At 38.8% G+C, this 71,724-nt stretch overlaps 1 protein-coding gene across 1 annotated transcript; it reads right to left on the bottom strand.

Moving 5' to 3' along the window:
• Positions 1–22,036: 22,036 nt before the first annotated feature.
• Positions 22,037–59,761, bottom strand: IRAK3 (interleukin-1 receptor-associated kinase 3). The gene is made up of 12 exons (XM_008567833.1): positions 59,737–59,761; positions 58,763–58,945; positions 54,095–54,159; positions 53,399–53,453; positions 51,752–51,903; positions 47,561–47,625; positions 39,904–40,018; positions 38,981–39,099; positions 26,991–27,189; positions 26,659–26,721; positions 26,408–26,572; positions 22,037–24,653 (listed from the first exon to the last, which is right to left on the bottom strand). The coding sequence occupies exons 1-12, from the start codon at positions 59,759–59,761 to the stop codon at positions 24,177–24,179; spliced, it is 1,683 nt and encodes a 560-aa protein (XP_008566055.1). The 3' UTR covers positions 22,037–24,176.
• Positions 59,762–71,724: the final 11,963 nt, after the last annotated feature.

The following is a 71,724-nucleotide window of genomic DNA, read 5'->3' as shown; positions in this document are numbered from 1 at the left end:
GGACTTAAGTATAAAAGACTAACAGCTCTGATCCGCAGTGCTTCTCAGAACTCTCAGAGAAACCACTAGGACAGTTGCTCCTAGATCTGAATAAAACCCATTCATTTTTCTGTTCCCACAGCTCCCAGAACCATTTTTTCCATTACCTACCTCACAGACCTGCGTGTGGAAGGTTTGTGACCCAACTGTACAACAGACTCGAGGGGTCCATAAGCCCTAGCTTTACACTTGGGCTGCAAAGAAAAACAGCTAACATTTCTGTTTCTTTATCATGTAGAGCACTTTAGCTCCCTTTTTCTCAATCCCACCCACCCTTCTTTTTCAGTTCCAAAAAATTTCCTAAATAAAGAACACTAGAGTCAGAATCTCTGGTCCGAAAGAGAGAACAGAAACTTGGAAGACGGAGTTTGTTTCCTGGCAGGGCTCAAAGTCAGAGGATCTCTGCTCATCTCCCATCACAAGTTCTACCGAGGAGAAAAGCTAGCATACATTTATTCTCCCCTTTTCTAGAACAACCCATTGGTGCTGCAGATGAAAACAAATCATTTATTCATCCTTTGGAACATTCATACGTGCATTTATTTATTCATTCAACAATATTTATTGAATGTTTATTTCACACCACACACTGTGCTAGGTAATGGTGAGCAAAGACACACCTGGAGCTCTCCTGGAGCTTTCAGCTGAGTCTGAGGCAGTTATTAGGCAAATAATTACCAGAAAAGCAGTGCAAAGTGCAATAGTGATAAGTGCAACAAAGGAGAAGTGTTTTGAGCTAAATTAGCAGTTAAAACATAGGGTTAACCTCATCTGAGAGGTCAGAGAAGGTTTTCTCTGAGCAAAGGATGGAGCCGAAACCTGTAGTCAGCTTTCTGTTCATGTTCAGAGGAAGAGGAAGAATTTGCTCTACTGCGGGCAGGTGGAGCATTCCAGGCAGAGGACATGGAAATTGCTTCCCACTATGTGAGAAAATACATGCTTTAGGAATTCAGAGGAGAGCTCATGCAGGCCAAGGTTGCGCCAAGAATTCTTCCCAGAATTGGCACAGGTATGGGCAAAAATCTAAAGTGAAGAAGCAAGGTCCTCTTCCAGTTCAGTGAAAGTTGATGGTTTTCCAAAGTGGTGAGGCCATCCCTAAAACCAAAATCCCTATGCAATTTGCTCACACGTATGTACTAAATTTACTTAGTGTAGACATAGTTTCCGTGAGATACTATGGAGAAATAACCTTCATCCCAATATAGTCATTATAGGGGGAGGCTTCTGTTATGAGATGAAGACATTTCCTGGGCTTTCCCAAAGCTTACAGGAAATATTCCATGTAGCCCATTCTGTAAGCAGCCGTCCTTTAAGTAATCCCTCCCTTGGGCTCGCACAGCACTGCTGCATGTTCTGTTGATGCACTTACTTACCTCATGGTATTTAATCGTGTTGATGTCTGTGTGTTTCCAAAAAGGTTGACGGTGAGTATAAGCTCAGTGTTCAACCATTTGCAGTGCCATTACGTGTTTAATGTTGCTAAGAACAATATTTTTTCTAAAAAGCAGAATCTTGGTATCATGGCTGCTTTGGGGGCCAATCAAGAATATTGCATTTGAGGAAGTAACCAAAATATTAAATTGAAGCATTATATTTGTGCTAAGTGTATTTGTACTGCATTGAAGTAGCTATTAGTTGCTGGTAAAATCAGCTTCTCACTCATCAGCTCCCTTTCTTAAAATCTCTGTGGTGTTAGGCAGATCAAGATGATCAGTAGAAATACACCATTAATTTTGCAACTGCGGTAAAAAGAGAATAAGTGTGGAAAGAAATAAAGGTCTAGAGGAACAGGTCTTTGGGATGACCTGTAAACATATTTGAAATTAAGTAATTAAATATTAACTTTATCTAAGGATATTAACCTAAAAATAGGGAAGAACTTCTCATATGAATTTGGTGATCTGAATTCTTAATATGAAAAATTAAATGTCATGTTCAATAGTATTTTTTACACAAACATGAATATTGACATTATCCATAAAACCAGAAAGAGCTGGAAATCATACTGTGCTTTAAGGCTTGTACAACATGACAGAATTTTAGTTTCCATTAAATAAACAACAAATGGCTTTAAAAATTAAACACAAAGCTGAATTTTTCATAGAGTTGATTTACTAAGGGCCTACACTATTTCCTCCTAAAATGTAGAGAAAGTGACCTCTAGTGGAATTCCAATGAAGCACTTCTCCAGCGTTTTTCATATATGTAATTAATCGATATATAGATGCTAAATGTCTGCTACGTGCCAGGCATAGCGCTGGGGTCTGGATACAAAGATATGATTGAAAAGTGAAGTTCAGTATGGTTGAGAAGCAAACATACACAGAAAAGATTGACCAGAGCTGTGGGAGAGGTAGAGTAGAAGTAGCTAAGTTGGCAATGGGTTGGGGGAGAAGTCGTCGGGGCAACTGGATAGAGGGTAGAAATGGAGAATGGCCATTCACAAGAGGCTTAAGCAGCATGAAACCTTCTGGTAATCGCCAGTGGTTTCATTTGTGAGGTATGAGCACATATGGGAGAGTGGATAAGGTTAAAAAAGTAGGCAAGGTCCAGGTCATGATGTGCTGCAGGATTTAGCCTTTATCCTATTGGAGAATCACCATTGACAGCAGCAGCATTACTATCTTTTCTTGAATAATTTGTATGTGCCAGGAACTGTGTTTTCTCTGTACACCCAACAGGTGTATATTATTAGTCCCTTTGTGCAGGTGAGGAAACTGAGACTCATAGAGGTTAACTGGGTTTCCCAAGCTCAGCTGGTAAGCAGTACGGCTGATCAATGCTGAGTCCACCATGAGACTCTGATTCTGTGGGCCAGGAGCCCAGCATTTTGGGAGTCATCAAAAAACAGAGGGTGGCTAAAGTCACAAGAGTGAATAAAGTCATCTAGGAGGCCATTAGAATGAGAAGAGAAGACGGGCAGAGGTAGAAACCCAGAGAATGGCAACCTATGAGGGAACACAGAGAGGAAGAGGTGAGAAGGTGGGGGAGGGTCAAGTGGTAGAAATATAACCCAGGGAGAGCCATATCCTGGAAGAGGAGGGACGGGGGGTAGGGGTCAGTTCCAGAAGAAAGTATTCAACAGCGTCAGATGCCACAGAGAAATCAAGTGAGGTGAAGGCTGAGTGTTGATCATGAGGTTGGGCACTGGGTTTCCCAAGCTCAGCTGGTAAGCAGTACGGCTGATCAATGCTGAGTCCACCATGAGACTCTGATTCTGTGGGCCAGGAGCCCAGCATTTTGGGAGTCATCAAAAAACAGAGGGTGGCTAAAGTCACAAGAGTGAATAAAGTCATCTAGGAGGCCATTAGAATGAGAAGAGAAGACGGGCAGAGGTAGAAACCCAGAGAATGGCAACCTATGAGGGAACACAGAGAGGAAGAGGTGAGAAGGTGGGGGAGGGTCAAGTGGTAGAAATATAACCCAGGGAGAGCCATATCCTGGAAGGGGAGGGACGGGGGGGTAGGGGTCAGTTCCAGAAGAAAGTATTCAACGGCGTCAGATGCCACAGAGAAATCAAGTGAGGTGAAGGCTGAGTGTTGATCATGAGGTTGGGCGGTTAGGAGGCCATCGATTGTCTGAGAGAAAGTGAAGTGGCGTGGAGGGCAACCCCTTTATTAAAGGAGCTGAGGAACAGTTCCGCCCACCACCCCAGGGGCAGAGGGCCACAGTAGAACACGGGTGGGCTTGTTGCACTGACATGACCCATCACTGCCCCAGTGAGTGGACAGGAAGGGGCAGGCTGGCCAGAACCTAGGGTGCAGGGAACAGGGGGCCAAGACCCTGACCTGGGAAGGTGAGGTGGCAAATGGAGGTAGGACCCCACATGAGCCAAGACTCCAAGCCCTGGGGCATGCTCCATCAGACTTCACTTACAAAACACAAATTAAAAGGTAAAATTGTTGTTCTGTATTAGTTTGCTAGGGCTTCTGTAACAAAGTACCACAGGCTAAGTGGCTTAAACGGCAGAAATTTATTGTTTCACAGTCCTGGAGGCTGGAAGTCCAAGATTAAGCTGTTGGCAGGGTTGGTTTCTCCTGAGTCCTCTCTCCTTGGCATGTAGGTGGCTGTCTTCTCCCTCTGTCTTCACATGGTCTTTCCTCTGTGTCTGTCTGTGTCTTAATCTCTTCTTATGAGGACACCAGCCACATTGGATTAGGACCCACCCCAATGACCTCATTTAACCTTAATTACCTCTTAAAGAGCCCACGTTCAATGGGCTGGTTGGTCAGCTCAATTGGTTAGAGTGTGGTGTTGATAACATCAAGGTCAAGGGTTCAGATCCCCATACCAGCCAGCTGCCAAAAACTAAAAACTTTAAATAAAATAAAGATCCTATCTTCAAATACAGTCACGATATTCTAAGGTACTAAGGATTAGGTCTTCAACATATGAATTTTGGAGGAACACAATTTAGCCTATAACATTCATTAAGAGTTTCAAGAAGGCATCTGCAGAACATCAAACCCTAAGCCTGGGGCATCTGTGCACTGGACCCTGCGTCACCACTCTGGACACGTACCCATAAAGCCAGCCTGGGGCTGGGAGACCAATGGTGCCAGAGCAGCTGTGCAGAGCTAGGACGATCTGACCCCTCCTCCCAGACCTGAGGAGTCAGCTCACAGCAGAACGCGCACCCTGCGCTGGGCAGAGCTGTAAAGGAGTCAAGCAGTGTCACTGGAGGTGAGCCAGGGTGTGTTAAGACAATAGAAAGGGTAAAAATGTCTGCCAGCAGGTTGAGAATAAAGAGGAATTTCTTTGGAAGCACTAGAACATTCCACTGGACAGAGTAAATGTCTGGGAGGGAGCAAGCAAACCCTGGGGGAAGGAGAAGTGTGTGAGGATGAGAACAGGAGAGTGAATGTGTAACCAGAGGACGTCACGTTTCATCACTCTTAATTATACTGGCTTTAAGTTCCTGGGATTTAGAGATTAAATTTAAATTTCATTGAATTTTGATTAAATATTAACATTTCTTGATCCAACTGCTGCTGCACTTACAGACAAACGTGGTGTTACTCATTGGCCGGTGGAAGGATAGTTCATGCTGATCTGCCCTGTTCTCTGTGGTCAGCGTTCCAATCAATGCAACATTTGGTGAGGACGGACTGTGAAAGGTACATTCCGTAGCTTTAGCATACCGCCTACTCTCCCACACTGGAACCAAAGTCACAATTGTTATCATATCACTGTAGTGCTCTAACAAATTTAGCTTAGTGCCTTGAATATTATTTGCTTGGGTGTCATTATCCTTAGTATCATATAATAGTCTCTCCTAAAGAACAAGAAGAAAGACTTGTCTGCCTTTACATGTATAGCAATACAGGTGACTAATACATTTAAAGAGCTGCAGCAGTGGAATATCACTACAGGAAATTAATAGCATGTGAAGTAGAGAGATAAAAGCAGCCTTCTTACATAGAAAGCTACATAATGAAAATACTGATATATTGTTGTGTATGGTTTTTATTTCCTACTTAAATCCCATAAAATAAGATTATAAAAATTAACTTTTACTATTTTAATAATGACAATCCTTTCAAAAATTAAAGCAATACGTGTTCATTGTAGAACATTTAGACAACGTAGATAAGCAAAAAAAGAAGGGGAACATCATTATAATCCCATTTTCTTCTCATCTTTTTTCTACTATTATGTATCCATATACTTCCTTTTTGTAAAAAGTAGGATCCTGTTTTACACTGTTTTTGGTAATCTACCTTTTACCACTTGACAATGTAGGGTGAACAATCTTGTATAATATCATATTAATTACTATATTTATAATTTATGTAATAAATTTCCTGTTGGACATTTAAGTTCTTTTCAGCTATTTGCTATTGCAAACTATGCAGCAATGAACGTTCTTCTAGCTGTAGAATTTTGTGCCTCTATGACTATTTCCACAGGACAGATTCATAGAAATGTCAGTAGTGTGCCAAAGTGTATGCATGTTTTCGAGCCTTTTGAAAAGGATACTTTTAAACAGTAGAAAAGACTAGGAACTCATCTGCTTGAATAATTATTAGGTATTTCCATGTAGAAAAGTATAATGGAAATAAGATGTGGGTTGAATTCCTGCCTCTTCCACTGACGAATTGTAACTTGTTGATTAGTTACTCAGCCCCTTAGGTCTCATTAAACAGAGCTGACAATGAGGTGGAAATACAATCGTTCTTAGAGTTAATTTAGTTAAATCCACACATAGTAAATGTGAATAGGGGCAAACCAGAAGAATGTCCATGAATACGTGAATGGGAACTTAAATATGAATATAACTTAGTCACTAGATATTTAGTGAAATTTCTTTGGATCCTGTTTGGGCAGAGGGATATTTCTTGACTACAACTGCATGGAAAGGGAGTTAGTGGCCAAGTTGAAGGTGATCCTTCTAGGCCCCATCCAGGGAGTGGCAGTCTTGGCTAAGCAACCTCAGACATCATGGTTTCGTCATAGAGGTTATTTCTCTAGAGTGTGAAGCAGTCTCAAGTTGCCTTCCCTGAGAAATACTTAAGACCAACCAATTCTCCTGTGCCATATCACATCATTTCATACAAAGCTTACCTACAAGGAGATAATGCACTAGCAGAAAGTTGCCTTCCCTGAGAAATACTTAAGACCAACCAATTCTCCTGTGCCATATCACATCATTCCATACACAGCTTACCTACAAGGAGATAATGCACTAGCAGATTGATTGAGAATTTCAGTTCTCTGGACAGTTATATTTTTCATGGGAAAGTAAATGTCTTTGTTTGTGCTGCTATAACAAAATACCGCAGACCCAGTAATTGTAAACAATAGAACTTTATTTCTTACAGTTCTGGAGGCTGGGAAGTCCGAGATCAAGGCACCAGCAGATTCAGGTCTGTTGAGGGCTGCTCTCAGCTTCTATGATGGGACCTTATTACCTTACTGCTATGTCTTCACATGATTTAAGGCAGAAGAACAAAAAGGCTAGCTAGTTCTCTTGAGTCCCTTTATAAGGGCACCTAATCCCACTCATGAAGATGGAGTCATCATGACTTAATCACTCCCTAAAGGCCCCACCTCTTAATACTATTGCATTAGGGATTAAGTTTCAACATGAATATTGGAGATGACACAAACATTCAAATCATAGCGGCCAGACCCAGTAATTGTAAACAATAGAACTTTATTTCTTACAGTTCTGGAGGCTGGGAAGTCCAAGATCAAGGTACCAGCAGATTCAGGTCTGTTGAGGGCTGCTCTCAGCTTCTATGATGGGACCTTATTACCTTACTGCTGTGTCTTCACATGGTAGGACCCCGTGAAACCCATTAAGGTCAATTTCACCTTGATGGAAGCCAGTCTGGGATGTCAATCAGTCCTATTGTGTTTGACCTGCTTTCTTCAAACTCCGACAAACAATAAACACAATAATTCATTACGTTTTTCATTTATTAAATAAATATCAATGAATATCTAACTCCATACCCTGGAGATAAGGGCACCTAATCCCACTCATGAAGATGGAGTCATCATGACTTAATCACTCCCTAAAGGTCCCACCTCTTAATACTATTGCATTAGGGATTAAGTTTCAACATGAATATTGGAGATGACACAAACATTCAAATCATAGTGGTAGAAAATTGGTATACTGATTTTTATCAGCTTACATGAACTTGGTCAATGCAGATCTGCCAATGAGAGGTAAGACAATTCCCAAGAGACTGAGGAATTCCAGTTTCTAAGATGGACCCCGTGAAACCCATTAAGGTCAATTTCACCTTGATGGAAGCCAGTCTGGGATGTCAATAAGTTCTATTGTGTTTGACCTGCTTTCTTCAAACTCCCACAAACAATAAACACAATAATTCATTACGTTTTTCATTTATTAAATAAATATCAATGAATATATAACTCCATACCCTGGACTAGGTCATAGTCTTAACACTGGAAAGAGACCCACAAATAATATGGTAATGATTATAAGACAATAGGCAAAATGTTAAAGTGGAGAAACATCTAAATTACTGAGGGAGAACAGAGAAGGGTGTTACTAATCACTGGGGGAAGTTTGGGAAGGATTCATGTAGTAACACTCACGCTAGATCATGAATGGATCCACCTGGCTGGAGGTGGGAGCGGGGAGAGGAGGGCACTCTAAGTAGCTGGAACGGCATGTGCTAAGGCATGGGAACAAGATGGAATATGGCATGCTTTAAGAATCACAACAAATTTAGTGAGACTAGAACAAAAGGCACAAAGTCTATTGAAAGGAGCAGGAAGGAAGTAATGATGGGAGATAAATGTCAGAAAGATAGTTTGGGGCCAGGTCTTGAAGATTCTTTGTTATTTAAAGGAGTTTGGATCATATCCTGTATTCAAGATAGAGAAACATCTGTCAGGAAATGAGATGAAATCAGAGTTGGTTGAATTTTTTTCCAAAGATTTTTTAATTATTGGAAAGATATAAACCTGAAAGAGGATATTTAATGGAGGACCACATACTTAATGGTTCTGAAATTGGCTTTATCCTGTTGAACACTTTTTATAAACAATTTTGTGGATGGAGAAAGCAGTCTTAGCACAGTGGCCAATGATATAAATCTGGAAAGAAGAGCTAAAATGTTGGATGATCAATTCAAGATTTTAAAAGACTAGTTAATTCATGTATTCAAAAATGTTTGCCAAGCATCTATTATGTTCCAGGAAATTTTCTGAGTACTGGTGAACAAGTCAGAATCCTCGGCTTCATGGATTTTATATTCTAGGGAAGAAGACTGATGACAAATAAGCAAATAAATAATATCACGCAGTGACAAAAGAAGTGAAGGAAACTGATACCGTGTAAAAGGTGATATGGAGCAACGGCAGAGGGAGAAATTCTGAGGGAAGAGAGTTCCAGGCTGGGGAACAGCAAGTGCAGGTGTCCTGAGATGCTGACAAGCTTTACATGCAAGAACCTAGTATGGCTGGAGCTGACAGATTAAGGGGAGAGTGGCAGGAAATGAAGAGTTAGCCTGGGGCCACCTCAGAAGGTTGGAGGAGTCAAAATGAAGAAGATGGAATCGAACCATTATGTATATAAAGTCATTTAAAAATAGTTGGGTAGTGTCACAAGAATACAAATATAATCTCTGGGATTTTATTTCATAGAAATCAATTGTGCAAGGGAAGGTTAAAGGAGATATGTGTTATTAGCAGCATGAGAGAAAGACCTGAAGCCCTCGGTAGGTCCGCAAGCTCCCTATGAATTAGTAGGAAATTTTGACTTCAACACACACACACACACACACACACACACACACACACAGGCGCATGTGCACTTATGTGTGCATGCATACCTGTGCTTACCATAACCTGAGACTAAATTAACAGAAACATACCAAAATGAAATAACTTAATAAACTAGTATTCTTTTTATCTACCATATTTAAAGTATTACATTGGATTTAGGATAAAAATGTTGAGAGTTATTGATGAATTAAATTTTTCCCATTATCAATGACCACGATGCTGAGAATAATAGAAATAACAACCCTGAAAAATCATTGTGTGAATATACACAGGAGGAAAATTAGGCTTATTCTTTACGCATCCATGGGATTGATTGCCTTGGAGTGGAAGCAGATTAAGTTCAGTTAGGACTTTCAGCCAAGTAGAATTAACCATGAACACAGTGTCTGCCTTGGGGTAGTAAACCACTTTTTATCTGCCTGCCTGGATTTCAAAACAGATGAGAAATAGACACAGGAGACAGGAAGAAATTCTACCACAGTGCTGATAAAGGAGAATTGAAAACCTCAGCCTGGACCTGTAGCTAAATGGGCACCTGTGATGACCTCCCCTCACGTGCCCCCTCATCAGTCATCCTTCTACTAACCCAGCCCCGCACGGCAGGCCTTCACTATCTCGCAGAATGACGTAGCATCCTTGTTTACCAAAATAGGAAATGGAAGAAACTGCAGGAAAGTGGGAGAATGATTTCCTCCTCTCTTCTCAAAATAATGCTCTCCCTGATTTTTTCCAGCATATTCTGGATGACGATTTATCAAAAAGTTGTATAGGGAGGATTTCTGCTTTGATCAAAAGGTATACAAGGTTATTTTTATGTGCCTATTAATTCCTAATATTTTATTTATTTGCTTAAAATGCTTAAAGCCCTCCTAGTGTCTCAGATAAAATTGAATTTCTTCAGCCTGTTTTTCTAAAGGCTCCACCAAGTACCATATCTTACTTATTTCTCCAAAATATTCTCTACTATTTTCTAACCCTTCTATATCAATTCAGACTCATTTACATGCTTTGGTCAAGGTCTCCCTGGTTTCTGCACTGTTCCATTCTTCCAAAGCCTACTTGGCATTTCCCTTGCCTTTCCATCAACCATTTATGCCAGCAGTGTAATACTTATCGAATGCTTTGTGTTCATAGAATCCTCCCAAGAGCAGTAGGGAATACAAAGGAATACGAGACAATACTGTTCAAAACACCTCACGATTCAGTGCCAGAAGGAGTGATTCTGGCATAAGTGGTACAAAGTGGCCTTGGCAACAGAGATAAAAGTTATGTGTAGGCTTCTCCACAACAAAGCTGGTGTGGTTACCACTATGGCCAAGTGCCTAAACTGTCAACAGTAGAAATCAATGCTAAGCTCATGACTTGGCATTATTCCTTAGGGGAAACAGATAAATAGCTACCTGTGATAGGCTGATCACATTTGGCCCCTTCTATCATGGAGAGGACAGTGATTTTCCCTCACCAGAATAGACTCTTATTCTGGATATGGATTTGCCTTCCCTGTTCCTGATGCCCCTCCAGGACCCAGGTTGGTGGATTTATAGTTTCTCTTAAAACATAGCTCTGTCAGAGAACTCATTTTACAATAAAACAAAGTGATGCAATGAGGCTTGCACCCATTGAATTCGCTGGTCTTGCCACATACTTCATCACCATGAAGTGTTGGCTTAACAGAACTTTGAAAAGGCCCACAGAAAGCTCAGATACTCTGTCAGATGAGAGGCAACACCCTGTGAGGCTGAATGACGTACAGGCTTTAAACCGAAGACCAATACAAAGTGCTGTTTCTCTCACAGCCAGAAGACAAAGGTCTGGCAATCAAGGGCAGAGGTAGGAATGGCTCCTCTCACTTTTACATCTAGGTACCCACTCACTTTTTTTTTTCTGGCTTCCCATCTCTTTAACTCTGAATTCTGCTAATTTAAATCCCAAGTGATCAAATATCTAAATGTTGATTTCAAGTGAGAAAAAATCCCATGTGGACACAATAGTTTCACCGACCTACAAGTTGAGAGACTGTCATTATGGGTTCTTCATGCCACTGAACTAAGAAGAAGGAAGGTGGTTATTATATGGCTCTAGGTATTGATTTTACCAAACAAGAATCTGCCCACCCAATGCACAGCCAAGCTAAACACTGAACATCAAGTTTTGCAGTGAAGAAATGTCTGGCTGGGCTAAGGCCTGGAATCCTCACAGCGCCAATTGTCTAGTGCTCAATCCTGTTTGTGATGCCAGTAGTAAAGCTACTTGACCACGCTAGTTGTTGGGCTCTTTTACCTGCCGGTAATCCTGCTGACTGGGCCAATTGTAAAGCTAGGGCTGGGTCTGGAGCCCACAGCCCCCTCAAGCCCATTTGCAGACCAGGGCACAAACCCTTCACAGGACAGGCTGGGTCACCAGACCCTTCACATGCAGGTCTATGAGCTAGGTAATCAGCCAAAAGGTCCTTGGGGCCATAGGTTGGAAAGCATGGCTGTTCAGGGCAGACACCCAAGGCCGATACCCACCTGCTTCACCAATCTCTCTCTCTCTCTCTCTCTCTCTCTCTCTCTCACGAACACAAGAATAGCAACAAAACTAAAAAGATACATTAGTGCACATGAGCACTAAATCCACACACACGCACACACACACACACACACACACACACACACACACACACAATTCGCTTACAAAGGAGAAGCTAAAACCACACCCAACTGGACCCAAGGTGAGGGCCCTGACCAAACTATTCTATTTTCCCAATAAGAAAGTATAGGCTTTACTGCAGGGCACCAAGCAAGGAGAATGGGAAGCTATTGCTTAAAACCTGAACTCCCTGCTGGCTTTTAATCCTGGTTTTTTTTTTTTTGTCTTTTTTGTCTTTTTCCGTGTCCGGCGACGGATCGCAACCCTCAGTGTTGCCCCCGCACCGGACCGGGGACCGGCAACGGGATCGCAACCCTCGGGGTTGCTCCCGCGCCTCGCTCAGCCAGTGAGCGGGAACCGGTCCGCATGTGGGATCCGAACCCTTGGGCGGGAGCGCCGCCGTGCTTCCCAAGCGGCGCACTTATCCAGTGTGCCACCGGGCCGGCCCTAATCCTGGGTTTTTAAAGGTTTTTGTCTTTTTCCGTGTCCGGCAACGGATCGCAACCCTCAGTGTTGCCCCCGTACCGGACCGGGGACCGGCAACGGGATCGCAACCCTCGGGGTTGCTCCCGCGCCTCGCTCAGCCAGTGAGCGGGAACCGGTCCGCATGTGGGATCCGAACCCTTGGGCGGGAGCGCCGCCGTGCTTCCCAAGCGGCGCACTTATCCAGTGTGCCACCGGGCCGGCCCTAATCCTGGGTTTTTAAAGGCAGAAATTAAGGGTAAGGGGCTAGAGCTCATGAACAGCCCATGGATTTCTCTGATTGGTTGACTCTTGGGCAAGCTTCAGCAGTTTCTTTTATCTGATTTATTTCTGTCCTTAGTATCATTCTGTCTGGAAGTTAGGCAGTTTACAAGAGTGTGGTCAGGTGTTCGTTTGTCTCCAACCTCAAGAATCTGCAAAATAACTTGAATCTGTGCATCAGTGCTATTATCTTTAAAATAAAAAGCAGAAGCATCTTGTGACCCTAAATCACTACTGACTATTGTTTAAACTATTAATATTTTATGTTTAACTGGTTAAGATAAAACAGAACATTCTTTAAGCAACTTCCTGTTATCTTTTCCCTGTTACAAGTTCTGACACTAAAAGTCTATGTGCTTAACAGCCATAATGGCTATAGACTAAATATTAAACTGAGAAAAATTCATATTTCTGATCCTTTAAAAGTTAAAATCAAATTAAATATATGGCTGTTGGTTTCATTGATCACACTTATCAAGGGGAAATCAGATTCATGAGCATAATGAGGGCAGGGAGGTTTTAAGTTTAGAATCTAGGGAATTCTGGGTGCTAATGGCTCCATATCCAGTAGTGAAAGTTAATGTAAAATTTTAGCATCCCAATAAAGTCAGGACAATTATGGACTTGGACTCTTCAGGAATAAAGGTTTGGTGCCCACCATCAGGGAAGGAAGCCTAAACAACTGTGATTGTAAGAGCTCACCTGTATTAGTCTGTTTCTGTTGCTTATAACAAAATTCCTAGAACTGGGTGATTTATAAGAAAATGAAATTTATTGCTTACAGTTTCAGAGGCTGGGAAGTCCAAAGTCCAGGAAACACATCTGGTGAGGGTCTTCTTTGGTGGTGGCTTTACAGCAATGCAGGGGTCTCACGTGACAGAAAATGGCAGGGCAAAGAGAAAGAAACTCTCACATCCTCTCCTTTCAAAACCCTCAGAACCACACCCCTGACCACCATTATTAATCCATTCACTATGGCACTTCCTACAATCTAATCACCTCTTTAAGGCCCCACCTTTCAATTACCATAATAGGATTTCCCACCCTCAAGTTATAGTGGGAATTAAGCTTCTAACATATTAACTTTGAGAGACACAATTCAATCAATCCACAGCACCGCCCCAGCAAATAGTTACAGATAATTAGCCTTAGAAGAGTCATTTTGTAGAGTACAGCTGTTAGCAGAAGGCTAGCCATAAAGAAGTCTCTTTGGAACTTTGGCTTATAGCATAGTTTATGGGAAAATGCTGCAGAACTTGGTCCTTAAGAAAAGCAAGATAATAAAAGCTAATCAGTAACAGTTTCCATAATCTTGGGAGCAATCCCTGTAATCTTCTCTTATATATTTCTATACATCATATTGGTTCTGTTTATCCAGGGAACCCTGATTAATACAACCACCAATATTGGTGCCAGCTGAGGACAAAGGAAACCTGAAAGGATAGTGGAAGGAGCATGTTATAAATGTAAATTACGGGCCGGCCCGGTGGCGCACTGCTACAGTGCGCCGCTTGGGAGTGCGGCGGCGCTCCCGCCAAGGGTTCGGATCCCACATACAGACCGGTTCCCGCTCACTGGCTGAGCGAGGTGCGGGCGTGACACTGAGGGTTGCGATCCGTAGCCAGACACGAAAAAAGACAAAAAGGAAAATAAATAAATAAATAAATAAAAATAAAAATAAATGTAAATTACTGCCAATGACAAGCCATAGAAACAAAGACCATTGCAGTCGTGCATATATCCTTTTTTGTGTTTTGTATTTATTTGCATATATTATACAGTTTTTTCTCTCTCATTCTCCCTGTATTATGTAAGAAATGTTGGTGATGATTACCTTTATTTTTAGAAAATTCAGACAGGGTGTAACTAAACTGGAAAAAATTTAAGATCACCTAGAGACAGAAATGATGACTGATGAGAAACTGTGTCACCTCTTTTGGAAGAGTGACAACATCTTCAACCATTTAAGGGATATTTGTATAATATTGTTATTGTTACTGGAAGTCTAAATATGTGGTACAAGGGTGAGAATAAATGCTGAATAGCCAAAGGGTAGGATCTGTCTGTCGGCTCTTAGCTCTGTTCTTGCCCTTCCCTGCTTTGTGTAATTCAGAGAAAACTGTACTTTTGAGATGTCCTTGCCAGCCAACTTCTCATTATGGAAAATAGAAGAAAGGAGGAGTCTTTTCCTTCTCTGCTTCTTATAGAGGCCCTTTGTAGGGACAGCAGCAGCAGCACAGGTGGCAGGTCATTTCCTGCTCACTTCCTTGGCAGAGCCATTCCAAGGAACGTCAGCAGCAAGTTCTCAGCAGCCTCAGCAGCGTGGTGGCCTTGGGCTGTTAGTTGTACATTTCCTTTTTTTTTTTTTTTTTCTTTCAACCGTATCAGTTTCCTGTAGCTATTAATCTCTGGATAACTTCATATTCCCCCTTTTCCCCCCTTTTTTGCTCTTCTAGCCTTTCAACACTTTGATAACCAATTCCCCATATTAAATTCCCTCTGTTTGAAATACTTAGTAGGGGTTTAATTTCCCTATTAGGATAATGACTAATACAGACAAACCCATGGCCCAGTCTAGGCAAAGAAAAACATGGAGTAGACGGGGGAGGAAGAGAATGGTGGTTGATAGGCCAGGAAAAAAGGACAGATTAGATAAACAGATGTCTTTATAAGGTCAAAGACAGCATACCACATTTTCTGATGTGTAGTAGTTGCAGGTGGTGATAGGGTCTGGCGTGTGGCCTTGGGAATGTTACTGATAGACCAGGCTCGGCTTGCCTTCTTGCACTAAACAAATAACCTGAAAGTCCAAAAGTTGGTGCAAGCAGCAAAAGAAACAATCAACAGAGTACAAAAACAACCAACAGAGTGGGAGAAAATATTTGCTAAATATACATCTGACAAAGGATTACTATCCAGAATATATAAGGAACTCAAATAACTTTACAATAAAAAAAAAAAAAACCCAATTAAAAAATGAGCAAAGGAGCTGAACAGACATTTCTCAAAGGAAGATATACGAATGGCCAACAGACACATGAAAAAGTGTTCTATATCACTCAGCATCTGGGAAATGCAAATCAAAACCACACTGAGATACCAGCTCGCTCCAGTTAGGATGGCTAATATCCAAAAGACTGAGAATAAAAAGTGCTGGTGAGGTTGCAGAGAAAAAGGTACTCTCATACACTATTGGTGGGACTGCAAAATGGTGCAGCCTTTATGGAAAATGATATTGAGGTTCCCCAAACAATTACAGATAGATCTACCATATGACCCAGCTATCCCACTGCTGGGAATATACCCAGAGGAATGGAAATCATCATGCTGAAGGGATACTTGTACTCCAATGTTTATTGCAACTTTATATACAATAACCAAGAGCTGGAACCAGCCCAAATGTCCATCATCAGATGAGTGGATACGGAAACTGTGGTATATCTACACAATGGAATACTACTCTGCTATAAAAAAGAACGAAATACTACCATTTGCAACAACATGGATGGACCTAGAGAAAATTATATTAAGTGAAACAAGTCAGACACAGAAAAAGAAATACCACATGTTCTCACTTATTTGTGGGAGCTAAAAATTAATAAATAGATAAACATACTAACAAATAAAGGGTGGGGGGAGGAAGACAGAATAACCACAAAAATTCCTTGAACTATTTAAGCCAAGTGCACAGATACGATGTGGAGGGGGAGGGGAGTGGGGGAGAGGAATGGGTAAAGGGGCATGGAAATCAAGTACAATGTATTTTGAGAAGTAAAATAAAATTAAATTTTAAAAAAAGTTAGTGCAAGGATTGGAAGGCTTATTCAGATTACTGGTACACAACTAAATGTCTAACCAAGAAAACAGAGAAAAGAGGAGCAGTGGGGTCCAGTTTATCCTAGTCCCAATCAGCAAGGCCAACCTATTCTGCTGACACAGTGATTGATAAAAGCAGTTCTCCCCACCATTGTCGGCATAAAGAAGTAAAGTACTGACTAGATTTAAATCAGAGAAACAAAGCATGGCCAGGAGCCCTCCAGGGCGCACCTACATAGTAGCGGATGCAATCCAACCAAACAGCAGAAGAGGGCTCAGAAAATCAGAGAAAGGTCAAGAGAATTTTAGCGGCTCCTGGACTTCCAGTCACTGCGCAGTGTGGGCCTCAATCCCCACCACTCTCATTCATCCCCCATCAGGGGAACCTGCTCAAGCAAGAGCTCCACGGTGCAGGACTGGCCTTCCCACCTCTGCTAGTCACCCATCGGGGCAAACTGCTGCCAGCCAGAGGGAGCAGCTTCTCGCAGGTTGAGAGGAGTTTAAGCTGTAGTTGTCTGGCAGTCACTCTAATGAGGAAGGAAAGAGGAAAAAAAGAGAGTAAAAGATAATAACGCATTGCCTTGTCAGAATTTAGGCTGGGGACTCCAGGAGAGACTTATCAGCAGAGATATGGGAGCAGAATAGTCCCAGAGGCCACTTGCCTCTTGCAGCTAGGTTCTTCTCTGGTGCCCAAAGCTTCCCAGTTTTCACCCATGACTAAATCAGGCTCTTGGATTCCAAAGTCATAGAAATCAACATATACCCAGCAGTAAAGCAAGCAATACTTTATTAAAAGAGGAGGTAGACTAATGCGCAAGGTGGGTAGCGAGAGTAAAGCTAGCCGCCCGAGAGGAGCTGTTCAGGGTCTTTTATAGGGAGAGGAGTTAAGGGCTACAGGCCAGCATCACTGGAGGTTGTCCATTCTGTTCTTTCTGGTTGCGTCATGGGTGCATGCTCAGTAGGTCCAAGATGGCAGTGGTGTTCATCATTGTCACCCCAGAAGGGTCATTTTAGCAGTCATCTTGAAGCCTTGTGCGCAGGTGGGAATTCCTAAAGGGGTCCATTAATCCGGAACGTTTACAGTTATATAAACAAGACTGGGGGAGAGGTTTTGCAACTCAGTTTCCTCTCTCACCTCAGTGTATTTTATTAGGGTGGCCCATGGGCTAATCATTTGCCCTGGGGTCTCATGACTGAGGAGTGTAAAAGTAATAGTGTCCTCTGCAGGGAAAATGGAGTTAGTTTGGTTCACAGGCCCAGCCTTACTCTGTTTCAGGAATAGCGGCAAAAGTGAAATGGAACTGTAGTGTTATTGTAATTGATGAGACCTTTTAACCATGAGGCAATGATGCTACTTGGTTGATTTAAATGACTATTGAAATCAGGAATGATAGTGCCAGGATATGAGATAAGGAGAAAGATGGGGACATGTCAGAATATGTCTTCTAAAATATGGTGATAATTTTTTTATTAGGGAAATACATTTTAATGGCAAAGATAGGCTACTAGTAATCACATGACTTACTTCCCCTCTCTTAAACCGCTGGACAAATGCATAATGAAAATGTCAGAGATTGCTCAACCTCCTGTCTCAAGCAATAGCCTTAGAGCTGCCAGTAGTGAGTTAATAAAAATGTACATATTTGGCATTGTAAGCATGCTAGAATCTTAAATCTTCCTCCAGGGTATACAAAATGAAAACAATAAAAGGTCAATATTTACTCTTGGCTGAAGTCACTGCAGCTGTTTTTTTTTTTTTTTTTAAATCTTGTGTTATAATAATCATAAAAGAAAATGAAACATCATAAAATCCAGTGTTTAATGGTCTGGCAATTACACTATAATTAGCCTGTACTCCTTCAAAATGACATGAAGTTATCATTAGTGAATAATGGGATTAAGAGGATTAAGAAAACTACCACAGGTTATTTATAAATCACTCCAATGTGCTGTTTAAAAATAATTTCATTTTACACTACATTTATGTATTTGTCGAGCTAGGGCTGGGTCTGGTGCTCACAGACCCCTCAAGCCCATTGTCCAGACTGGGTCACAAACCCTTCACAAGCAGGTCTATGAGCTAGGAAACTGGCAAAAAGGTCCTTGGAGCCATAGGTTCGAGAACATAGCTGCACATGGCAGATGCCCAACACAGTCAATGCCAGCCAGGTGGCGGTACCATGCATGCACACTAACTCCACCCATACACAACTCGTTTACAAAGAATGCACTGCACCACCCCCAACCCAACCTGAGGTAAGGGGCCTGATTATTCTATTTTCCCAACAGTACTAGATTCCTAACTTCTCTTTTGCTGAAATCTTTGCAGTGATGGTACAGTTGTTATCACCTGGCATTTCCCTTCCAGAAAACACAAAATAGCACTAATACAATAATTCAGCATCAAAAGAACAAAATTTGTGGCTGTTCTATGTTCTTAAGAACCCAGAACTCACTTACCTTTTAGCTGGATTTGCCTAGGAAGTGTTTTTATTATATTTACATGCTCTGTCACTTAGTTTTGTCCACAAAACAGTCCCTCCAGATAGAGCTCATTAGAATTGCTATTTTACCCTGGAGTATACTCTGCTATTTCCCTTTATAATTAATGCACTATTGTGGATCCCATTAGCATTGCTGTATAGGCTCCATCTCTACCTGCTACAGAAAAGCACTGTATTCAGTACCACTCGCACTGTATCGTTGCAATTTTATTTCACCTGATAACTACAGCCTAGGGTCCACTAAATTCAACAAGTTAAAAATTTTATGTAGGCTAAAAATGGATAGTGGAGCACAAGTCTGAGAAATGGATACTTTACAATGGAAAATTTATGTCCCCAAAGATCTTTTCATTTAACTGCAGGTAACTCCTTGAATTACTGATTTATAAGTATAAATCTTAAGGGTGATTTTTAAAGATTTTACCAGAGCCAACTAATATTTAATTACAAAATACTCTCAGTTGTGCACTGTGATCTGTTCTCCACTCTTCTGTATTTCAGCTGGTGTGGTTTTTGCCTCTTGGATTGCTTTTTTACATGCCCTCTTAAAACCTGTTACTCAGGGGATACCAGACAAATCCATTTGGTAGCTTCAGTCATGAAGGTAAGAAGATCAAAATAACAAAAGGCAATGGAATAGAAGCATTATTACTATTGTCAGTAGCTACCAAAGGCACACCTAAGAGCCAGGCAAATGCAGACAATGACTTTTTTTTTTTCAAAATAAAAATAGCTTTATTCTTTTCTGATGATAAAAATACATGCTCATTTCAAATACATAAAAGTCTAAAAAAAGTAAAGATCACCCAAATACTGCAGCTCAGAAAAAACAACATTAACACTTGACAAAGATCTCTCTATAAAACATTATTATTTTAAAATATCCAGTGTTATAAATGGGCTTATATAAAACATGCTATTCTGTAGTCTGCTTTTTTATCTAATAATACTTCAGGGAAAAATTTCCATAGCAATAACATAGATCTCAATGATTTTGAATGGCAGCTGCATACAATTTAATTGTATATATGTGCTGCAATTTATTTAACCCATCTTTTACTGAAGGATATTTAGGTAGTTTCCAATGTTTCAATATCACAAATATGAAGCCATTTGGGGACTTATGTTTACATACTTGTGTGGTTCTTATTCATTAGGATAAACTCCTAAACAAAATTCTGGGTAAAAGTGTATCATTTAAATTGTTGATACATGTTACCAAACGGCCTTCTAGAAAGGTTGTATCAATTCACTCCTTTCAACAATGAACAAGAATGCCATTTCTATCAATTCCTTTAATCTTTGCTAATCTGTGAGGAAAAAAATAATAAAATAATAAACACACATGTATTGTTTTCCTCTTCAAATCAGGGATCCTTTTAATTTCTAAGTTATCCTTTATCAGGGTAAGTATTTCCTGAACTTGAACAAAGAGTTTTCAGTTTGCATTCTCATTCCATCAGTGGTGTGACTCAGGGCAAGGCAACTTGAGTCTCATTTTCCTTGATTTCATAGTAATAGAACCGAGCTCAATGGGTTGTTTAAAGCTTAAACGATGTGTGAATGCACCTAGCAGACTACTCAATGCAACAATGCTAAGTGAGGGTTGTGCAGAGCTCTGGTAGGGCTGTGGGCCCCCAGTTCCTTGGATAACCATCCTGGGGTGCTTCTTCAGTGTTCTTTTCTATTTCTATCAATTCCTTCTCTCTTTCCAGGAAGCTTCTCCAAGGAGCCTTCTTCACCCTCTCAAAAGAGCACAATAACCTATTCCTCCTCACCCTTTCAGCATTTACTTTCAGTTCCATGGGTGTGTGGTTCAAATAACAGATGCCACTGAACTGTTAACTTGGGTGGATGTCCTTTTTGCCTTACTAAACTGTTTGTTCCTTACTTGGTACTCTAGTAGCTAACACAGTGCCTTGATTCTAGCAGATGCTTAATAAATGCGACTCATTATAAACCTCACTTCCTATACTCATTGCATCCCAGGTGGCAAGAGTTTTTCTACACAGGCTGATGTACCATGCCATAAAACTACATTATCATGCAGTGAGTCACATGTCATTATAACTCTCAAGAAGTCAATATACCTATTTTCAAAAACAAAGTATTTTATCCATGTTTTGGGGGATTATTAAATGGGACAAAAATCCTAAGCAGCATAGTAAATAGGACTGCCTGGAAGATTGCCCATGCTGCATTACAAGGATGAAGACAAGTGAAATTCTTTACTAAGTCATGTTTGCTCCAGGAACACTTGGAGGCTCATTCTTGGTTTCTTCATGTATCTGCTTAAGCATATCAGTCAGGTCACTCACTGCCAGCTAATCTGACCTGGTCTTGTCCAAAATAGTCACACTTTAGAAAGATGATCCAGTCAGTAAGATCGTCAGTCAACAATATTTCTAGAGCTCCTACTCTACACTAACCAACATCCTAGGTAATAGGGTGAATATAAAAGAACTAAAATACATGATTATTTTCTCAAAAAACATGTAACTTAGTTGGAAAGGTAGAATGTAACGATCTATAACAATTTGAGAACACTTTAAGGCAGTGTTTCTCAAAGAGCGGCCTTCACATCAGCAGCAGCAGCATCACCTGGGAACCCGTTAGAAAGCCAAATTTCTAGCCCCGGACCTACTGCATCAGAAGCTGGGTGAGGATCAGCAATGTGTTTTTAAACAAGCCTCCCAAATCATTTTAATGCATGCAAAGGTTTGAGAAACCCTGCTTTAAGTCAACTAAGCAAGTGCAGATCAACATAATATGAACAGATTACACATGTGATAAGGAAATGTGTGGGCTTCATGTTAATCAGAGCTTAATTAACAACCCTTTGCTGAAGGTATTAGGGGATCCAGAGTCAAAGTAAAAAACAGTTTAACATGGAGTCAATTCTTGATGATCTCTTGTGAATTATTAGTGGCAACTTCACACAATTCCAGGCTAATATTCCCAATTCAGACTACACCTTTAAGATAAGCTAAATCAGCCTCAGAATGAACTGCAACACATAAGCCAAATACCAAAGACTTTTGCCAATTCCTTTAATTAACATGTATAATCAAGAGTTGCCAGACTAGGAGACAAGTCACAAGAACTAAAGTTACATGAAGTCCAGCTCAACCCTTTCCCCTACTAGTCTTCACACACGGGCAGTTTAGGAACATTGTGAATATGTATGGGATGATCATATGGGGACGACAGCACTGGGCAGCCAGGTACTTTGCAGACCAGCCTGTGAACAGGGACTCTCCCAACTGCTTACCTGGCGCCTATATTACACCTTTCAATCAGACTAAGGCTTAATGTGTTTTTAAGTTCATTTTATGCCTTTTTGGAGAATCGTAACTCTGTTTTTGACCTTGTCTATAAGCCTGACCCTGATTTCAGATGACTTCCTTCTTTAATTAGTTGTTCTTGAACCTGGACTCAATCTGAATATGACTGGAGTCCACATTCAAGAACATACTGGCTCAAAATACTGACTCTCAAAAAAAAAAAAAAAAGGCAAGGCATGGGCTGGGCCCATTCCTCTGATGCACAGAAGCTAGGGGTCTATCCTTTCATTACAAGCTTCCTGGAGGAGGAGATTTTGTACATCCTCTGGAAATTCAAATGTTGCTATCCATCATCATACAGTCATTAGCTCTACTTCATTAATTTACTCAGCAATGTTTATTATAGCTGAATTTTTTTATTATGTTGGCTCATAGACATAATTTAATTCAACTTAATTTATAAGGAAACATCTTCTCTGTGTATAACATGCTAGGCCCTGAAGAGATGGCCCCTGAGTGGGCCCAGCGCAACTCAGGATCCCCACAGGAGAGAAGCAGGAGAGTCAGAGTAAGGGAAAGAGGTGACAAGGAAGGAGTGGAGGGGAGGGGTGTGTGTGTGGATTTGGAGATGCTACATTGCTGGCTTTGAAGATGGAGGAAGGGGCTATGAGCCAAGGAATGCAGGTGGCCTCTAGAAGCTAGAAAAGGCAAGGCAACAGGTTCTCCTTTAGAGCCTTCAGAGGAATGCCAAAGACTTTTGACCACTAGAAACATAAAATAATTAACTTATATTACTTTAAGCTACTAAATTTATGATAATTTATTATAGTAAAATAGAAAATACAGGGAGTTTACAGTCTAGTAAGAGAGATAAGATGACACAAGTAACTTTGATATAATTCAGAAAGTGAAAAGCATAAAAGAGAAATACAAAGAAACTTCTACGGAAATGCTGATAAAGTGAGTACTTCTGGGTATAGAGATCAGGGAAGCTTCCCGGAGGATGGCAGTTTTGCACAGTCCTGACAAATAAGTAAAACTCTGAAAGGGGGAGAACCAGGAAACAGAAGGAGTAAAGGCAGAGAGCTGGGAGGTGCAGAACCAAACAAAAATGATCACCCATTTTCTCAGGAACAAAAATGACTTGATTAAAATGGTACACATTCTATTCAGTATATAACAGTATACAATAGACCTCTAAGTTTGTAAACAAACAAACAAAAAAATGTAATAATAGTCAACAACTTCATTATATGTGGTAAACTATCCTAAAAGTTTAAATATAGAAATACAGATCTTGAGGGCAGGAATTCCTCCCTCGACACAGAGCATGTCGTAGCTAAGGCTGAACCTGGCTAATTTTGGACAGGCAGGCTTGACAAGGATAAAGAGAAAAATACAAAGGGCCAATCAAAATAAAAAGGCAATTCTTTAAAAAGGTGTCTAGTAACACAAATTAGGCATTTCCTACAATCCTCACAAGCAAGCTAAACCAAACAACAGAATCCAACTGAATGTACTCAGCAGCTGGTGGCTCTGAGGACTCACACTGAGGATCATAAGAAGACATTAGAATCCAGTCCCTTTTCAGTAGGCTTTGATTGTTTTGTTTGGCTGAAGTCAGAACCCATGATCCTGAATAATTCTAAATGGCTCTAATTTAGCCTGGGTTTGATCATGAGGCAATTATCTTAATAAAACAAATTTTTAAGCCACTCCTGTTTTGGGTGTTGAGAAGGAAGGAATGGAATTGTCCAGATGTTTTATCTGCATTACCCAAATTCACTATTGATCATTTTCTTGGTATTGCTTATGGAGACAATGTTTTTGCAAGGTGATACCTATATTGAGGTGCCTCAGCAACACTTGCTTTTTTATCCTCTGGTGCAATTTATTCCTTTTTGTATTGTTCGTACTCATTCCAGGAAAATATGGAAGAACAGCTGGTCTCCACTGGCCTGCTCCTGTAAGAATGTCCTGGAGCTTCTAAAGAAGGGTCTATATTCACCCTGTAGGCCTTTAAGTCTTGGGATGGAACTACATGTTTTGGGAACCAACTTTCTTCACAGGAAGAACTGGGCATGTTGCAAGCATCCTCATTTCTCTTGCTCCCTGCCTTTCTTTCCAAGCCCAGAAATGTAACCTCAGACTGGCTGCATTCAAAAGGAATATTCCGAGTCATTCCATCTTTCCTCAAATCTTTATCATGAGGCAGTGAATGATTATTCTGGCTTTCGTCATCTTCCACAGGAATACTTGGTACATTATCCAAGAAAAGAGGAGAAGGACACCTGAAGGACTTTAGTGACGTGGGAGGATCTTCAGCAAAATGTAAGCTGGCTTGAGTACTTTCAAGAGTATTTAGGACCTAGTTAACAAAGAAGCAAATGAACATGGAGTTAAGTTTGAGTAACTTTTCCTTTCATTTTTTTTCTCTCTACCTACTAAAAGAATCTTTTTTCATTTTTGTGAAACAAGTTCAACTACAGAATTTTGAATGAGAAGGGATCTTAAAGATTAGCTAAGGAATAAAATAAATTGCACAGAATTAAATACAAAAACACCTGACTTTAGCCCTAGATTTTCTGCAAACTAGCTTTGTGACCTCAGATGAGTCTCTTTAAATTTTTTACTTCAACCATAATATGTGGAGGATTGGAAGGCAGTGCGGGAATGGTGGACTCAATCTTTAGTTCTTAAATACTAGAATGACCTAGGGGAGATTTCTTAAAGTACGGATTGCTTGGCCCTAACCTAGAGATTGTCATTCAAAAAATAAGCATATGAGGGCCCAGGAATCTGTATTTTAAAGCTTTCCAGTTGATTTGGGTGTGCAGCCAGATTTGAGAACCCTTGGCTTAATATAACATAACATGCCTTTGCGTGAGTACACACATAATTTTTAAAAATACATAGAAGTTTACAATTTACAAAATACTTTCACTATATTATCTCATTTAATCTGCACAAACATTATTATTCTCATTTTATAGAACATAAAGCTGACAATCAGAAAAAGGAGTCCCTACAGTGCATCACTAGCCTGTAAGGAGCAAACACATTGTTTGATCCCAGATCTCCTGGCTCCCAATTCCAGTCCCTGCACTACACATCTCAAAGCCCTTTCCTGGACCCAGGATTCCACGCAGCCCTTACTGGTAGTGTTGAGCCTAGACTACAGCTCTTCTGACTCCCAGGCCAGTGCTCTTTATATTCTGATTATGTCAACTTCTTGTTTAAAACCCTTCCATGGCTCTATGATAGATTCAGGATAAAATCCAAACTCCTAGAATGGACTTCCTGTCCCTCTATCACCTGGAACTTTCTATTATTTTAACCACTCCAGCCTTTCCTCTACTCCCACACCACTTCCATGATGCTGAACTACCTGTAGTCTTACTGCCATAGCTCCGTCACCTTAGAGCCTTTGAAGGTGCTGATTCCTCTGCCTAGAATGTCCTTCTGTTCTTATTACTGCCTACATCCAACCTGTTCTTCAAATCATAGTTAAACTGTTACCTCTATGAAGAAGCCTCCTTGAGGGCCCAGTATTCCAACTCTATAGTCCCATATTAGCCTGGGCTTCCATCTATCATTATGCTTATATTGCTAAACTGAAATTGCATGTTTGATCTGACTTCTCCTCTGGACTGTCGGCTTGAGGGTAGTTGCTGTATCTTGACCACTGTTGTATCTCCAGAACCCAATACAAAGTCTGGCATGTACACAGCAGGCATTAAATATGTACTTGTTTTGCAAATAAACAAATAAATTAATGGATAATTCTATGGGCAGATGAAAAAACTAAAACATAAATAAGGGAAATATATGCTGCATTTATAATACCCCAAATCTCTTAATGAAAGGTGAATCAACTACTCACTTATGTCCTTTCATTAATTTTTTTGTGGTGCCTTAGTTTCACCCAGAAATGACCTCTACCAGAGTACCAAATGATGTGACCTTTTGACTTGGAAAAGCTATTCATTTGGCTGGAATTCTCTGTTGGAGGCTCAATTTGTCTCATCAATAAAGAATTTACTTAGATACACAACTTAACCCATTTTGATTTACTGTGGTTCCATGGGCTCAGTTCTAAAAAAAAAAAATGTATATACGCACTTCATTCATTGAAGGTCTTAATTTTGCCCGTGTTGCAGCACACTGGCCTGCCAAAGAGAACAGTTTAGCGGAGAAATTTCGAGGACAGGGATGTACTTTCTCATCTAGAAATGAAAGACATGAATCAAGGCCTCTCTTCTCCATCAACTCCATAAGGAGATCCCGCTAGGAAGAAAAGGAAACAACCTTATCATAACAACATAATCGGAAAAATGACCAAGAGATAGGTGCCAAAGGAAGACAATTCTTACCAGTTGAATATGTTTTGGATCATCTAACACCACTCTACGACCTGTCAGAACTTCCATTATTACCTACAAGGAACATAGCGAATGTCAGCTATTCATGTTAAATATATAACACATGATATATTGTAACTATTAACCATGACAATGAATACAGTTAATTCTAATTAATGACTTTATATTTTATTATTTGCTTGATGACACAAAATTAATACATAAAATGAGTAACAGGAAATCAATAAATATAAAAGTTAAAGCTCTTAAAAAAAATTCTTAAAATTTAAAACATTCTTGGCAATAAACTCTCCTCCAGTGTTAAACTGGTAGTTGGTACTTACAATTCCAAAGCTGTAGACATCTGTTGTAATGGAAAGTTTTCCCTGTCTGATATATTCTTCTGGCATGTACCACAGATGTTTACTGCTGCTGCTCGTCATATTTATGGTGGAATTCTGATGTTCTAGGTGGGGTCGGAAGTGTGCCATGGCAAAGTCAGTTAGTTTGGGTTGAAACTGATCATCCAAAAGTATGTTTGCACTAAAATTGTGATCAAGAACAAACAAACCATCATAAAGGCATTTCAATGAAAAAACATCATGGCAAGCTCACCTTCTTCATATCTGGTTAATTTAAAATATTGATAAAATAAAGCCAAACACAAATTTCTACAAACTGGAGAACTTTTTTTCATCTTTCTTAAAGTATAAATCCAAATTTTGTATAAAATGTACAACAAAAACCTGACCTAAGAACAGTGGGCATTTCAAATTTAAAGATACGTATACGGATTTGGTGGATAGAGCTGATGCTTTGTCAACAGGAAAAACTAAAGTTAACCTTGTGCTCTTCTTACACTTAATGAGAACATGAACTGAGTTTTAATCAGCTAATAATTGTCTGTTATGTGCACAGAGCCATGCTGTGGAATGCTTGGCTTATCATCACAGAGCCACTAACCAGGAATGATTTGAGGAATCTTTTGTACCTCCTGCTTTAATGATATTCCCACCCCATGGTTCCATCTCAATGGCTTTTTGTTGTCTTTGAGTCTTATTTAAACATAAATATCTGCAGAGGCAAAAGCAAAGGGTTTATTGTCAGTTTAAGTGGTTGTCACATAAAAACCTTAATAATCACTTGACATCTTGGCTGAGAGTAAGCACCAGCTTACTTTTACCTTCAAAGGGCTGTCACAGCAGGGATGGGAAAGGGTAAGCCAAGAGGGAGATGCATCTCACATGGTGACTGCTGGCAGTTCACTTCCCCCTGTAAGCCTCAATGCCCTGTTTGCTCACATGTGTAATGAGAAAAACAGAACTTATAGGACTGATACAGGAATACAAAGTGTGTGGTTTACAGCACGGCACAAGGTAACGCTCAATAATGGTAGCTAAGATAAAGATTAGTAGTCAATCATAAGAGTGCAGATTGATATGGATAGAGGAGGTGGGTTGGCCAAGAGAAAGTCACCTACTTCTCAGTTTTGCTGAGGGCTATTCAGAGCTTGCTTTTTGTCCCTTTAAATCAAAGCATCTAATCCTAGGCCTGCCCATCCAAAATGCCAAATAGTATATTAGCAGTACTACACACTATTATTAAAAGTGGTAACAGCTGCTGGATAACAAGAAACTCTTAATCCTGAACAAATATCGGATCATACAAAAGCTCCAGAAGTCCCTGTTGCCCCTGTACCAGTAGGCTAACAGGCAGGCCCTAGTTACACAGGGCTGAATTGCAGGTGTTATTACTATCCAAAGGATTCAGAGTCCTACTTCTGTTTAGAGTATTTGGGGCAAACAGTTCATTATTTGAAGCTAAGACCTCAAGAATTCTAGTCCAGACTTAGTCTGGGACTGAGCTGACAACAGACCAAATGAAGGGACCCTCCAGGGTCCTTTAAGGATAGAGGAAGATACACATTAAACTTTATTTCACTCCTCCCTCCTCTCAGGATGGCAAGAGAACTGTAAAATCCAAAGAGCCCACCTTATGCATAAGCCTTAGGGCCCCTTACCTGTTGTGTGATCTTTGCAGCTATGGGGAGAAAGTCAGAGAGGCCTGGTTTCCAAGACTTGTGTCAATGAGCACAGTCCTCATTTTTCTCCTAGCCTAGTCTTTTCTCTACAGCCAGCTTGGGTCTCACACAGCCCCATCTATGTCACTCCTCACCCACTCTTTCATTTTCTCCTTTGGAGAACAATGTTGACTATCCTGACATACCTCAGAAGATGAAGAACAGACTAGAAAAATCAGATCCAACTTTCTCCCCAGACATTTAGTTCTTCCATAGCTGTACACTTCACTTGATCAGATCAAGTCTGAGGCTTCTGGAGATGCCCTGATTGTTTCAGAGTGCAGGGATATTTTAATGCAGGAGTTTGCCAGTTGTGCCAGGAGGTGAGACGGGAAGAAAGGCTCACTAACTCTTGTTGTCAAGGCCCAAGCTTCTGCCCTCCAGCTTCTGCCACACTGAAAGCCACTTCTGCAGGCCCCCACTACATTTCATCAGTGGGGACAGGGGGCAAATAGAAAAATCTCTGAACGCCAGATTTAAAGCTAAACACCTAACCCTCTTCTTCCTCCATTCTGCCTCTAAAGAACGTATAAAATCACAATTTACAATGCCAGAACCATGAGAATGCAAGAGCTGAATTTGTGAAACACTTAAGAATCCCTGAACCTGGGCTAGCCAGTTAGCTCAGTTGGTTAGAGCATGGTACTGATAACAGCAAGGTCCAGGGTTTGATGCCTGTGCTGGTCAGCCACCAACAAAACAAAACAAAACAAAACAAAACAAAAAGAATCCCCGAATCTTTTCTAAGTACAAAAGAAAAAAAAAAAAAAAAAGCAACAACAAAAAAACGCACAATGGAATCCATTTATTTGATCCTCAGCAACACTGGTGGGAAGGTTTCAGCAATTGTAGAGTCATACTTCTGCAAAAGTTAGGCAGAGGAGATCTGAGCACCCACAAACAATGGTTACAAAATAAATCCTACAGAGGACTTGGGACAGTGAGAGGCCATCAATAAGATGTGAAACTATTCTAGGGCACTGCATTTACACTTTGAATAATGATATTTGGTGAAAAGACAAGCTGCTTTCCAGCAGACTTTACTGTATAACATAAATTTTGAGTCCAGTGATTTACTCTGTTCTAAGTCAAGGTTAATGGTAGCTGAGGAAGAAGGATGCTCTGTTTTAGGAAGGTGGAAATGGCAAAAAAAACCCTTCAACAATCAATTTCTACCCTAATTCTTTCCCCTGCTTCAACCTTAAATAGTATGTACAAACATAAGTGCCTTCAGCTACCATACAGGTCATCTGAATAAGTTTATCCTCTGGGGTGAAGGTAGACTGGCAAATAAAGACAGCATAAAATAACTAAAATCATAACAACATGATGTAAAATGGCAGCATGCTAGCTATTATGGCCACCAAGGAGATGATAGAAAACATCTTTGGTTCATACCACTGGTATGTGGTGTTTGTACAACCTATTTTTTCTACTCTTTACCATAAGGCTACTTACTGTAACAGAGTGGCTATCACCACTGTAGATAATTTTTTTAGCAGAAGGACCCTTGATTGTACACTGAGGAAGTGGGGAGAATCCTACATAGGTGGTGAGTTTGTATCCTGACTCTGGGGATGTCACTTAATCTCTTTATAAGTAGGGATCTCTAAGACAATTTTTAGGGGGGACCTGAATCTCTCAAACAAATGCTTCTTTGTAGTGAGAATTACTTTCTTTGCTCACAGCTTTGACTCCTAATTTAGTTGAAGCCCTTGGGCCTAAAACATAAAACAAGATGACACACCTAGATTATAACACAGGATTTGAATTTCAGTGCAAATACCATGTTTAACATGTAAGAGCATGATTGGTTTTTAAAGATATGCATTTTTAAAGGAGGTTATTGGTGCCCAGTAGCCCAGTTCCTCAGCACCTGGCAACTCTCAGAAAAAGTCAGAACTCCACTGAATTGGCTACAGAAATAAAGATGATCCAACTGGCCACTCTGTGACAGCCTGAGGCAACAGGATACACGTGCTGCTGCCTGTGTCAGGGCTGTTGCAACACTGAGACACCCTTTACCAGATGTCCTGCCTCCCCTCACCAGATGAGGCAAGACTAGTTTCCCCAAGAATCCGCAGGTTACTGGAAAAGTTGCACATACCCTCCAACCTTGATTCCCCTGTCGGATTATAGAGCTTTCTTCTTCCCCGTTGAACCTAGGCAGGTCTTAGAGAGAGTATTAAAGCTTGTTTTTGCTTTATTCATGGCTTATGAGTTTAGGCTCTCCGTGTAAAAGCCCAGTCAATAAAAGGTGTTCCTCCATTAAATGAAAAACTTTGAGTCTAACCAAACTAGCACAACCTCCCTGAGCCTCAGTTTCATAGTAGGTAAAACGATCTGACAATGCCTTCCTCACCTGGTTCTTACAGGAATCGGATGAGAAAACATTAGAGCTCCTGACACACAAAGAGGGCCTCAAAATGTGCCTTAAAGAATGTAGGCTAGCCATTGTCCATCCTATACCAATTACCTGACCTTAAAATCCCATGAGGCTTGCTTGGATATCTCTGGAAGATGTTGAAGGACACTAATTTAAGTATCAAAGTACAGGAGGTTTCAGGATGACCCTGAAGATCTGATGACCCTTGACTTAGTTGAATTTCAAAATAGTTCTAGAGAAGTTGTGAACAAACATAACTGACAGAATATTTCTAGATATTTTAAGACAATGGAGAGAGAGAGAGAGAGAGAAAACTGTTTAGCATGTATTATGCATGCATGTATATATCTATGTGTGTAATAAATGAACTCTGGGGTTTAGATACAGTGTTGGCAAATAGAACTAATAGGGGAAATTTTGTGTAATATTTAATTGTTTTGGCATCCCTTAGAAAAAAATGAACATATTTGGATATTTTAGAAGAGGAAAGGCACTGGGGGAAATAGGAAAGTCTGAGGAAAAAGAATTGTTTATACCTAAAATGCTTCTGAAAGATAAAAATACTGTAGTTTGTTTTTGGGGGGGAGGGAGAGGGAGAAGGAGAAGACTGGTTAACAAACAACTGAAGCCAAACTGATTTTGCATTCCCTGAAGGCTTTGTCATCCCTATCAAACACTAACTGGAGCCCAACCTTGCCAGCCAGAGGCACATTAAGTGACTGAGGGAGGAACATAAACATCAGGTCTAGGCCTAAAGGCAGGGGGAGCTTGGCTCCTCAGGCAAGGGTGTCCTGGTTGCTGGAAGGGGCCAATCTCTGGCTCCCGACTCCCTCTTCCTAACCAGTCAGTCTTTCTAGACCCTTACCAGGGAAATTCTCTAGGCACTTGCTCACTCCAACCTGACACCTCTGATCAATTTCCATTTTTAAAAAATTCATTTTTAGGGCCGGCCCGTGGTGCACTTGGGAGAGTGCAGTGCTGGTAGCGCAGAGGCTGCTGTTAGGATCCTATATAGGGATGGCCGGTGCGCTCACTGGCTGAGTGTGTTATGGACCACACCGTGCCGAGGGTTGAGATCCCCTTACCGGTCAAAAAAAAAAAAATTCATTTTTAAGTATAGACTTCTTCCTTCCTTTCTTTTCTAGACCCTAGACCACCTCCCTTGTATGAAAGACTTTCACATGGCAGGAGAAAAATGGCAGTACTGATTAAAGAACATGGTTTTATAGCAAACATTAGAAATGTTCACCAAGATTATCTCCTTGCTTTGGAAACATTAGCAGGAATGAATGTCTGGAATCAAAAATGCTGTGGATAAAATGCACTTCAATTTAAAATCATTCATAAATGTGAAAACAATTAAGCTCACGAAGGGATAGGATGGAAATAACAAGGAGGTTTACTGCTTTCAAATGCTTTAAAGTGGTCCTGTAATTCAAACACATCTTCATTTCCCAAATAAAAATGTGAGGGTCTTTTGCCAAGAACACAGAGTGCAACTCTTCAAGATTCTTTTTTTTAAATCCTTTCCTCCTCAAATTCCACCATCTGGAAATGAATTTTGTTTTTATAACATTCTTTTGAAGAGTTCAAATTACTAAGACATTTTTGGGCTAAATAAACCACGAGACTTCTTGAAAATACCTTCAAAATGTGGGCTCTGCTTCCTCCCGTGGGTGTTCCTTGGCCACGTCCTTGACAGTTTCTTCCTTAGAAAGCCATTCACTCTCACTGCGTGAACAAGCCAAGACTGCAAATGCAGGTCCCCAGGCCCAATCTCCCCTTCAGAGTCTGCTGCCTACTGCCATTTTCACTAAGAGTCCAATGTCAACATTTTCAAATCTATGTACTCTAGTTATACTCTCCTCTCCTTCCCTATTTCACTGTCTCTGCCGATGAGGCCAACATGCTCCCAGTAATCTCAGACCTTTAATTCCCTAAGAACAGCATGATTGTTGGACTCACACATGACTCTTTCCTCCCCTTCCCCATCTACAGCCATGTGACAGAGGCAAGTTACTAACCTCTGTAAGCCTTGGTTTCTCCTCTGTCAAACTGAGACAATAACATTAATATTAAACTCAGTGTTGTTGGGAGGATTAACAACAAATGATTCATGGGCATTTATGTCAGGTGTAAAGTCCTTTGGCTTTCACTGAGCTCCCTAATCTGTCTCCAGCCTATTAGCTACCCTTAATGTATTAGTACTTACCAGTGCAGTCAGGACGAACTGCTTATTGCTGTCTCGGGGTTTTCTTTATGCTGTTCCCCTTATCTTGACAGCATTGCCCACTTCCTTATTTATATCCATATCCTCTATGCAGCCATAATATTCACTTCCTTCATGTTCACACCCACCTATTCTGAATTCCAGTGTCCCTCCTTTCTCCCAGTTCCTACTATACAGCCTGAACCATACTATTTGGCACTTATGCAGTGACCACCTGATGATGTTTACATGCATAATGTTGAGTCTATAGAAGATACCAAGTAAATATTTGTTGATATAATCAATTTGTTAAGAGGATTTGAAACCATAAGTAGCCTCAGACCGCTCAGCACATGAATGGCAAATACATGACCCAAATGTTGCGAAAACATCCTCCCATATTCTTGGCTGACATCACAAATTGAGTTCAGAAAGCACTTACCCTAGGTTCCCTTTCAGCACTGCACTTGGGAACATGAAATATGAAACAAAACTGTTGCTGTACTATATACAGCAATGGCTTCTTTTTCAGATGACCTAAATAAGGCCCACATGGTTGACATGATTTGTTCTATGCAATAATATCTCAATGGAAGAGCTAAAACCAGGACTAAAACCTAGCCCTCCAATTTCCCTGTTGGGTGCTCTTTCGATTTACTACAGCTAATTGAAAGAAACATCTTTGTATCCAGCTACTTATAAAAGATTAAGAAACTGTTGATTACAGAGAGAAATAAAATAAACGTTTATCTCTTTTTTTTTTTAGCTGTATATGGAAAATTCCAGTGGCAAAATAAACTCATGGTCAAGTCACAAGATTTTAGCTCAATATAAAAGAAGTTCTAATAATTAGAGCAGTATCCAAATGGAGCAGGACTCCCATCAGTGCTGGGCAGTCCATGACAGCAAGAGTCTAAGGACAGGTTAGATGAAGAGGCAAGTCTCACATTAGGTGGGAATAATTACAACTTATGGCTAGGCCTTTCCACAAAAATTCAGCCATTAAAAAATAGCCCATCCAAATAAAGCCTTGTTGATATTTTCGTTTTACTTTTAATCTTTTTTTAATGCATGAATTTGTAGTTCTATGAAGTTATAAATACACACTGTATACTACTTCAATGTGGGTTTTCCTACTTCATCTCACTTTACACACATTGTTCCAAGTTATTTCACACTATTAAAAACATTATTTAATAACATCAAATGCTTTAGGATAAAATCTTCTGTGACTCATCAGTCTGAAGCTCAGATACAGAAAAGAAAATAAAGCTGGCGATATTTTACATTTTTCACTCCTTTATCAAAAACAGATCCTTGTCTTACTACTCATTGAAAAGGTCATTGTTTAACATGGATTTTGAGATGTCCTTTTTGGAGCCAATTACCAGGGCTGTACAATAAAATGGCATCCCTCCTAGAAGCTGTCTTTCCTTAAAAAGATTTAGAAAATTAATATGACAAAGGCAGAAGAGACAGGGATTTCAGACCTTCCTAAAAGCACTGGGCTACACAAACAAGGACCAAGAATCAGGGAGGCCCAGGTTTAAGGCAACGTGGAGGATTCATTTAAGACACTGGGGAGAGTAATCTAGGTCAGCCAACTCACGTTTGGCTGAGGCTGCTGGGACTGAATGTCATTACCATCTGACAGATGTTCAGTGGCCTGAATGAAATGAGTTGGTCTCATTCCAATTTCTAGAGAGCAGGTGTGCATACCACCAAACAAGAGGGGGAAAAGCTACGGTTATGGTTGGCACTAATTAACATCCTTGCTGGCAGGCTCAGCACAAAGGCTGAAAGTTCAATGGCTGTGGAAGGGGCTGATTTGCTCTGGAACAGACAGGGACACACTGATAAGCCCTTGTGAAACAACAATTCTCAGACAAATGCCCACAGCCCCAGAACTCCACACCCTGACACATGGCTGGTTGGGTACAGTCTATGTGTAGGTTATGTCTGAATCCTCAGACTCTTAGGAAAGCCCAGAATCCATCAGCAGTAGCCCCTACACCAACTAAGAAGTAAAATATGTGGCTAGCTGCATTTCCAGTTCAAGTCCTGCCTCTTCCATAATATTCTCCTTGTCTCTGATCAGATCTCCTTTGCTACTCTGTATCTTTATTCCCCTTTGGGTATTCTGACTAGCAGAATAGGGATTCTCACGTGAGTTGAGCACATCAAGTCAAGTACCTGGGATACTGGCCTGGAAGAACTAACTTCCTTTTAAGTTGTGAGACTACCTAAGAGACTCCAGAACCTTTCTGTACCCCAGACAAGCCTCAGAGGCCCTCACTAGAGTCTAGCTTATCAAACCTAGTTCCTCAGCCTAGTTAGTGTTCAAGACCCCATCCAATCCCTTACCCAGCACATTCCTTATTCTTCTCCAGTCTCATCTTACTTTCATCTCCAACCCTGTCCTTGCCTCTCCAACCAACCAATATTTCTTGCTTTTGTTATACACTTGCAATTCTTTACTCTGTTCCCTTGAACAAATTATTGCCCCCATCAGGAATATTCTCTCCCTTCTTTCAACCAATCCACTGCCATGACCCATTTCCTCCAAGACGTGACTTGGAACTCTCTACTGAGAGAAAGCCATCTTAGACCAACTATGCACTGGGCATATTTAGTACTACATTAAATATTTCTGATTATTTATTTTAATTTTTTGTTGTTGAAACATAATTGATTGTACATATCTGTGGGATACAGCATTGAATATCAATACCTGTGTGCAATATGTGATGCTCAAAATAGGATAATTACCATATTCAATATTATACACTATATATTTTTTGCTTGTGGTATCTCTTTGAAGGTCAGGTTGAGCATTCAAAGACAAGACTATTTCCATCAATGTATCCCCACTGTGGTTTAACACAATGCTCTGCGCATAAACAATGTTCCACAAATATTTGTGAACTAAAATGCATGTGATTCTCAGAAGTGATGTTTCTTAAAAAAGAGCTTAGCTATGGGTCCACTTTTCAAACACAATATATTGACAGTGGAGATAAATAAAAGAGTGACAAATAAAAAGACTGAATTGCCACCACATCGCTTAGTCTGTCACTGCCACTCCTCCCACTTCTTGACCAATTGTGACAGGAGTTACCAGTGGATGAATGCATACTCTTTGCTAAGCACCATATACACTTTAAGTCATTTAACCCTAAGAGATAGAAGCTATTATTCTATCATTTACATTTTTCAGAGGAAAAATCTTTAGGTTTTTAGAGAACTTAAGCAATCTTCTCAGAATCACATTTTAAGTACAAGGTCTGCTTTAGAAACCAGGTCTCTCTGATTTAAACATTAGGGGATACTGAGCTAAGAGACAAGGATGGGAGGATGGTGAGGAGGAAAGTATGTGAAAAAGAAAGATCCCTGGGTCACATTTTTCGGAGGTCTGTCCTGCTGAATCTTCCTCTGTAACTGCGGTGGCTGCCACGGTGAACCTCCCCTTCCCTCCCCCAATGCCCAGCTCCCTCCTCAGGTCTCTGAGAGGCTCTTGCTCCCCAGCAGGGAGGGATGGCTGATGGTGGCTCACCGCTGAGCCCCAATCTGGGAACTGTCCTTGGCAGAAAGGAGCTGCCTCACCCAGGTTACAGCCCCGCTCCAGGGCGGGTCAGACACAGTGGTGCCTAACTTCAGGATATCTTTGAAGGGCCCTCCCAACTTCAGTGCTCCCTTATGGCATTGGCTGGGGCCTCTATTACAATAACCAGCTCAACCTCTCAAACTGCCCAGTTCTGCCTTCCTCCTTCCCTCCCTTATGTGTTGTTCCTGAGAGGTCTCCCCAAAAAATCCGCTGGCAAATCACTGCCTCTGAGCCTATTTCCTGCAAATCTGCTTGAAGACACTAATCCATAGTGAGAATGTGGAAACCAGGGCCCACAGCCTGTGCTCTCACCTAACGCCGGAAGAGACATGCCAGAGGGGCACATCCAAATCTCCTCACCCATTATTAGTTATGAAAAGTATTAGGAAGCAGGTGGAGCCTGCATCTGCCTCCCTCCCCACCTTGATGTCCCCTTTGCTCCAGCAAGTGACCCTCCCTGTCCTCCACTCCCATCAAGAACAAGAACCTGGACATCCTCTCTCTTCTCTCCCTTCTCTCCTATCAAACTCTGCCTTCAGAAATGGATTTGACAAACTCAGCCACACAAAAGGAAACTTAATATCATTAGTGTATTATTGTTTGAGATTTAAAATAAATTCATGCTTACTTTAAGTTTAAACCAAAGAATGAATAAGTGTAGTAAAATTCTAGGTATTTTACTCACTCAGTACCACATATATTTGAACATCTACTGTGCTCAGTGCTGGTTGCAAGCTGGGTAGACGAGGGATTGTTTTAGGTTGGAAGTGGCCACCTCAGCACTTTGGAACCGACTCCAGTGGATAACTCCACCAACCCCTGAGACCTCCACTGCCCCCCTCTATGTTCAGGTCCCATTAGGGTGCATCATTTTATTTGTTTTGTTTTTTTTTTTTGTTTGTTTTGTTTTTTTGTGACTGGTAAGGGGATCGCAACCCTTGGTGTGGTGTCGCCCACACCGCGCTCAGCCAGTGAGCGCACTGGCCATTCCTATATAGGATCCGAACCTGTGGACTAAGCACTCCCAGCGCCGCTGCGCTCCCAGTGCCGCAGCGCTCCCAGTGCCGCACTCTCCCAAATGAGCCACGGGGTCGGCCCAGGGTGCATCATTTTATGCTGATTATGTGAAGCCCCTAGCAGTTGATGGATTACCACACTGCAACAGGAGCAGATGTCTGTGTGTAGTTCCACTAGCTTCCCCAGGACTAGGTTGTTCCACTTGCTTCCCCAGGACTAAGTAAAAATATAGTCTTTTCATATGGAGTTCATTTTGCCGGAAAAACAAACAAGCAATCAGCCCCTCTTCGGCTCAAGTAAAAAGCATGCTAAAAGCTTTTTTCAAGATACTAGGAAATGGTTCAGAAGAGGCAGCAACCTTTTCAATTCAGGCTTCCCTGACATTTAGCAAAGGTATATTTATGTACTTTTGGACAGGTTCAAGAAGAAATATGGAAGACATTGCTTCTAATTTTCTCATGTCTCATAAATGAACACTGGTGTTGCTGCTTGGCCTGTCACAAATTAATATATAAAGTTATGAGGTAGCAAGCTCAGTGGGATGAGGAAGACACTGGTGACTCAAGCACAAAGAATTCTAGTTGCTATCTACTACTGTTATCTTGCTAGGAATTCCCATAAAAGTCACTTAAAGTTTCCTTAAACTGCAGTTTTTTTAAAACGTGAGATTAATACAGATTCATTTCACAGTCTGCTATCAGGTATAATTAATAAAATACACGTAACTGTCTATTCTACATCGTTCATTAATAATTTCCAAAGACAATATAAACTCTCCCTTTGGCAAGATAAATGTAGCACTTTAGATTTGGTAGACATGGGCCGGCCTGTGGCTCACTCAGGAGAGTGCAGTGCTGATAGATTTGGTAGACATATTTTCTCTAATAAAAATGTAAGATTTTAAATAGATTAGATGAGAGTTCTTAGCACACACATATATACCAGGTGAACTACAGACAGAAAATGGTGTGAAGTAGAACTCACCTGTGATGATAAAAGGGGCTTTCAGGTATAACCTAAAGCTCTGGGATCATTTACCTTGATATGCTGCCACAGACGACGGAGCACGGCTCAGTGTTGTGCAAGTACTGGACGGCTTTAGCTATTCCTATTAATACACCGATTCGAGTGTGCCAAGAGAGGGGGGCTGTGTTACCCTAAAAAGACAACAGCAGTTGGTTTGGTTGCATTTTCTGAGTATTCATTACATAGAAGTATGTCAGAATAGAAGCAAATGGCAAGGTGGGGTAAGGTGGGTGAATCAACATTTTGGTTTGCCACAAACTATTTTTAATTTCAGATGGGTTTCCTTCTACTACTGATGATGGTTCTAGGTCTCTTTAGAGATGATAGAAATATCCAATAACTTTTAATATTAGCTTAATCAAAACATGGTTAGTAAGGTAACACTGTTTAAAAGTTCATTAAACAAGATTCTTAAGTTACTTGTGGTATAATAGTGTGAGTAATTGAAAATAATCTGCTTTTATTCTCATCATAACTAAAACTTAACCTATTTGGAATCAATTTTTAAACTTACACTTCAAAAACATCTTATGAGAAATCATGGCACTTATTCAACTTCCTCAAGGAGTCTGTATCACTTTTATGCCTATCCTTTGTACTGAATGGTAGTTTGTATAAAATTATATAAATTAAAATTATATGAGAGATAAGGATAGTTGATGTAAATTCACTGGAGGTACAGAATCAATAAAGAATAAGGAGCCAGCAAGTCTTTTGGTAACCATGTTGCATAAAACACAATAACGCAGATATTTACACCATCTTCTAAAACTAAGAAATTAATTCATGGAAAAGTCCTGTACTTCCTTGGGAAACTCATTCTTGGCTATCTCCTCATGTCCCATCTCCTCTCCCAACTCTCTCAGCTAGTTTCAGCAGCTCCCCCAGGACTTCAGAGGGTCAGAGGACAATGCAAAATGATAGATATGACTTACTACACACTGTAATCTGTCAAAAAGTGTTCCATTTCTCATATATGGATAAACAAGACAGATCTTCTCAGTCTCTGTAAAATATGCAGCCAACTCAAGTATATTTGGATGATGAAACCTTGAAATAAAAGATTTTCAAAGTTGTCAAATTGTTTATTCAAATAGGAAATGAACAACACTCTGGTTTGGGTGTTGTAAGGTGGGATAGGGAATATGTCTAAAGCAGAATATAAACTTAGTCAAGAGAGAGTTAATTTCATTGGACACATGGCATAGTTTTGCTTTCCAAATTGGATTAAAGAATTCTAACAAATACTAGTAATAGTTTTTGATTAACTATGATCATATAAAAATAAATAAAATATCTAAATATAAGACATAAAATTTAAGAAAGCAAAGATTTCTTAAGATTGGGATGCTGGGAACTTTACAAAAAATAGACAATGCTCTTTGATATTAACTTATTTTTATCAATATGAAACACAATATGACTTACTTATTAAAAAAGATAATGCAACTGAAATTGTTCATTTGATTGATTTAACTGTACAAACTGTAAGTAAAGTCACCAAAACATAAGAGTAGAGAAGACTATTTTCATTCATCCATTTATTGAGAACTACTATGTCAGGTACTGTGCTAGGTACCAGTTCCACAGCTGAAAAGAGACATCAATGTCTTCAGAAAGCTTGTATTGCTATCTAAAACCCACATGACTAATAACGTTGGATGTTGAAAAACATACCATTGATTTTAAATCACAGATTTCTATGTCAGTGTAGTGTACATTTTTCAGGCTCCTTTCCTCATAGTCATTTATAAGCTTATTAATAAAAATTCTATTCCTTAAATGTATGTGTCATTGCCATGAAGACTAATGGAACCCAGATAACAATTAAGAAATATAAAACATGTGAATGTGAAGTCAGTTTAATTCAACAATTACTTATTGAATACCTACTATATCCTGGGCATGCTTGGTGATATTAAAAATAAATAAAGTTGTTAAAAAAGGTTCTCTTTATAAAGGCCTACTATTCATTTCTTTAGTAGTGAAACTTTCCTATAAACTCACACACAACATATATATATATGTGTGTGTGTGTGTGTGTGTGTGTGTATAGTGTGTGTGTGTATATATATATATGTATGTATATAAATACCTTCTGATTCCATTTACTCCTCTTACTTCAAGGAAGGAAGTATGTCCGTATGTCTGTATGTGTGTGTGTGTACATACGTATATGAGTACACATACATAAACACACGAAGACCATTATTTTTAAATACGTCAATAACTTTTTTGATATAAGATCCCTACACCTATTATGATTCAGACCATATCTATAAAATGAAAAGCAGTGACTAAAAAGAAATTGAGATGGTATATTTAGCTGCTTAAATAGTTCATCTATATCACTGGCTGGCTGATTCTCCTGTAACTTAAAATAATTCAAAGAGAGACAAATCTTTTGGAAGGCATAGATAACAGACATCATATAGAAACAGCCATGGCCTGGTGCTCTGCTCTCTTGCTAACAGGGTAGTAATGACCATTTGCTTATTTTAAAATATTAATGATCAAGCAGAGAAATGGATGCTCTAGAAGTTAGCAAGGTACGGAACATGGAGATGCCATGGACAAAGATGGGTGGTTTTGAGCCTATGGACCCATGCCACCCTCTTTTCCCTAAAAATTTTTAAATAAGTAGGATTTTAGATATAGATCTGAAGGTCAGCAGATTGAATACCTTTTAAAATCAATTCCACAGGCATTTCTAAGTGCCTCCTGCAGCCAAGATGATGCAAGGCACAATGGTGTGGCAGAGCAGACAGACTTGGGTGACAGACAAACCTGGGTTTGAATTTCTGGTCTTTTTATCAGCTGTGTGAACTTGGGCAAGTTATTGCATTTCTCTGAGCCTGTTTCTTCAACTGTAAGCAGTAACTGAAAAGGTTAGCAGTAACTGAAAAGTCCTGAGTAGGTACTTCCTGGGGTTCTTATGAAAATTAAATAAAAGGTTAAACACTGCCAAGTGCCAGGTCCTCAAAAATTATTAGCTTCTCTTTTCTTGGGAAAAGAAAAAAAAAGGAATCAGAGGCTTCTAATGAGTTTTTAACTCTGTTTAAGGTAATTCCCTTAATATTAAACTAAAAAGACTCACCCTTCAGGCCTCAGTTTAGATGTTACTTCTTCCAAGAAGCCCATTCTGCAACCCATCCCTCAAATCACCATCTCCTCCTCCCCGTCTCCCTCTTCTCTGTTTTGTGTCTTTCCTCTTTTTTTACTTAATCAGTTTACTGAAATTGCTTGTTTACTTATGTACTTCTCTCCCAATCCCACTTCAGACTGTATATTCTAAAGAAGGCTGCACTTGCCTTAGTCGTACCTAAATATCCGAGAAGAGGGAGATTAAAGATGATTTAGGAAATAAGGTGCATCTTGTAGAAAAGGCAGGATCTAACTCAGTTTTCTCATCTGCAAAATGGGATAGTAGCAGAATTTATCTCATAGGACTGTTGTGAGGATTAACATTAACACACATAATGTACTTGGAATAGTGCCTAACATTAAGCAAATATTAGCCTAATATTGTATGATAGCATAATATCATAAAGTTGTTGATCCTCCCTAAATTAATCTATAAAGTCAATGTAATTCCATTAAAAAACATCAACAAGATTAAAAAAAAGACAAACTGCTCTTTGTAGTTCACATGGAAACCACCTCACCAGATAAACCAAATGGACCAGATATAAGTGTAAAAATAAAACCATAAAAGTACTACGAAAAAAATGGGAGAATTATTTTGTAACCTCATAGTGGGGAAGCCTTTTAAAGTATGATACAAAACCCAGAATCCGTGAAAGAAAACATAGTTAAATTCAGCTATATTAAAATATTTCTACATGGCAAAAACTAGAATAAGCAAAGACAAAATGACAATCTGGTAAAAAATTATTTGCATCTCATAACGATAAAATTAGGCTAATTTTCTATAATATATAAGGCATTCCTTCAAACAATTATAAAAAGACCAACAGCCTAGTTAAAAAAATGGGCCAAGGATATTATCAGATATTTCATAGAAAAAGAAATGTGTCTCTTAAACGTATGAAGAGATTGAAGAGATTATTAATCTCAGGAAAAAAAAACTGAAACTACACTGAGATCTCTCTCTTTTTTGTAGAGGGCTCAAATAAATAAAATGATACATGAAAGAGGAAACATTATAACTGATACCACAAAAATACAAGGGATCATACGATACTACTAAGAACAATTATATGCCAACAAATTGAATAACTTACAAGCAACAGATCAATTCCTAGAAATGTATAACCTACCAAGACTGAGTCATGAAAAAGAAGAAAATCTGAACAGACCAATAATGATTAAAGACACTGATTTAGTGATCAAAAACTACCCAACCAAAAAAAAAGCCCAGGACTAGATGGCTTCAAGGGTGAATCCGACCAAGCATTTAAAGAAGCATTAACGCCAATCCTTCTTGAACTCTTCTAAAAAACTGAGGAGTGGGGAATACTTCTAAACTCATTTTACTAGGCTAACATTACCCTCAAAGCAAAGCTAGATAAGAACATTGCAAGAAAAGAAAGTTACAGGCCAATATTCCTGATGAATATAGATGTAAAATTCCTCAACAAAATAGTAGCAAACTGAATTCAACAGCATGTTAAAAGGATCATAAACCATGATCAAGTGGGATTTATCCCTGGGATACAAAAGTGACACATGCAAATTAATAAATGATACACCACATTAACAGACTTAAAAATAAAAATCATAGGATCATCTTAACAAATGCAGAAAAAGCATTTGAAAAAATTCAACATGATTTTATGATAAAAACTCTCAACAAATTAGGTATATAAGAAATGTACCTCAACATAATAAAGGTCATATATGACAAGAGCACAGCTAACATCATACTAAACGGTGAAAAGCTGAAAGCTTTTCCTCTAAGATCAGTAACAAGGCAAGGGTGCCCACTCTCACCACTTCTACTCAGCATAGTGCTGGAAGTCCTAGCCAGAGAAATCAGGCAAGGAAAAGAAATAAAAGGCATCCAAGTTGAAGAGGAGAAAGATGAGTTGGCTTTGTTTGCAGATGACATGATCTTATATTGAGAAAATACTAAAGACTCTGTCCAAAAACTGTTAGAACTAATAAACAAATTCAGTAAAGTTGCATGATACAAAATCAACATGTAAAAATCAGTTGTGTCTCTATACACTAAAAAAAGCTACCTGAAAAAGAAATTAAGGAAATGATCCCTTTACAATAGCATCAAAAAGAATATAAAGCTTAGGAATAAATTTAGCCAAGGAGGTGAAAGATCTGTATACTGAAAACTATAAGACATTGATAAAAGAAATAGAAGATGACACAAATAAACTTAAAGATATCCCATATATGTGGATTGGAAGAATTAATATTGATAAAATGTCCATAGTATCTATAGTGATCTACAGATTCAATACAACCCCTATTAAAATTCCTATCACAATTTTCACAGATACAGAAAAAAAAATCCTAAAATTCATGTGGAACCATGAAAAACCCCAAACAGTCAAACCCTTTTGGGAAAGAACAAAGGGAAGGTGAATATTCACTCCCTGGCTTCAAACTATATTGCAAAGCTACTGTAATCAAAACAGTATGGTACTGTCATAATAAAGGCACATAGACCAGAGGAATGGAATAGAGAGCTCAGAAATAAACCTACATATTATGGTCAACTAATCTTTGACAAGGGTGTCAAGCATACACAATGGGAAAAGAAAAGTATCTTCAATAAATGGTGTTGGGAAAACTGGACATCCACATGCAAAAGAATGATACTGGATACTTGTCTTACACCATATACAAAAATTAATTCAAAATGCATGAAAGATGTAAATGTAAGATGAGAAACTGTGAAACTCCTAAAAGAAAACATAGGGAAAAGTCTCCTTGACATTAGTCTTAGCAATGATATTTTGGGTATAACACCAAAAGCACAGGCAACAAAAGCAAGAATAAACAAGTGGGACTACATCAAACTAAAAGCTTCTGCATAGCAAAGGAAACAATCAACAAAATGAAAATGCAACCTATAGAATGGAAAAAATATTTGCAAAACAAACATTTGATTAAGGGGTTCTATTAGTCTGTTTCTGTGTTGCTATAACAGAATACCCGAGGCTGAGTAATTTGTAAAGAAAAGAGGTTTATTTGGCTCATGATTCTGGGACAGCTGTATCTGGAGCAGGCCTCAGGCTGCTTCTACTCATGGCAGAAAGCAGCAGGCAGCCAGTGGGTACAAGTTAAGAAACTCGCACAACTCAATAGCAAAAAAGCAAATAACCTGATTAAAAAATGGACAAAGTATAAAAAGACATTTTCCAAAGAAGACATACAAATGACCAATGGGTTTATGAAAAGGTGCTCAACATCAGTAATCATTGGAGAAATGCAAATCAAAACCACATTGAGATATCACCTCACACTTGTTAGAATGGCTATTATCAAGAAGACAAGTGATAATGAGAGTTGGTGAGGGTGTGGTGAAAAGGGAACCCTTGTACACTGTTAGTGGGAATGTATACTGGGACAGCCATTATAGAAATAGAATGGAGGTTCCTGGAAAAATTAAAAATAGAACTACCATATGATCCTGTGATCCAGCTTCTGGGTATATATCCAAAGGAAATGGATCAGTATATTGAAGAGATATCTGCATCCCCATGTTCATCACAGTACTATTCACAATAGCCAAGACAGGGAAACAACCTAAGTGTCCATCAATGGATGAATATATAAAAACATGTGTGAGAGACACATACACACATACACACACACACATACACACACACACACAGTGGGACATTATTCAGCCATAAAAGAAGGAAATCCTGCCATTTGCAAAAACATGGGTGAAACTGGAGGTCATTATGCTAAGTGAAATAAGCCAGACACAGAAAGACAAATACCATATGATCTCTCTTATATGTGAAATCTAAAAGAGTTAAACTCATAGAAGCAGAGAGAACAACAGTTACCAGGGATGAGGGGTGGGGGAAATGGGGAGATGTCCGTCAAAGGGTACCAACTTCCAGTTATAAAATGAACAAGTTCTGGGGATCTAAGGTACACCACATGTGGTGATGAATGTGTTAATTAATTTGATTGTGGTAATCATTACACAGTGTAAATGTATATCAAATCATTACACTGTATAAATCAAATACACACGATCATTGTTTGTCAATTAAATATTTTTAAAAACTACATCAAGAAACTATTTCTACCTACAGATTGGCAAAAGTAAAAGGTAAGAATAAAAACTAGGTTGGCAAGAATGTGGGAAACCAGGAATACATGACTGGTATAAGTGTAAATTAGTTTAACTTCTATTGGAGGACAATTTGGTACTATGTAGTGCACATAACCATTTGACCCTATAATTTCATTTGTGGGAATTTATCTTACAGATACTCAAACAGGTACAAAATAATGTATATAAAAGGTTTTCTTCTTGCAGAATTATTTTTGAATAATAAAAGATGAGAAAAAAATCTCAAAATCCATCAACAGGAAAGTGATTAAGTAAATTACAGTATAGAATATAACAGAATATGAAAATAAATAAAATAAACAGTATGTTTATGTTACCTCTTAAGTAAAAGGAGTAAAATAAGAAAACAATATTTATATTTGCCTTCCCATAAAATATCTCTAGAAATATATACAAGAAACTGGTAACATTGTTGCCTTGGAAAAATCGGCTGGGTTAGATGATAATAGTGGGAGAAAATATTTTCTTGCTTCACTCTTTTGCACTTTTGGAATTTTCTTTTCATAAGCAAATAAATAAAACTTAAATGTAAAAGCCTTCTACTATTACAATTTTGGATTTAGTTTTTATCAATTAAATGATATATATCAAGTTTTTATGATTAGCCTCTAATATTTTGATTTCTGGTCCTGGATATATAAGGAAAGGGATTCAATATAATGCCTTCTTTCCCCTACTTGCTCTGCCTCCCACTTAAATATTGGTTCAGAAAACATCTGAAAACATTTTTTATTTGTACAGGGTGATGACTGAACTCTGTAGGGGTAGAAGCAGGGGCCTGAGGAAGGTTGCCTAGCTGCAGTTATGAGTATATATGAAAATGAAGTCATTTAAATTTGTCTCAAAGGACTCTCAGACTCATGAATGAATTTCCAGAAAATAATATGTACATCAAAAGCACTTGATTTCTTTGTCTAAAACTCTCTTCCTGAAGAGAGTTATTCTACTAATGAAACAGTTTCTAGACTGGAATATCTCTAAGGATGGGGGAAAATGGTGAAATATATACAATTCTAATGTTCTAAGAATTATTATTCAGACATGTTAGTCACACATGATTTAACCTACTTCCTTGTGACAGTTTCTTGTAAAAATATGTTCAAGTGAATTATGTAAATGCTCTATTTTAAAATGTGCTTTAAGGACTATACTAAACCAGATGTCAAAAATTTATTCCAGGTTCTAACATCTGACAAACATTTATTAAATGCCAACTATGCCAAGCACTGTGCTGTAAAATCAAAGATGAACAGAGATGAAACCCAAGCACAAAGAAATTCCAGAAAAAATGTACTCACAGTAGTAAAACTTCAAGCTCAGTTAAAAACTTCTTCCAATGTTTCCTCCATTGTATTTTTTTCTCCTAAATATCATATAGAAAGACAAGAAAAAAATTAAGAAAGAGGATTTCTATTTCTGGGATTCTTAACCGAGGAACGATAGTCTCCCTGAAATTAGATGAACTTTTTGGTGTAAATGCATATGAACATTTTTCTGGGAAGAGGATCCTCAGCTTTCATCAGATTTTCAAAAAGTCCACTAGCCCCAGAGCAGATTTAGAACCACGGCTCTTGAAATGAAAGTTTTTCATGCAATACATCATGTTGCCAAATTTTACATTCAAACTCTTTCACCATATTTTGCACACATTTACATAAATTCAAAAATACTATATGTATTCAAAGAAAAACCTACAATAGTTAGAAACTCCCTACTTGATTTCACAAAGAATCCAACTTGTGTTACCTGTATTCTGCTGCAAAATTTCACTAATTTGGCATTTATGACTTGGGTCATTTTGATATATCAGTTCAAGTTTAGCTTTGCATTAATTTTGAAAATACAGGCTGACTGAGAAAATGAAAATATAACTCCTTACTTCAAAGAAGCTTCAGAAGCTAGCCCAGTGCCTGACACACAAATACTGAAAAAATTAATGAATTCAAAACTATTACTGAGCACCTACTCTGTACCTGGCACTATTCTTGATGCCTTCATGCATCTTAACGTTATTGTGTGTCTCTGGATTTCAGGTCCCTAACTTCTACCAAGAGTTAAATTAAGTATGCTTCTAGGTCCCATCAGCAGTAAGGTTCTTTCAGTTGCAAACAGAGAGGGTGGAATTTTTGAGAAATCCATCAGGAATTCTGGAAGCTATTTTCCAAGTTAAATCAGGAAGTCAGAAATAACAAACCAGGCTAACAAATGATTTTCAAGGACCCCTTTATCAGACCTTACTTTTTACATGTCCATTGTCCTAGCAGCCAGGTGGATTGGGTCTCTTGCCCATCTCTAACACTCATTATCTGTGACTTTTTTGTTGGTTACTTAACTTCTCTAAGGTCATAGTTTTCTTAATCTGAAAAATGAAGGGGTTAGTTTTTGTGTTTATGCTAACCTAGCACTCTAGCAATTTGCTGCTTAAAGTGCAGTCTATACACAAAAAACTTCAGCTTCCCTGGGAGCTGCTGAGAAATGCTGAAGCCCAGGCTCTTGCCCAGATTGCTGAATCAGAATCTGCATGGTCAGATGAATCCCTGGTGATTAGGCTGCACACTAAAGTTCAATAAGCACAGATCTAACACGTCTACTACAATTCCCCACCTCAGTCCCTCAAAGGAAGGTAATTGAAGATAATGGCCCAATGTTACAAATCTGCATTTCTTTAAAAATGTTCTGTGACTAAGACTTCATTAAATGATCTCATCTTTCCTGATAAGTGTGTGTGTGTATGTGTGTGTGTGTGTCTGTCTGTTGGGTTGGAGAAGTAGGTAGAGATAAAAGCAGAGGGCAAAAGTCCAACCATACTTCTATTCATCACATTAAGAGGGAGTTAAAATGCAGGGACAGTAGAACTTTGTATAGTCCTTCCTTTGTAGTTTCTAGGTCTTTTTAGTGCTAGCGATTATCAACTAAATTCTAGAAAAGGTCATGTGTGCTCCATTCAATTCATCCAACAAACATTTATTGAGCAACTACTATGGACCAAGCCCTGTAAGATGGCACTAGGATACAAAGACAAGTAAGAGCTCTTTGAAGAAAACCATTTAGTCCATTAGGAAAGGCAGATGAAGAAAGCAATACGATGAGATAATGCGATGATGCTATGGCTATGCATAGGAGGATCACCAAAATCGTACTGGAGGGGTCAGAGGCAATCAAGGAAATAATACTTGTTTTTGGGACAGGAAGGAAAGCGGATCTAGAGTCAATGACATCCCATTCTAAAGGCAGACTCATGGAGAGAAAACTCCCAAAAGGGAGTGTGATTTGATGACAGGTACAGAGAGAAGAAGAAAGTAGACTAGAGGGACCCTTTGGGAAGGTGGCCCTGGAGCTCAGCCATATAAGAGTACAAATGGGGAGCACATACTGGCACTAAGAAACAGGTTTCAGTTAGGACACCTCTAGATAAGAAACAGGTTTCAGGGCCGGCCCGGTGGCGCACTGGATAGTGCGCTGCTTGGGAAGCGCGGCGGCGCTCCCGTCCGAGGGTTCGGATCCCACATACAGACCGGCTCCCGCTCACTGGCTGAGCGAGGCACGGGAGCAACACCGAGGCTTGCGATCCCGTTGCCGGTCCCCGGTCCAGTGTGGGGGCAACACTGAGGGTTGCGGTCCGTTGCCGGACACTGAAAAAAGACAAAAAGGCAAAAAAAAAAAAAAAAAAAGAAACAGGTTTCAGTTAGGCCACCTTTACATAAGAAACAGGTTTCAGTTAGGACACCTTTAGAGCATTCACATTCTACTTGTTGAATAGTTTTACCAGGAGATTGTTTCTTAGACTGTTCATCTTCTCAGGAATCTTGAGATGTCTATATAGAATTAGTGTGGCAAAATACAATTGGGGAAAATGGAGAAATCAGGTTAATAATTTTTTTAAAAGGCTCTGTAATATAAGTAGAAAACTAGAAATCACCTTCGATCCCTCCTTCTCCTCCCTTTCCCCAGTCCTAACCAATGAATCTCTAGATTTGGTCCATTTCAATTCATCTCTTAGACATACCTTCTCCTCCCCATTGCCACTGATTTGCCCTGGCTTACAGCACTGGTTCTCAACACTGGCTACACACTTCAACCACCTGGTGACCTTTTAAGAAGTACCGATGCCTGCCACCACCACTATTCTGACTGAACCAGTTGCTATAGGGCTTGTTTTTTTTAAAAGCTCCCTAGGTGATTCTAACATGCAGTTAGATTTAAGCCCTATCCATTTCTTAGTTTACACATCTGAAATATCCCTCTACCAGTTCTTTCTGCCTCCAGTGTAGTTCTTGCTAACTTTCCCCAACCACCCTGCCAACTTTCAATTCATAATCTAATCGGTAATCAAAGCTCTACTTTAAAAACACAAATCTAAGTCTTTCACTCTCCTATGCAACAATCATACCTGGACTTAACCTATCTTTTCTGTATCACCTTTTCTCCCTACCTTCCCACCCCCCACACTCCATCCACTCCGCTCTACTGGATAAACTGCTATTCATGAAATCTAAGATCTAAGCTTTCATACATGCACCTTCAGGCCCCTGCACCTGCTTCTCATTCCACCCAGAATGTACTTCCCCCCTCCTGCACTGCCTGCCATAATTCTACTCAGCCTTCAAATCTAGCTGAAAAGTCACTTCCTTTTGTTCACTTTTCCACTTAATTTTGACAAATGTTTATTGAGTGGTAACTCTGCCAGATATTCTTCTGGGCGCCAGACACACCCTCCTCCAGGTGGGGAAAGTTGCTATCTTTATGTGCTCCCATGACTTTTTGTACAAATCTCTGCTAAAGAACTTCTCATGCAGCAGTTTAATCTTTTGTTTATCTAGCTGTTTCCCTCAGGAGACTGTGAGCTCCCTGAGGACAGAACCATGCCTTATTCATCTTGTGTGTGTGTGTGTGTGTGTGTGTGTGTGTGTGTGTGTGTGTGTGTGTGTGTGTACACGTAACTATCTCTTACTGACTCCTGAGTTTGATGCCCTAATTTCCTGTCTGCTTTACTGGTTGCAGTCACTCACTGTCTTCTGAACTCCTACTCTGATCATTAGCTTGTTTCTCCTGCTTGAAGCCTCCTCTTTCCCATCCTCCAGAACTGTAATAGAAGACAGTTTAGAAAATAGCACCCAATACCAATCTTAGCCTGTGAAGCTGCCTGGAGAGGACACTGCTCATCCTAAAAAAAAACATGAAAACTAGAGGAAACAGCATAACCCGATCCTCTCAAGCAAAATCCCGTTAGTCCTACCAGGCTTTTCAGAAAAGTCTTTCTCATGCAATACATCTGGGATGGGAAGGATTTAATTTCCACATTCCTGCAACACAGGCATTCATTTCCCAGTCACTTCTCGTCACCTGAGGTCATATATCTTGTTTCCATTTATAAAATTTTATTTTCAAATATTCCTCCTTTTAATGTTGATGAAAAAATGACACATTTTAATATGAAATATGAGCAAATAAATGGAATTGATATTCTGTGGTAGTAATTCTTTCCATACCTGTTTAAATAATTTAATGGCATATGTTCGGTTTTGAATCTCCACTCTGTAAACTTCAAAGATCTCCCCTTCTCCAATTAGAAAGTCTTTGTGGAAGTTTTTTGTTCCTTCTACAATGTTTTGAAAGCTGATGGAGGATTTAAGCAATATTCCTTAGGAAGGAAAGTAGGGAGAAGATAAGTTACCTTTTTCTCTTTTTAAGAATCAATGCCCCCATTATAACCTGGACTTCCATATAAGAAACACATTAGAGCTCAGTGGAAGGTCAGCAGAGGAAAACCCAGGAACCAAAACTGAAGCCCACTGTGTACTTTCTGCACATTTACCTGGGTCTGGCTCCCACCGTTCCACAGAGAAAATGGCTTTTTAGATATCTAAACAGTAGCGCTGTGATTTTATCACCTCTCCAAAGAGGCCAGCCAAAGAGTTCAGCTGCGGAAAATTTTCCAAGATTCTGTTTCCTTGTCATTAGGTCAACATATTGCTGTTGACCCATCATGAACCTTATACCACTAAACAACTATGAAAATGGAAATCTTGATATGATTAAACAATACTCTCCAAGCATGACTGACAGAAACACTTTTCATGAGCCAAATCCTCTAAATGCCTAACTTACTTCCTCAGAGTAACTTAGGAAAAAATCATCCAAAGTAGAGACTGGCAGAAAACATTTAAAAGCTAATCAGATACAGGGCCGGCCCGGTGGCGCACTGCTACAGTGTGCCGCTTGGGAGCACGGTGGCGCACCCGCCGAGGGTTCGGATCCCACATGCAGACCGGTTCCCGCTCACTGGCTGAGCGAGGTGTGGGAGCAGCGCCGAGGGTTGCGATCCCGTTGCCGGTCCCGGTCTGGTACGGGCGCGACACTGAGGGTTGCGATCCGTTGCCGGACACGAAAAAAGACAAAAAGGAAAAAAAAAAAAAAAAAAAGCTAATCAGATACAAATTCAAAAGGAAAAGCTTAGTTAAATCCTTCAGAGCCCAATTTTGGCTGTATTCCACAGCTAATACATAATGCTCCCTAAAGACATTTAATGTTTGATTTAGATCTTACTGCTAAAGAGCCAAACTCATATCTAACTCTTCTAATTCTCTTTTCAACCAAAGAAGCATCAGATCTAGTGGTAAAGAGTACGCAAGGCATCCTTAAATAGTCTTTAAAATTTATCAGAATGATTCCCAGGTAGGACTTAATAATTCTCCCTACTAATAAAGTAGGAGAGTTGATATGGAAAGTAACTGGATTTTCATACTGACCTTCAGCATTGCTCTACAATCATCTTGAAAGATCTCTGTAATTGCTATGAAAAAATTTTAAACTATATAAAATCCAACATAATTTTTAAAATGTTTTCCTATGACACATAAAAATAGCAAATTTTACTATGAGAAAATAAAAAATCCCACATCCCACATGTGAAGAGACCACAACTATGTTCTTCATCAGTCAATGAATTCTTAACATAATAATATGTTACCCACCAGAACTCTGTCAATCAAAATTGAAAATATTTTATTACCTATGAAAATTTCATACTGAATCTGAACATAAATGGTTAATGTGTCTACTGGATATTTCTCCCTCTAAATTCACTTAAATGAAAGCATGATTTAAAGAAAAGTTATTCTTTTTTTTTTTTTTACCTTTTTCCTCATGTTCAGGAATAAGAACATTATCCACTGTGACACTGACTGTTTCCTAAGAGAAGAAATACATACTGAAGTAATTTCATTTCACAAGTCTGGAAAGAAAAGAGCCTCAAGAGAAATCCAAAGCTCCCCTTGGGACTATACAGTACAACAGAATGGAATCTAATTTAGAAGAAAACTAGTAGAAAGCAAAGTTGTTTCATTTTATTCAATAGCATTCATTGCCATATATATTTAGAGCTTCCATATCAACTGCAAAAACTCAAGTATCAATGCCATAGTCAGTTATAGTCAATTTTAACATGACTTAAAATGCTATAAAAATGATCACTGCTAATTTCCCCTAATAAAAACTAACAGCAACACACAAAACACCAACTACAAAAAGAAAATTAAAAGCTGAATTAAGTCAAATGCATAACTCACAGCACGCTTAGTAGTTCTGTCTTGTCTTCGATAGACCACTGAGAAGAGAAAGCTCTTAACTCTTCAAGTACTTATGAATCTCTAATTTCCTGAATCCTCAATTAAATAAAGAATAATGAGAGAACTAAGGCATTTCTGGTTTTAAAAGAATGTCTGAAAATCCAGCAAATTCAGTATTTTTCTGCCTGATAACTTCATTCCTTATGCTCAATTATATATATGTAAAGGAGTTCAAGGGTCATTTTCTAGTCATGCACACTATACCTTGGATGACATGTTTAGAAATCCATCTTCCTGATATCTTTGCTGTGAAGGATTCAAGGCTCCCCCTGAAAAGGAAACAAAGACAGTTAGATACAAAACTTTATGTCCCTGATAAACACATCTTTTTTTTCTTTCTGAGTCTGTGAAAAATAAATACCATGCTAGTAATGTTCATTTCTAAAGATCAGTTTCATTCCCAAGGGATGGTTACAAATGTACATATGTGAAATAGCTTTCTAATGATCAAATATTATACAAACATAGTTTTGTTCACATAAAACATGAATAGCTACCTTAAATTATTGTTAGACATCATTTTAAACATTAAAGTTCAAAGTAGAAAGTTAAGAGAAAAAAAGCAAAATTGTTATCAGTTTTTTGCACATATATTTAAAATTTTTATAATTATGAGATTATCTCTCCTGGGTTAGTTTTTTTTTATACCATCTTGTGACTCAGGTATTAGAGTTGGTTGTGTGTGAGTGTGTGTGTGGGAGGGGGGTGGTTATCAACCACAAATACTTACCACTTATCCCCAAATGTAGACTATAACCTCTATCTGTTATGTCTATCTGAAGTGAGGTAATCTATGTAGCTTCCTACAAAAGATTAAAACCCTGCCATATTTTGCTGTTATTTCTAACATTTTGATTCAGACTTTAGAAAAATTTTATTTCATCTGTAGTTTTTCTTAGATTATGTTCTAGAGTTTCTTAATTATTTTGCTGAGAAGACTAGCAACAAAACATAATCAATAACAAGCCCCCTAGCAACAAAACATAGTCAATAACAAACCTCCCTGAACAATACTATAAGCCAACTAAACCTAACAGATATCTACAGAACATTCCATCCCAAAATAGAATACACACATACTTCTCAAGCGCACATTAAGCATTCTCCTGAACAGACCATATGTTAGGCAATTAAATGAGCCTTAGTACATTTGGGAGGGCTGAAATCATAAAAAGTATATTTTATGACCACAATGGAATTAAAGTAGAAATCAGCAACAGAAGGAAATTTAGGAAATTCACGAATATTTAAAAATTTAACAACAAACTCATAAATAACCAACAACTCAACAAATAACAAGAGAAGTTAAAAAATACATTGAGATGAATGAAAATGAAAACACAACATACCAAAACTTATGGGATGCAGCACAAGAAGGGCTTAGAGGGAAATTTATAGCTGCAAATGCCTACCTTAAAAAAGATCTCAAATCAATAACCTAAATTTTCACCTTAAGAACTGGAAAAGGAAGAGCAAACTAAACTGAAGCAAGCAGAAGAAAGGAAATAATTGAGATCAGAGTGGAAATAAATGAATTAGAGAATTAAAAAAGAAAAGAGAGAAAATCAATGAGACAAAAGTTGGTTCTTGAAAAGATCAATAAAAACACAATTGTTTAGCTAGACTGACAAGAAAGAAAGAGACTCAAATTACCAAAATCAAGAACAAAAGAGGAAACATAACTACTGACTTCACAGAGATAAAAAGAATTACAATGGAATACTATGAATAACTTATGACAAAAAATTAGATAATTTAGATTGCATGGAAAGATTTCTAGAAAGATACAAACTATTGAAACTAACTCAAAAAAAATCTGATGGACATATAACAAGTAAAGAGGTTAAATTAATATTTTAAAACTTCCCACAAAGAAAAGCCCAGGCTCAGATGTTTTCACAGGTGAATTCTATTAAACAATCAAAGATGATTAACATCAGTCCTTCATAAATTCTCCCAAAATAGAAGAGGGTAGAACAACTCCCAAATCATTCTATGAGGCCAGTATTATTCTGATATTAATGCCAGATAAAGACATCACAAGAAAACTACAGACCAATATTCCTTATGAATATGGATGCAAAAATCCTCAGCAAAATACTAGCAAACAAAATCCAGAAACATACAAGAAGGATCAGACACCATGACCAGTGGGATTTGTCGTAGGAATCCAAGATTTGTTTAATATATCTCAAAATCAGTCAATGTAATACATCTTATTAATAGATTGAAGGATAGAAATCACATATTCATCTCTCAATAGATGGTTAAAAAACATTGGACAAAATCCAATGCCCTATCATGATAAAAATCCTAGGAAAAGAAGATAGTTTCCTCAATTTGATAAAGGGTATCTACAAAAAACCCAAAGTTAACATCATACTTAATGGTGAAAGACTGAATGTTTTCCCCTAAAGGTCAGGAACAACATAAGAATGTCTGATCTTGTCATTTCTATTCAACGTTATACTAAAAGTTCTAGTCAGGACAACTAGGCAAGAAAAGGAAATAACAAACATTATGAATTAGGTATTGCCATACAGAACAAAATCTGAAGTTTGGGGGCTGTAAAGGCACTAAAAGTATTGTCCTTTTGTTGTTCATAAAAAGAGAGATAATGCTTCACTGTCATATAAAATGGAAGAACCAAATGGCTCTCCTAAGAAGCCAATAGGAAGCTGTGGATTTCATGTCAAAACTGGAAAACAACTGCTGATCATTAAACTATAAATGCAAAATATGATACATAAGGACATGCATGCCAGAAATACAATAACAGTAAGTAAAGATTCTAGTTTCTTGAACAATTTATGTCCTGAAATCTGAGGGACTGTCTTATGGATGGGAAGAAACCAGCTAGTAACAGCAAACTGAACTGCAGGAATAGTGCCTGGGAGGAAATAAAAGGCATTTCTTACTCAGTAAGACTCAAGAAAATCCAAATCTACAAAGTGATGCCTGGAGGTTAGAATATAGAAGGTCAAAAATTCCTCTAAAATAAAAAAATTCCTCTAAAATCGCACCAAACAGAACAAAATTTTAAGGAAAAGTAGGCAAAAATTGATTATTTTTGAATAACTGACAAGTCTGTCCATTGTAAAAGCAAAGAAAGACTAAATCTTTTTATGCATTTTCTATTAGGAGCCGCAACTGCTAATTCAGTGAGTAGCTATCACAGGACACACCTGTTCAGCAGGTTGCACTTATGTTCCCAATGAATCATCATACCGCTTTTAATAGCCCATATAATATAATTAACTTTTTCAAGATTATAATTTAATTTGAAGCAATAATTCAATAACTTAAAATTAAGTAATGCTATTATCTTTAGTAAAGGACTCCAGGTAAGGTACTATCCTCCTCTGCATCTCAGATTTACCTATCTCCTTGTACACGGCAAAAATAATTGTCTTTCCACCAAACAGCTAATCACACATCAAAAAATGAAATAAACTTTGCATGTGCAATGATTAGGAGTCAAACAAGAATGTGGAACCTGTGTCTACTTACAGTCTAAATCATTCTCTGTTGCATAAATAAACAACACAGAGAGTGAAAATATACCCCAAAATCTATCCAAATCACTGAAATGTAACACATACTCATGTGTCCTATTAAATTGGTATGAGTTTATATTGCGAACAGCAAGCCATGTGGATGATTTCAGTGGTTGGAAAGGGCTCAGATAATGAAAAGGCTTTGCATTTATAGTTCCCAGGGACTCACTGCATTTCACTTGATCAGGCTTCAGAGCGAAGCATTTTGCTGTACTAAATTAAGGGAAGAAAAAATGTGCAAAAGACAAATGGAACTAGCCAAATTATGCAGATAATATGGTCAAAGCCCATTGGGAAATAACATCTCATTAATAATAAAAAATCTACAAAAAAAAAGTTAATCTGAGGCTACAGTTTTCCGGTACAAATCTTTCAGGATTTCTTCTCTGTGTATGCAAAGCTTCTTTTGATAAGGTAGAGGCTCATGAGCACTAAATTTATTACCAAAGAACATGACTGCAAATATACAGAACCCAAAACATACCTGGATGAAAAGAGCCAAAGAATAAAGATGTTGATTCAAAAGAGTCTCCAACGTAAGAACCCTGAGTCTATAACATAAGACCCAAGACCACTTGAGATCATTATTACTAAAGTGAATAAACCTAAGTGGAATAAACATAACTGCTGATGGTGAAAGACTATTTTACTGACAAAGAATAAATGGAGAAAACTTCATAAGTTTTATTTACCAGGCTGCTCTCATTGTAAGGCGTGACACAGCATCAGCAATGGACAAGACAGACAAAGGGAAGAATTAGGCCACTGTGGAATAGGTAGTAAACAAACGAGGCAGAGTTGAAGGCTGTGGCATAAAACAGCAGTGAAGATAGAAGAAATATCCCAGGATTATTCTGGAGGTGTCATTTGCACTAAAATACATGGGGGGGAAAATTCCATTATATTTTTAACTTCTAATCACATAATAAAACAAAGGACAGCATTATCTACGTTTTACTTAAATATTGTGATTCCAATTATATTTACAACTCAAAGAGTTTCAGAGTTTTGGACATAGAGCTGATTCTATTGGCTGCTAAAAATGAAACATTTAAAAAAGTGTGGTAAGTAAATAAAAAAAAAAGAAGAAAAACAACCCTGTAAAGTGGTAGAAAGGAATGTGTTGTGTAAGTTAGGCAAAAAGGGAAGAAAGCATCACAAGAAAACGGGAAGCTGCAAGGTCTCCTCCAGATGAAGCCACAGGCAAGGAATCACTTACATACAGCATGACAAGTCAATGTCTTGGATAAAATGCAGTGTTTACATTTCAAATTACAATTCAAGAGCCACATTATAAGAGTAAGTATTTATTTACCATGGTTTGTAATTAAATGGATAGCTCGATGCTGCCCCATCTCCTGAAGAATCTGTAAAAGGTCACCGATAGTCTTGTTTTTCTGTGCCCAGGACCAAAGTAATTCTCTTGTTCCACTTTTACCTTGGTCTACATATTTTTCAATATGACGAACATCCAGCCAGCTGCTTAAAAGTCGCTCTGCTGTGGAAATTGCAATAGGAAGAAACAAAGAATAGTTTACTTTGGAATAGAGTTGTCCCTCAGTATTCTTGGGGAGTTGGTTTTAGGACCTCCTGTGGATACCAAAATCTGCGGATGCTCAGGTCCTTGATATAAAACTGCACAGTATTTGCATATAACCTATGTACATCCTCCTGTACACTTTAAATCATCTCTAGATTATTAATAATACCTAATACAATGTAAATGCCATGAACATAGTTGTTATACAGTATTTTTTTGTTAAATTATTACTTTTTATTTTATTTTATTTTTTAAGATTTTCAGTCTGTGATTGGTTAGATCCACCAATGTGGAACCCATTGATAAGGAGGGCCGACTGTATTTGTTTTTGTGTACTTTATATGTTTTATTTCATTTTATTTATAACTTTTTAATTTTAGTTTAGCATATATTCCCCATTCATCTTCTGCTAATGTTAACATCTTGCTAAGCATAATACAATAATCAGAATCGGTGATAACTAAACTGCAGACCTTATTCTGATTTCACTAGTTTTTCTACTATTGTCCCTTTTCTGTTCTAAGATCCTATCCAGTTTCCTACGTTGGATTTAATTGTTCCTTCTCCTTAATCTCCTCAAATCTGTGATGGTTTCTCAGTCTTTCCTTGTCTTTCAGGACAGTGAAATGACTGTGTACTTCAATGTGCATATCAAGCGGGATATGATATCAATGTCTTATTACTAGTAATGTTTATCTCGTTCACTTGATTAAGGTGTTGTCTTCAAGCTTTCTCCATTTTAAAATTACCTTTCCCTTTATAATTAATAAGCATTTTGGGAGAGATAATTTGAGATTATGGAAATACCATCCTTCTCCTCAGATATGGTCTATTAATATTTGCATCCATCAGTGGATCTTGTTTACCACAGTTATTTCTGTGGTGTTTGCTTAATGGTGATTTTCTATTTTCCTTCTATGTTCATTAACAGTAACTGTCCTGTAAGAAAGAACTGTCTTCTCCTTCATTTATTTACCTATTCAATTTTTAAAATTTATATCAGTATGGGCTCATGGATATTTATCTTATTCTATAGGTTAAAATCCAACACTATCATTATTTATTTTGTTGCTAAAATTGCTGTTGCTTTGTTCCTGTAGGCTGGCTCTTGTTTTCTTTTGACAGCCTTGTCTTTTTTTGAGCTCTTCCTTATTTTCTGGCTCTATAAGGTGCTCCAGACTCCTTTTGTATTTCCCCTTGCCCAGCACTGGAATTACTTGTCCAAGGATTCCTGGTTTCTTTATTGGACAATAATGTTTAGGAGCTATGATCCAGGTGCAAGCGTGCTCCTTGTGGCCAGGGTTCCATTGTTTCTAGGCCCTCCAAGCAGACAGCTAGGAAATACATGTGTGTACACTAATGCAGATACCGATATTTCTCTGTCTGTACATGTATTAAAAACCAAGAGTTTGCTCTGATACCTCTAATTCCAATCCAATACCACAGAGTGCATTTCAGTATTTCCTCATTTGTAACATTATTTCAAACAATAAGAAACTCTTCTCTTCTTCAACAACTTATTTACTCATTTGTTTAATTCTACTATACACATGAAGCACTTTCAGAACTGGTAATCCACATTCCTGTGAGAAACACATTAACTAAACTAGAGCATAATAATACTTTTTGTCCTTAGCCAAAGAGTATCCAGTTAAGATGCTATTTTCCAGAGTTACTTAATTCTCTTCTTCCTCACCACCTTCAATGTGGTTATTATTCATTTGTAACACAGTTAGACTCAGTTGTTGAAGTTTTTATGAAATGGTGTTTTAAATTTTTGTTCCACACTGTCTTGCTTTTGAACATTTTTGAGCAAATAAACACTATTATCTGGGTAGGATCAGGGAAACATTCTACTAGGACACTAAGCTTTTAATTTCTCAAAAACAGTATATATGACTTGTAAGGAAAGTAGAAAAGTTTAGTCAAGCTCACTCACCTCACATGTGTTACAAATGGGCAAGATTCAGCACATTCACTAGACACAAGTTATAAAAGTAGTGTAACTGTGCATGTGTGCCCATTTACTGATTCAGCATGATTGTTGTAATTATGTAATGCTTGGCTGTGGCTGCTGTTGTATACTAAGGATATAAAGGGAACCGCCCTGAACTGCTGTTCAGCAGAGCCCATGTCTGAGGCTAACGCATTTCTGTGAAGCTTACATCTAAAGAACATAGTATGTCTACCTTACATAAAGCTGCAAGAATCTTCTTTCAATTACCTGACTCACAGCCTGCACAGGAAGGGGCAGACGGATCTGAGATCCAGCACCACATGACTTTTTTAGGGTATGGTATAAATATCTTAAAGCTGTACTGAGAGTATATGAATTACTATGGTGCCTTGAGTTAACAGGATTCTTCAACTGAAAAGTTATATTGCCTTTTCTGCACATCTTCCAAATTTTAAAGTGTACTTTAAGGCAAAGGTGGGAGAGAGAAAGCAAATGTCAGGGTGGCTTTCTTGTTCCTGTGATAATACTCTCAGATTAGCTCAGTCATCTTGAGCACTAAAATTAGCAAGTGTTTTTGGGCTGCTGATGGTGATGGTAGCATCCCCCAATACCTTTACCTTCCAGAGATCCTAAAAAATTTAGGGTCTCAGATACAGTTCTGTGGATAAAATCCAACGATCACCTGAAGATGGTCATGCGACCCCTGACACACCACCATAACTGATTACAGGAACTTAACCCCCCTCCCTTCTGCCACACACAAAGTTGGAAACTACCCTTGTATTAGTCCTTTTCAATTGCTTATAGTAAATACCTGGACCTGTGTAATTTATAAGAAAACAAAATTTATTGCTTACAGTTTTGGAAGCTAGGAAGTCCAAAATCCAGGGAACACATCTGGTGAGGATCTTGATGGTGGTGACAGTGACCCAGGGGTCTCACATGGCAAAAAATGGTGGAGCAGAGAAAGACTGACCTTTCATGTGCTTTTCTTTTAAAGCCCTCAGAACTACGCCCCTGACTACCATTATTAATCCATTCACTACTGCATAGTCCTACAAGCTAATCACCTCTTCAAGGCCCCACCTTTCAATTACCATAATAGGATTTCCCACTCTCAACAGTTAGAGTGGGGATTAAATTTTGGGAGGACATTCAACCCAAGGCAACTCTCCAGCAGTAACCAAGGTAACCTCATCAAAGGATTCCCTAATCCGCCAGTGATATTCTTCAAAGGCTGACATCCCTTTAAAAGGCAAACAGGAGGTCAGATCTATGAAAAGCAATAAACCTTGTGGAACTTTCTTCTGTTAAAAGTCTGTCTCAGAGTCCAAAGTTTTTAAAATATCTTAAGGAGTTGCTACACCAGTTATGTTGAAATCAAGACATCAGAAAAGCAAATGTCTTTTGTGTTAATATAGCATCCCCTCTCCCCACATTTTCAGTTCCACATGGCTTTGCTGGAATATTCAATTTACTTCAAATTTATGCTCCTGCTAAATAAATCCTGAAAGTGGAAAGAGATCACAATATGAAACCATTACTACCCTCCTTTCTGAGCCAAAAAGACTTGGTAGATATTACTAGTGCCACCAATATGTCTAATAATTGACCCCATCATACAGGATTACATTTCCCTGATCTTTAAGGTTAGCCACATCAATGTGTCTCTTCCAGCCAGAAACATTGAAGAGCCAAGGCACAGCTCATCAGGCTGCCATCCCTGCCATAGCAATGGTAGAAGCACGTGTAGACATGGGGATGCCTCAAGATCAAAGCAACCTGGAATGCTGAGCCACCACATGGAAGATGTGTGCTGGATTCTCAGCCCTCTTCCCATGAGCAAAATGTAAACTGCTATGTTAAATCACTAAGATTTTGGTGGTGTTTGTTATTGCAGCATAACTTAGTCTATCCTAACTAATACACACAAAATTGTACCTTGAATTTTCTGTCACTTCAATCACATCTTATACCAGAATAGAATTAAAGGAAATCACAGCTTTTGTAATTACATATCAAACAAGAAAAGATTAAGATGAGACCCTCAATGTATATTTAGACTTCAGTGAAAAAAACAGCTGCAATAAAATGTCTGATACAGTTGCAACATCTTAGCTTGTCCTCCATATTTTAAGTTCTGGCAAGAATATATTCATTCCTCATCTCTTTGAAGAGAGATGGTATCTCATGAACATGCAAGGGCTATCCAAATGCCAGTATATGTTTTAGAAAGCTTATCTCTTAAAAAAACAAAAAGAAAAGAAAAGAGGAGCTTACAAAGGAAAAATATTAGCAAGATGTGGTAATGCTATTTTAATATATTTCTTTCTGATAAGGTAATCTGCCAATTTGGCTGAGGCACATTTTTCATAACTTGACTTAGCTATTTCTAGTAGCCCCACCTAAACATACAAAATTTGGTTGTTCTTCCCTGGCCTGGTAATTACAGGAGCACTGGCTTTAAAACACCCCCAATCTTTAAAACACTTCCCAATGAGAGAATGCTGAATATCAGATTTCAGCAAAAGAAAAGTTTAGGTTTCTACTTTTTCTATTAGAAAATTAATTAGTTAATATTTACAGAGTATAAGGCACAATGTACCATATAAATTAATAATAATGAATATTTACATAACACACAACAGTCTGCTTCCTTTTTCTAAAAAAGAAATAGACTAGTTCGCTCAAAACTTAGAATCTTTGGGATAAGACATATGCATATACTTTAACAGGGTGAGGACAGAAGATTCTCTTGTGGGCTACCACAGTCAGGAGGAACTTGAAGGTGACCCAACATCAGCTGGCTTTGCAACATGGGTGAGTGGGGCAAGGTTTAAGTAGGCTGAAGGAAGAAGGAAAGGTCTGTCAGATGGGGAATTGTTCCAGAAACAGCGAAGAAGGCATGAGGGAGCAGAGACCAGTATGCTTAGAGCTGAGGGTTCATGTTAAAGAAAAGATGAACAAGCTCCATGAAATCTCCATGTTACCTGTGTATCTCCAGGAACATGCTTAGCACATAGGAGTTGTTCAATATATATTTGCTGAATGACAGAAGCCCTGAGTATTAGCATGAGAACTTAAACTTTATTCTGACAGCAATGAGACCAATCTAAGATTTCTGAGAAGGTGATGCAAAGACAGAAGATTTACTCTTTGGAAGACCCGTCTAGTGGCCATAGCAGCAGGAGTCTCATCTATAATATCTGCACATAAAAAAATATAAACATTTATAGCTCACTACGATTCTCACAGTAAAAGAGGAACTATTAAGCAAACGTTTCAAGTCCCAAGGGATATCAACTTTTCCCAATTCCACTCCTGTTTTTCTTTTTCTTTTTTTAATTTCTGAAGTTTCCTTTTAAAAGCGCAGCAGGCCATGACTCTGTGCTCGCCCATCCTGTGAATAGGCTGAGAAACTGTTAAGGTAAGACTCTCTCCCTTAAGCGCATTTTTGTGATTCAGCTGGAGCATGAATGAACAGATGCCAAATGAAGTGGGGTTTCTAGTTCCCCAGCACTGACCTGGGCAAAGTGTTCTGGGTTTGCAGTAAATCTAAGGAAAGTTAGATTAGGCACAGGTATTTTTCTAAGAGTAGAAGTTCATGGTCAGAAACTGACCTGGGCTCAGTTAAAATGGATACTGCCTGCATCCTTGGATTGCCTCCAGAACTAGAAATAAAATGTGTTTTCTCTTTAATTGGTGATTCACGGTGCAGCCTTAATAGCTTTTCTCTAATGCTGATGAAATCTGAATAGAAACACCACTGAAGAGTATTATTAGCACCCTTAAAATATATAATTCATTTAGATCAAATTCTATAAAACAATAGCTCCAATTTGATGCAACAGGAATGCAAACTCTTGACATGTTAATTACATTTCCAATATTCATAGTTTTCTCTAATCCTTTCTTACTTGTTCCCTTCCAGATAATAGGACTTTGTTTTTTCAAAGTACATTTCAGATAAAAATAAAGAGAAAAATTCTCAATAACTAATTGTGTTGTTAAAGTTAAGAGCATTCTAAAAAAAAAAAAGGTAAGAGTGTTCTAAACTGAAAAGATAAATTAAGAAAAATATGCTGTAGTTAAGCATTGTTTAAAATTACTTTTTGGAAGGCAAATCTTTTGTTGAAAGTCATCTTGGCATAATATAAGCCAAAAAGTCGACCTGAGAAGTTCAGAAATCAGTTTATCTGAAGATACTAATTGCTTAATAATCACTCAATGCTCAAAGGTCCTTGGGGGCTGTTTGAGAGTACAGTACTGTCTAGGTAGTGCTAACCACTAGGGAATTCATTTGTAGAACTCATGTCTCCATATGCAAATATGTCTCTGAAGGTTTTTTTTCAAATGATGCAACATACCTCTATTTGGAATCTTTATATTTGCATATAACCACCTGCCAAAACCCCTAGGAAATTAAGAGTGCATTCTTGCAAAGCTTGTTTTTAGATAACGTGATGGGAAAAGGAAAGACGTCTGTCTTTCTTTCTACAAAGCACACAAAGAAATGTGACAATTTTTTAAAAAGAAACTTTAAGATTAAGGATATTTTTAATTCCAAAAAAGTAAAACAAAACTCAAAAGTATAAGTTAGCTCTTTTCCTCACACCAGACTGTAAGCATTAACATTCACTAGTTAATAAATTTTACAAAAAATAACACTTATCCATACTTAAGCTAATGTGTACTTTTTACCCCATACCTAAGCAGGACACATATCCATAACTGGGAAGGGCTGTGCATCATTTCTCAGGTTCCCTTCATCTGTTCTGCTCTCTCAATCCTAGACCCAAGTGAGAACCTAACATTAATTACCTCTGAGAGAGAATTTAAGAACAGTTCACCCTTAACACCAGTGTTTCAGTCTGCAACTCAGAAGCTAGGTAAATTCATACCCAGGTGATAATCAATATTATTTCCCTGTACATTCTTCCCTTGTTAAACTTCTTTATAGCATTTGTATAGGTCTGTTGCCTACATTAAACTGGAAATCATTACAAGCAGGGACCATGTTGTTGCATCTAGCACAGTTCTTTGTCTAAGATTCTGCCCAACAAGGTTTTGGATGTTTATTAAATGTCTGCTCATTCATCAATTCATTCCAAACACAGATATTTACCAAATGCCTGCTTTGTGCCAGGTACAATTTTAGATGGTAGGGAAGTCAGTAGGAAAAGGCAAATAAAAATCCCTTCCTTCATGAAACCTGTTTCTAAGTGGACAATAAACAAACAAATATACACATACACACACTTCCTCATACACATATAAAGTATGTGAGAGGTGATAAGTGACATAGAGAAAAATAAAGCAGGAAAGAGGCATGGAGTGGAGGGGTGCATGTGTCAATTTTAAAAGGGTGGTCAGGGTATGTAATAGTTAAACAAAAACATGAAGGAAGTAAGAAGAAAGCTTCAAGGTCCCCTGCAGGAAAAATGTTCCTTGCATGTTCAAGGAACAAGGAGGCTAACGTGGTTGGATTCAAGCAAACAAAAGAGTGAAGGAAGTGAGAAAAGCCATGTAGGACTTCAGTGTTTACTGAGTTAGATAGGAAGCTACTAGAGGGTTCTGAATAAAGTAGTGATATAATATACTTTATATGTTTAACAGGCCCACTGACTACTCTGTTGAAGAGACCTGAGGAGGGCAAGGGCAGTAGCAGGGAGTCTAGTTAGGAGACTGCTAAAATAATCCAGGTGGGATCCGATGTGGCTTGGATCAAGATCGCTGTGGTGGCAGTGGTCAGAAGTGGTCAGATTATTAGATCCTGAAGGCAAAGTCGACGGCCTTATTTGCTGAAAGACAGGACGTGGTTTGTGAGAGAGAGAAAGTAAGAAGTTACAAAAGACCTATATTTTTGGCCTGAACTAATGAAGGATGGGGTTGCCATTAACTAAGATGAGAAAACTTTGGTGGGGGAGTATTTCTGGACTATTAATTTGGAGATGTCTGTCAAGTAGGCAAATAGATGAATGATTCTCACATTCAAGAGAGAGACGCAGGCAAATGTAATGTGGTATCCTGGATGGAATCCTGGAACAGAAAAAAGATGTTAGGTAAAAAGGAAGGAAGCCTGAAAAAAGTATGGACCTCGGTTAATAATAATGTATCAGTACTGTAACAAATGTACCATACTAATGAAAGATGTTAAAACAGAGGAACTGGGTACAGCATACATGGGAAGGATGTAGAGCACATGGGAACTCTTTGTACTATCTTCTAAATTCTTCTGTAAATTTAAAACTGTTCTAAAAAATAAAGTCTATTTAAAAAAAAATTTTTTTTTTAAGTAGTAACATAGGCTCTGGAGTCTGACCATCTGGTTGGAATCCTAGTCTGCCATTTAAGAGACAGTAACCTAAGGAAAGTTTCTTAAAATCTCTAAGAATCAGTTTCCCTACCTGTTAAATGGAAATAGGAAGAACACTTGTTGCACAGAATTTTTATAATAAGTAAATGAGATAATTTGTATAAAATGCTTAGCACAGTGTCTGGCAAACAGTTAAGCACTGACAAGATGGCAGGTATTATTATTACTACTACTATTATTTTAAATCTTTATTGAATATTCAAATGCACATTTAATATGATTTTACATTAATTTATTTTAAAGTAATAATTTATATGTTAATTTCCTTTCCTATTTTGAGAAGAAGAAAATTGAATATGGCCTATTACATATCTATGGTAATGTAATGAAATGAGTTGTCACCAGAAGTTCTATATATACATTATTATACCTCTAAGGTAAATAACATTTTCTGATTTGGGCTCCTACTTTCACTATAAAGCCATAAAGTCCTCAACAACAACCAGAGAATATATTATCTTATGATTATGCTATTTTTAATAATAGTATTTGATAAAAGTGATCGGGAGAGTAATATGTAAAATATGTTTAAAGATAAAAAGAATAAGTGAAATAGTGAAAGAATACAGTAAAATAACTGTTATATTAAGATGCTATTTTAAAAAAAAAGATGCTATTAAAGAAGAGAATTTGGCCTAAGCAATGGCTCCTAAATCAGGCTGTGTATCACATTCGCTGGCGGGGCTTGGCAGAAAATAAAAGATGCTACATACCCAACCCAGACCTACTGAATAAGCAACTCCAGGAGTGAGGCCTGGGCATTTGCATGTTTAAAAGACTGCATAGGTGATTCCATTCTGTGAATGACTGGCTTCCATTATCCTCTACACACTGATCATATCATACAGGCTGCTATATGATCTGCCTTTGTCTGACCTCCCTTTGTAAACAGAGCCTGATATTCACCATCATCAAGAATCATAATCGGCTCGAGTCAGTTTTACCTATTACTATTACGGTTGTTTTCTATATGGAATTGTGGGCCCTCTGTGTCTTCAGGCTGTCAGCTGTCCTGAGCATAAAAGGGACTATCTCCTTGATTCAGTCGTGGATCACTCTCCCCTCCTCCGTCGAAGGTCAAGTTTTCCCTTCCTGCACCTCTTTCCCCCCTTTCTCCTTTCACTGTGCCAATTGGGAAACTCAGCCTGTTTAACACAGGCAGTTGCCCTCAACACCCCAAACTGGGCCAGCCTTTCCTTTAGTTTGTGAAGCTGCTGGTCAGTACCAGCTATGTGGTCTATGCTGTCAGTAGGCACAACTCCCTGCACAATGAGTTACAGCTGGAGTATCAAGAAGTAAATATTTTAGATCCTTCCCCTATGAGAGGATGAACATAGAAAGGGGGAATGGCTAGACTATATATAAAAATAGAACTCTGGCCCACAACTTGCATCAACCAGCCCAAGAAGTCAACCTATTAACTACAGTAACCAATCCAAGAAGTCAAACTACTTACTAGTCCAGGAAGCCACACAAAAACCCCTATAGCAATCAGCCCCTTCCTTAATTTTTGCTCCCACTTCCAACTCAGGGCCAACCAGAGGAAGCCAAATAGGTACTCCTAAACAATCACACATAATGCCCTGCTTCTAGGTAGCCCACCTACAGCATCACCATGCCAACAGCCTCCAGTGAGGACATACCTGAAGCCTTCTCTTTTTTCCACTACAAAACTTTCCTACTCCTCTGCCTGCTTTTTGAGTATCTGTCAAACACAAGTAATGGTGGCTGACTCTCACTCCCTTGTTTACAGTAGTCTTTTTTTTTTTTTTACTGAATCATAGTTGATTATATTTTTGGGATTCAATGTTGACATACATTGATCAAATCAATATTACTAGTATCTATATTGTTACAAATTGTACTTATTCCTTATGCCCCTTGTCCAATCTCTCCCCATCTCCTTCTCCCTCCCCCCTCCCACCACTGATAACCCTAGGTTTCTTCTCTTCTTCTGAAAGAGTAATGGTTACTCTGTTGATTTGTTGCCTAGATGATCTGTCCAATGTTGAAAGGTGTGTTCAGGTCCCCCAATATTATCATAGAGCAGATGCTTCTTCTGTCACTCTGGAATGGGCTTTGTGGAGAGAGACATCCTCTTCTTTCCTTTGGTCTCTGCTGGTGACTCTCCTTGTGTCAATGCACTCCAGTGGCTGGTGGACCATTGGCATGGTGGTTGTGATGTCTAGACACTTTTGTGGCAGCCGTGGTTACTGTGGCGGCTGTGGTGGGCCACCCACATGGAGGTGATGTTTTTGGCAATGGTGGCTGACTCCCACTCCCTTGTTTTCAGTAGTCTTTGTTTGTTCTCATTTCGGTGGTCTGCACTTATTCCCACAACTAGAAAAATGGGGCTGCATGTTTGAAATGGCTCACTGAATTGTTCTTTCATGCCAGATATGGCTGTACTTTAGGGAGGCTGGGAGATGCAGCAGAGAAGAGCACAGCAGGATGGGGAAGTGCAGCGTCCTTAGGTTAAGGGCACAAGCCTTGAATCCAGACTGCTATAGTTCAAGTCCTGGCTCTTGCCACTTCCAGCTGTGTGAACCTGGGCAAGTTACTTAATGTCTGAGTGTGAGCCATCAGTATAATGCCCACCAAACGGATAAGGTATCCTGAGACCAAAGAACAAAGCAGGCAATTCCATATGGCTTACAAGGAGTTTATTATTATTACTGAGGGTGGTTACTTACAGGGTTTAGACAGAGGATTGATCCATATGAGTGCTGTGCAGCTGCTTTCTCTGCACCCCAGGGTAGGGAGAGTTGGGGTTTACATGGGACTTAGAGACAAAAGCGGGACTATGCCAAAGAGAGAAAGGCCGCGGAAGTGCCAGATTCTCAGGTGCTCATCAGCCTCCTGTTGCTTATATTTGGGGTTTTGGGTGTCACTCCCCTTATCTTACAAGAATAACATTCTGCTCCTGTTCCTCCCTCAGTTGCTAAGCAACTTGTGCAGGGGCAAAATTGTAACTATGGAAGTCAGAGCCCCAAAGGCCATGAGGATGGAGTGAGTTCTCACCAGCATTCCTACACTGAACCAGTTTGTACCACAGTTTCTTCACCTGTTAAAACACTGGTGATGATAATAGCACCTGACTCACAGGGTGACTGGAGGCGTTATATGAGGTAACTCACGCAAAGCAAGAATATCTAGATTTCAATGAGAGAGAGAGAGAGAGAGAGAGAATATCCAGTAGCAGTGGGCTGGACTTCATGAAAAGCAGCAGTGACCAGGGACTGTGAGGGCTGATCCCCCAATTTAGAAGGGACATATGTTCTTCCATTTCCATGGTCTCACCAACTTGCTTCTCTCCTTTATGATACACCTGGCTGCATTCACTATCCGTGAACTACAGTGAAAACATTTTTCTTTCACAAACTCAGTAAGTCTAGTAAATCTATAGGTACAAATACTGCCCAGGCCATGATTTACCACGGAAAGATCTGGTGGGAGAGGGATCTTATGCCTCAAATGGAAATTGCTAAGTTTTCCAGAAATCAGAGTTAAGTACCTCGTCACGACATTTTACTTAAGGGCCATAATTTAAAATTACAGAGCTTAAAATATATAAACAATTTTTATATAACTAGATGCCCAATGCCACAATCCTAGAAAGTGTCATCATATTGTTCATCGGCAACAAAGAAAACTTTCTCTCATGGGTCTTCTGCTATTCTTCGTAAGGTAAATTGCTGTTTCGGACAATTAAAGCTAAGTTGTTTTAACATTTGTATTTACTTTCAATTAACATTAAATGTGACATCATGGAGTATCAGATCTAACCCAAAACGCCTGGACATAACAAAACAAATAATTTTTTCTGAATTAACTCTGATGATTACACACAGCCCCTTCCAACAGGCAGTTGCTCAACTTTGCAATGTCCACTTAAAATGGAGTTTTGAAGTCAATTTTCTAGATTAAAATAAAAAGCCGTTCTTTAGCATAAATCTTCATTCCACTAAACTGGGTAAACAAGCAAGATATGTTTAACTAGGAAAGCTGGAAGCCACGTTAATCACAAATAGTGTTTTACGTTAGCATTTCATTTGAAATTAATTAAGTTGGGAACCTGGGTGCACTGAAAACACCAAAGGATACTTTAAAGTTCTAAAAATGTTTTAACATGGAAATTCTATTCTGGGGTGAAACTCTATTCTTGCAATGACAAGATGTCACATCTGCGTTCTTATTTAAAATACCGCGAGCGGAGCAAGGCAGGACTAATTTATAAACGTGAGTTGCTTTCACGTCGGTATCTATTTTCCATTGCAGCGAGACCCAAAGTTTCTCTGCAAGAGAACGGGGAGCACGGGTCTCCAGGAGTATCCGTGTCCTTCCCAGCGAAAGGCAGGGGCGGGCTGCCCCGTCGGAGCCTCCCGGAGGCCTCCCCGTCCGCCC

This window comes from Galeopterus variegatus, unplaced genomic scaffold (genome assembly GCF_000696425.1).
Source record: "Galeopterus variegatus unplaced genomic scaffold, G_variegatus-3.0.2 Scaffold349, whole genome shotgun sequence".
Taxonomy (NCBI): domain Eukaryota; kingdom Metazoa; phylum Chordata; class Mammalia; order Dermoptera; family Cynocephalidae; genus Galeopterus; species Galeopterus variegatus.
This window is presented reverse-complemented; position numbering and strand designations above follow the sequence as displayed.

Excerpts from the sequence above, each read along its gene's own strand:
- IRAK3 (XM_008567833.1), bottom strand. The coding sequence starts at position 59,761 with ATGCTTATTAATTATAAAGGGAAAG. Across the intron at positions 47,626-51,751 it reads CCATTAAATTATTTAAACAG|GAGAAAAAAATACAATGGAG; the intron begins GTATGGAAAGAA and ends TATGATATTTAG. Across the intron at positions 40,019-47,560 it reads GAGCTTGAAGTTTTACTACT|GTTTCATCATCCAAATATAC; the intron begins GTGAGTACATTT and ends TTTTATTTCAAG.